The 71,447-nt window shown below is 44.9% G+C and overlaps 1 protein-coding gene across 8 annotated transcripts; it reads left to right on the forward strand.

The window, feature by feature from the left end:
* The first annotated feature begins 19,645 nt into the window (after positions 1–19,645).
* Positions 19,646–38,209, forward strand: BMF (Bcl2 modifying factor). Of its 8 annotated transcripts, none has more exons than XM_085580347.1 (5): positions 20,286–20,378; positions 21,695–21,859; positions 22,792–23,112; positions 24,034–24,197; positions 37,491–38,209. In XM_085580347.1, the coding sequence occupies exons 3-5, from the start codon at positions 22,797–22,799 to the stop codon at positions 37,590–37,592; spliced, it is 582 nt and encodes a 193-aa protein (XP_085436473.1). In that variant the 5' UTR covers positions 20,286–20,378; positions 21,695–21,859; positions 22,792–22,796; the 3' UTR covers positions 37,593–38,209. The 8 variants fall into 8 exon arrangements, with proteins under 8 accessions (XP_085436476.1, XP_085436473.1, XP_077640209.1 ...); XM_077784083.2 differs by having other exon boundaries at positions 22,888–23,112; XM_085580348.1 differs by having other exon boundaries at positions 20,286–20,367.
* The last annotated feature ends 33,238 nt before the right edge of the window (positions 38,210–71,447 follow it).

Raw genomic sequence — 71,447 nt, forward strand, 5'->3', positions numbered from 1 at the left:
AGGACAGCAGCAATATTGTTTGCTGTGAATAAACTGGGATTAGGCAAAATGCTGAAGATCACTATGCAGAAGATCCCAGTATCAGTATGCTTCCTCTGTTTTGCATGTTATTTGTTGGGGCAAGTTTGATTTCTTCTGCTGATGTAGGAGGCAGCTGAGGATGGTGCATTGTGTTCTGGACTTCCTAGGCAGTGAGCTCATTGCCCTCCAACAAGCTGGCACAATTAGATATGCCATACTCAGACAACCAAACAAGTTGTACCTAGTGAAGGCACTAGCTGAAGGTGTGGAGAACATACAAATATTTTAAAATTCTTCATTACTCCCATAACAAAATGAGCTAGTCAAAATGAGTGTTTAGTTTGTTAATGGAAAAATAGGAGAGGAGGATTACTTTGAGGTTTTTTCCAAGTAAACTGTAATACTCATGTAAATCTGAAAACATGACATTTTTTAAATGCCACCATTGTAGTGTGAGTGTATGTTCTAATCTGCTTTGTTTCCTGAAGTGGAGAGGGAGTTGTGTATCACTTGCACCACTGGTGACATCCCACTAAGGGAGATACAGTCCAGTCAGTTTCTGCAGCTTTAGAACAAAGATGGGCGTTATTACTGCATCAAAGAAAAACCTCTTTTAATAATATCACATCTAGGGTCTGACAGTCCACCAGGCCACAGCACAAAGAACCATGATCTATTCCAATAAAGTCAAGAGCATCACTGTGGAATTACACTTACATGAGTGAAGACTAAAACTCTTATTCTTATTCTGGCTGTTTTATCTGTTCCCAGTTACTCTAATTAGCAGTTCCCTGAGGAATGATTAATCCACCTATCTCCAGCTGAAGAGTACAAAGCTGACTATTTGAACAGAAATTTAATGCTTCCCACCAGATATTTTTAGGAACTATTTATTCCATGCCACACTTCCTTATTTTTGCATCTATGTTGGAGTTATATATGTGCGAAAAAGTGTGTGTGTCCTGTGCTTACATCTATTGTGGAAATAAATTAAATCCACAGATGATTTTAGAATTTCAGGTAATGCTCTTGCACTAGATCTGCTGGCCAGTGCTTGTTTGTAACACATTTGCTTAAAATAAGTGTTTTACAGAGTGTTTCAAGAACTAGTTATAAATAACATTTCATGAACAGTCTTGGACTAGTCAATTGTACCACCTGTAGCCATGTGGCTTTTAAGATGACTCCTCTGCCACATTAGGAGGCACTTAGGCATTGGAAGGACTTAGGCATTGTTGATACTGGTATTGGAACAATTTTCCCCAAATCACTGCTGTTATATTCACTCAAGCTTAAAGACTTGAGGGATATTTTCTTCCATTTCATTTTGGGCTCTCAGTCATGCACTGCTTTCCTGAAACTTCTAGCATTGAATCTCAGCAAATGATACCTGGATGTGTTTGCCTTAAAGACAGAAGAAGTTCTCACATACAGTGGGACCTCTTAATACTTCTCTAGGGCACGTCCATCACCTACCATCACTTTGCTCAGAGCCATGGTTTGCTGTAGGCTTTGTTTGATGGAAGATGCCACACTTAAGGTACATAAACATCAAACGTACCAACATAAATATCCCCCTTTCAGCAGAAAACTAACCACAATTGCAGTGTAAAACCTGCACCAATATTCCCACCAGCTTGCTGGTGTAAATGAGGATAGGGACACAACCATTTGCAGCAAAACTGCTGGGCTATGAACAGAAGGGTGCCAGCACCAGCTGCACGGTGCTTACCTGTCCAACACAAATGTGAGGCGCTGCCTTTCCTCCTCCTCCCAGGACCAAACAGTCTCAGGTTACTCCATGCTGGCTGTGGGCAGGAGAATGTCTCTGCGCTGGAAGTTTCACAGGCTTTGATGATTTAATGTGTCTGTACCCTGAGGACAGGACTAGGTATTCCTGGTTTACAGTCACAAACTCTGATCTTTTTAAAACTTGCTTAGCTCTTCTTTGCTCATTTCCTTTCCACCTTGCTGGCTTAATCCAGGCTTTGGTCAGGTGAGATGGCTCTGGGAAGCTTTCCCACTGTGAGATAGCTACTCCATTACCTCTGTTACTGTACATTTGTTTAATTAATCGCTCATTTTGTTCCTGAGCTGTTGTGCTGGCCCAGTGCACTTACTGTATGCATGAGTGCCTAAAAGGTGACGAGGCTCCTAAGGATGACTCTGTCTCTTTCATTTATTTATGGAAGTTGAGCACATGATCCCTTATAAATTGCAGGCACCACTTGCTCAGCCTGACTGTAGATACAGTGCCAAAGGCTCCAGCCCCTCTCAGCTGGCACTGATGGCAAGCAAGGAAGGCAGCAAGGACCATGCTGCAAAGAGCAGGACTGATCAGCCCAGATCAGAAAAGCAATTAAACTTTATGTGGCATTTGAACTGTGGACCTGAAGGTGCACAAAATAGCCTTTGGCCACTCTAAGATCTTTTTTTTAAGTGCTGTGACTACTTAACAGAGGTAATTGTAAGAGCATAAATCAAGGGTTCTGTTATTCCTCAAGAGGCCAACATTTATTACAGCAGACTTTAAAATTATTTTGAAGCATAGAAATTATGAGAATTTACATAGCAAATTACTTATTGTCAACAGGCAATGTAGCAGAAGCTTCAGCAACAGCAGCTGAGACAAGCAGCCTCATCAGTATATGGGCTTATATTTAAGCACTGAACTGTGATGACAGATATTCCTTCTGGTAGGAATGCTGGCTTAAACAGCCCAAACCAATGGTTCTTATCCCTGAGCCGTCGTGGTCAGTCTGGGTCACCATCCAACCCCACAAACAGCTACTATGAAAAAGAAGCAGAGGGTGGCACATGGTGGGAAGGAGAGCGGGTGTGAGGGCTTGTCTTGGGGTGACTTGAGCCAGCAGAGCTGCTAAAAGCCATCCTTGTCAAACTAGGTTCCAGCTGTCTGAAGCCCTGGGATCTTTGCTTCTTTTTTGCCTAGAGACAGCTTTGAAGGTTACTCAGGTGTCAAACTGGGTGTTTCGAGGCCCACTTCATCCACCTTCTCAATCTCTGGCGTGTGAGCAGGGAGTGTGTACAGTGGGATATTGTAGGACATGCTGCCCCTGTGCAAAACACAGTCAATAGATGTTTCACTAATGTATACTTGGAGGATGGGATGAAGGAAGGTGACAAGCAGTTGTACTCCACAGTAGATCTGTGTGAGGGAGTCCACTGAAGCATAAAAATCTTCCTTGCCAGGCTACCTCAACTCCAATGCAGAGAATTTATTGTCCTGGATCCAGGCCCAAGGAGTGCAGCTCTGGCTCTGCTGCTATTTGAGTAGTCTGGGACCAACAATTTACCTGCAGTTCACTTTTCACCATCTGTTAAACATCTTAAGACAATTGTGCTGCATGTCAAACATGTTGGGTTCCATATCAGCTGGGTTATAATTAATGAGTGGCTATGATGTGGCTGTTGGAAGACTTCCACAGAAAGTGGAACTTCTTTTATCCACCACTCTGCCCCCCCTATTCATTCTCTGCACTTTCCCTGTGGGTATGAGTAGCTGAATACTGAGCACCGACCTGGTTTTCCTTGTTCATAAGCACTGCTTTTTTCCAGTACAAAAAGGAGATGCCGAAGAAGGTTATTGACTTCATGTAATTTCTCTGAGGTGCTCAGATACTGAGTTGCTGCACACAGTCTTGATAGATGAGATTAGATAAAGGAATGAGGTCAAATAGCAGCTTTCTGTGTTACTACCTTCCAGACAGGGGAGATGGAGCTAATATGATGGGCATTCTGGGAACAGCTAAGAAAGATAGGTCACTGGGATAGATCATTTTCTCCTCCTAGAACTGCAGATATGCAGACACTGTCCTCCATCTCATTCAACTCTTCGCTATGCCTGAGATGCAGCAGTCAGAGTCCCTAAGTACAATATTTCTGGCTCTTCTTTTTCTTCTTGCAGTGACTGTTGGAAAACTGGATTTTAAAAAGAGGTATGTAACAAAAAAACAAATTTGTAGTTATAAAACTTTAAAAATTCACTAGCAAAAATGCTATCCTTTTTTAAAATTATTCTAATTCTAAGATATTTGACTGCAGAGCTAGAAAACTTGCAAAGTATGCTTCTGCTAATGGATTGAACTTGACAATGTTTTGTGAATTAATCCTGTGCCTTGGAAAGACTTGGATATATATTTTGTTCAAATGAATTGATTCCACAGAACACAACTTGTAGTAGCCTGTTAACAATAATTAAGTTGAGAAGAGTACTGCTCTAAGGGGATTTAAATCTTTATCTCAGCAGTAATACTTACCATCTAATTTTGATCAATAGTTAGAAATAGTTACATACTTCCAGGAAAACCTGCACAAAAGCTGTCACTGGAATTACTTTTTTTCTGACATACTTGGAAGCATTTTTGGGAAAGACATGAGGAAAAGTTGGAAAATCTAGTCTTCCTGCATGAATAAAAAAATATTAGAGAAACATTTCAAACTATTTCATTCAGAGACATCCCAGGTCATCATCCTCCTCTTTCCTGTTCCACTTGAACTCCCCTTGCTCCCCAGTAAACCTTTGACACTGTCTCCTACGGCAGCCTCCTGGATACACTGGCAGCCCATGGCTGCTTGTTGGGTTAAGAGCTGGCTGATGGCCGGGCCCGGAGTGATGGTTAATGGTGCTGCATCCAGCTGGTGTCTGGTAAACAGTGGTGAAACCCAGGGCTCAGTGCTGGGACCAGTCCTGTTTAATATCTTTATCAACCACCTGAAAGAAGAAGACTGAGTGTCCCCTCAGTCATTTTGCAGGTGACACCATGTTGGACAGGAGAGTTGATCTGCTGGAGTATAGGAAGGCTCTGCAGAGGGATCTGGACAGGCCAGATCACTGGGCTGAGACCAATGGTATGAGGTTCAACAAGGCCAAGTACCGGTCCTGCACTTGGGTCACAGCAACCCCAGGCAGTGCTACAGGCTGGGGGAAGAGTGGTTTGAGAGCAGCTCAGCAGAAAAGTAGCTGGGTGTGCTGGTTGATCCTCTTTACAAAGAGGTTGATTACAAAGGCTTCTGCTACCTTCCTGAAGAAGGACACCTTTTGTGCCACAAACTTCTCTTGGAGTTCCTTCTTGACTCTCTGATTTGCAGTTTAGCACACAATAGAGGCCATGCCAGCAGCAGACCAAAGAAAAATTCCCCTGCACTGAGCAAATGCAGCACCAATGTCATTAGTTATTTGAAGAAATTGCCAGTCAGGATAGCTGTATGTCTCTAGACTGTGACACTTCTGAGGCTGTATCACTGTCTGCACCATTCAGCGCTGCAGTGCCAAAGAACAAAAATATCTCTAATATAATGTCATCCAGCTCTTTTCAAGGGTGCTCAGCCTGAACTGAGCAAGAGGAGATTTCTAGAGTCTCTCATCTCTTCCAGTATCACAGCTTCAGAAATCCTAGAATCCTTTCCTCTGGAGGAAGCCTCTGGCTATCCTTAGCATCACTGAATGATCCCTTTGTGAATTTGTGTCTAGGCCCCGGAACAGTGCCTGGTTTTCAAATCCCATATACTTTGTGCTATGAGGGGTGTCTCTTTCAACCCTGGAGTCTCTGTTCCATTTTGGGCTGAGACTACAGAGGTTTTGACCATAAACTTCTCCATTACCTCTCCAGTAAGAGTCAGTTCTTCCGATGAGAGCTGGTCTCCAGAAGTTCCCGATGTGGCGGTGTGCATTCCAGATTCCACTTCAATTATTCACACAGGACTGCTCTGTGCTACTTTCTACTCAGACAGCTTCCCTCTCTCACTTTTCTTTTAAATAAGACATGCTCTCCTCTAACCACAGAGAAAGGTCTCAGGAGCTGACATGTATTTACTCTAGGTGGGGTTCTTGATCCTACCCTTTTCAAAAGGAAGTCTCCTGTATCAGGTGCAACCCCAAAGACAGTTTTAGTGGAGCACTCTAGGAAAGACTTTCACCATTTCAATTGACTCGTCAATTAAACAAGAGCAAATCTAGAGGTCTCTGTCCCTCAAACTTTGGGCTTGCACTTCAGCTTTGAGGCATTTATGTTCTGTATGTTTCCTATACAATGTTTTCTGTTTTAAGAACATGAGGGCCCTGTCTTTTTGTGTGAAAGATTTGCTGTCCTTGACCCTGAGAATCCCAACCAAACTGTTCCAAGTCTGGTCTTGGGAGTGCTGCTGGTTCCTTGTGACCTGTCAGAAGCGCTTTGCTCTTGTGCTCACACACCTCAGACAAGATCAATGATTGGCATCACTGCACAGGAACCCTGTGAGAAGCAGCCAGCTCTGTGCAGCACAGCTGGGGTTATTAAATGTCCAATAGGTTAGACAGAAAGTCTTTCTGGACTACTAAAAATTATGTGATAGACTAATTAGAGATGACATTTAGAAAGGATCTTCCATTGTAGTTCCAGAAAGTCTCAGATTTCACCTATAAAAGGGGTGCTCTGACTGGCAGCTCAAGGGCCACACTTTGCCCAGAGAAAATTCCTTTGCTTTGCTGGAAATGGGGAACATCTGCTAGTACTGCACGTACGGCCCAGCAGCTGAATGACCCCTGTAGTGCCTGTACATAATCAATTATTAAGAGTCAGGGCCTGCCATTCTTGGAACCACATGACCAGCAAGTCAGGCTGTGGGGAGAGGGCTGAAGAGGGATTTAGCCAGGATCACCTGGAAAGGCTCTATTGTCCCACCCATGGCTAGCATGTGTGGGGGAGCACACAGTTTGTTTTACACTAGGCTGCTGGGTCAGACAGGGTCAGCAAGACAGTAGATCATACAGCTTTTAACTGTGTTCAAATCCTATAGAGCTTTGTAGGAGATAGAAGAGCAGACTAGTATCAGCTGTATCAGTGCTGATAGCACTGGCTGGCTTTTTTCTGTGTAGTAAGGGATTGTTTGCACTAAGAGCAGCTACTGTACATAAACTGGGAAAAAAAATGTGCATTTTAACACACCAAGCCCAGACATGGTAAATCCTAGTTTTGCCAAACATCTTCACAGCTGCTTTATAGGCACTTGCTTTTGAGTTCCTGAGCCCCAATTAGATGGCCAACGCCCCAGAGCAGCTGATAGCTGGAATGAGACTTACAGCAGCCAGGGTTCTCAGCAGGGGAATACCAGAGGAAAGCAGGAAGGCTGGGGTGAGTATGGAGCCTTATTGTTCCCTAGAACTTAAGCATTTAAGTGGCCTTGAGTTAGGTACTTGCTGCTTATAATGGGTATTTATGGCCTGAGTTGTTTCCTAAGAGTAGTCATCCCTTTGGACATGAGTAACTGGCTCATCAGGCACGTACTTGACATTGTAACTAACCTAATCATTACAGCAAAGCACAAGATAGAGCAGCTGTAACCACTTTCATTCAAAAGCAAGGCTGGAAGATGAGAGAGCCACGTTCCTCATGTGTCATTGCTGGTGGATAGCTACCACACTGGGAAATGTCAAGAAAAAAAGAAGCATCCTTGAATCCTGGTCCTGCTCATCTTCACAGCTCCTGCTAATTCTGTTACGTTAAGCATGGTGTAGAGCAAGAGCCTGGCAGTGACTCAGTGTGTGAAAGCCATCATGCCTAGTAGGCTGTGTGAAGAACTTATGTCCCTTCCAGGACACCTCTAAGTCAGTCACACTGCATCCAAAGGCACACATAAGAAAAATTAAACTCTTGGAACAACTTTTCCTAAATTTCCATCTCTTCAAAGTCTGTGTGTACAGTCAGTCTTGTTTAGGTTATATATGAATTGCACAGACTCATTTGTAACACTCTGTAGTCTTTGTAACCCTTTGTACTGCACACCTGCCTGACCACACGACCTCCTTGCACCTCCGCTCTGGCCATCTCTGGCTGTTCTAGTTGAATCACAGCACCAGCTTTGCTAACAGTATGTTTTCACTGTGGTTGTGTGAGGGAGTATCAGTACCAGCAATGCTAAATACCTGTCAGCCAAGAACCAAGCCACAAAAAAAGCCAGTTTGCTTTAAAACTACATTTGTAAGAAGTAATAACTGTATAGTGGGATTCATTCTACCTGACTTCTTGCATTTCAGTATTGAGACTTCCTTCCAAGTTTTCTCCTACATCACCATGGTTAGAAATAATATTTTGGTCCATGCTCTGGGTGTGCCAGAAACCACTAGATAGCTAGAGGCTCACAATGGATTGTTTGAATTGACAATGTTGTTCAGCTGTTTATAAGACATGTGACATTTAAACCCAGTGCATGAAAAAATCTGAAGTGGGTAGAAAATGCTGTCAGACTGGAATGGTAGCTGACTTTGCAAAGGTGTGAAGTGCAGTGAAAATGAGTGATGCCAGCTGCCTGCATGGTCCCTTGCCTGCCTTGGACTTCCTGTGTGGCCTTGGGCAAGTCGTGTGGCTTCCTTGGGCTTCAGTTCCTTATCATTGTAAAAGGTAAAGCAGCTGCTTACAGTACAGAGGTGCTGGGGAGATACATGCTACAAGGGAGATGTGACCAGGCAGTTGGGTTTCTAAGATTTATTCTACAGGGTCAAAGTAATAGAGAGCCTCCAAAGTATTGGTTAGCCTCTATTCAGAAATGGATTGTTTATCATGTTAAAGCTGTTCCAGAAAACCAAGATATTAAGTAAAATACTTCCCTTCCCTTCCTCCCCCTCTTGCTCCTGCCTCCCACCAAAAAAAAAAAAAAAAAAGGCTATAACTTGATACTGCTATAACACCTTATAAAATTTCACTTGTCTTTTTCATTAGCCTTCCCTTCAGTCTTTGCACTTCAAGGGAAATAACTCCTTCAGTCTGTTAGCACTGTCTTAATTCAGGTGAGACAAGTTAGTGAAAAGAGAGGCCAGGCTCTGGCAGTGAGACTGTGCCTCACAAAGCCCAGCTCCTGGAGTAGCTCTGTCTGAGCAGAGCCAGGGACCCTGTGCCTCAGAGCAGCACTCCGGGTCGGGCTGCCTCGGAGCTCACCTTACCTCCTGTCAGCATCTTTCACTTCTCCACTTGGGTCTGTAACGAAGCGAGTTACAAACACAATAAAGATGGACCTAAGGGACCATGTTTTGTAATCAACCCTCCAAAACTTTTGTGGGTTAACAACACGGTTCCACTTTTGACTCATCTCTAGAAATAAGCCTCCTTTCTTTCTGCCAAAAAAGGTGACCTGCCAGCCAGTCTGACGCAAGGTAATTTGTCCTGTTTATCTGATGACTTCGATAAGGCATGGAGATTACTGCTCTTCCTTCATCCTGAAGTACCAAGTTGTTTATATGCTGTAATCCCGAGTGACTTTTTTTTTTTTACAATGAGAGCTTGAATGTGACAATAATTTGGAGAAAAATCTTAGTTGTAAAACTAGGAAAGCACTTTAAATATGTTCTTGGTGTATTTTCTTCCAGCTTGAACATTATCCCTAGTCCTGGCCCCTCTCAGCAGTCACGAGATAAGCTTCGAAGAAACAAGGTTGTTGATTGACGGCTCATTAGAAGTTGCAAGAGCAACAAAAGGGAGCCTGCAGCAGCCAGAGCTCACCGCCTGCCTGGCTGTGAGGACGCTGGTCAGCACTGGCCTGAGAGGAACAAAGACCGCGGGAGACACTGGAGGAAAACAACATGAAATTTTCATGGTGTGCGAGAAAGGCCAGGTGTAATGGATCAGGGCCAAAGCCTCCCCTGCCCCCACGGCCCCGCCGCATAGATTGACTTTCTATATTTAGGCACTCACGGCGAGCATAGGTTGTGCCACACGGCACGTACACGTATGCACAAATCCAGGGTACCCTGACTCCTCTATGCCAGACTGAATTTATCTGTCAATCCATTTAGAAACGAAGGGCTCCAAGTACATACAGTTTTAATATCTGTACATATTATATGTCACGGCTCCTGCCTTAGATAAGGTCACACACTGAGCCAAACTCACCCCTGCAGTGTAAGCCAGGCGAGGCTTATGAGGAACGAATTTGGCTTAACGTGCTTGCCTGTGGTTATGTTTGTTTTTACAAATCTTGTTTACCGCTCGTGTAAGCATTTCCTCATAGTTAGGAGACTTCTACCAGGCACACGCCAGTCCACCTTCAACCCACAAACTGGGGTGTCTGTTCTTTAGCTCCCCACAGGGGTCTTTCAAGCCCCCTGATTCAAGTGCTGAAGGGCACTTGCTCATCAGACATGCTGGCTGGTGACAGCCTTCCCTCAATCCTCTAAGAGCTAAACAGTAGAGACACGTTCATAACAAATTGATTCAAAGAAAATTAGCCTTTGCCCTTTGTATAGAGTGTCATCTGACAATAGCTGCAAGTGAGTTTTAGTTAAAATTTTTCAGTGGAATCTTTTTGCTCCAATTCCCTCTTTTCCATGCTGAGGAGAACTCTGAGCTGTAGGTAGGTGTGCTTGATGTCAAAAATTGTGTTTTAATTCTAGTAGGTCACTTTGACTTCTTCACTAAGTGTTCAAAAGATAGCAGTTATCTGTCTTATCCAATAGTTATCTAACTTCTAGTTATGTGCTTTTCATCTTTTCATGAATCATCAAATACAGTGCTTTAAATTTATCTCTTGTAAGCTTTCATACTAGTACAAATTTACTATGCAAGTCGATCAAAATGCCTGGGTCATGCTTTTTTTCTTTTTTTTTTTTTTTGCATTTTAATACATTAAATACATGCAGAAACATTTTTAGGTTACTCCTAAACATGGAACACCCAGCAGAAACACTAGACTTGAAGACAAAATTAGATTGTAGAGGTGGTATTAGATTATTTAACTTTAGAAACTCACATGCTGCTGGAATTTAGGTAACATTTCTGGTTGTATTAAGAATTTACAGGTTGAGGAGAGCCAGTATTTTGTGAAATGGATAAAATAACAAAGACATCATTCTGCCATGGAATTTACTGATAAATCCTAAATCTATTACCTCTGTTCTTCAGTAAGCATAGCTTAATATTAGATTCCCTAAATGTAGTAGTGTTACGTGAGCATAAAATTGGGATAAACACAGATATAATATGGAGCTTGACTTTAAGAAAATACCTTTCCTATAACACACCATTTTCATGTCTTTAATATGCTTTCTCTTCAGTTCTTGAAGAGCTATAAGGGTAATGCTTAAAACTGAGTATTTTAGCAATAGAAAGTTTGAGTCCTGAGCCAGGCAAGGTGAATTGCCTAAGATTGCCTATAGATTAATTTTGAACCATCTTTCATTCCTTTGTTCTGCCTTTGGCTCATGCCAGATCTAATCCTGCTTTCACTTAAGAATTGAATTTACTTGTAGTTAGTTCTTCAGAAAAACTTCCAAAGTGTTATCTGCTGTAAACCACTATAAATTACTAGGGGCTGAAGCTTGCATACAGAAATGTGCTGATTCCAGTAGAAGTTTGGGGATGGGGAAAGGGAGCTCTGAGAGAATCACCTAGCACGCAGCCATAGCGGAAAGCCTGTACAAAATTGCTATCGCAGCACAGCGATACGCAAAAGGCATGAGATGTAACCTTTCTCCTATATTGTAACCCAGCCCTTCCCAAAGTGGCTGCAGTGAATTGAAAGGAAATATTGCAGCAAGCCGTGCATTCTCCAGCCGCGGGGCCGTGTGGGCTTCCTCGGGCCCTGCGCCACACAAAGGCCAGCGCGGCTCTGCGGGGACCCGGCCGTCCCAGGGGGGCCCTGCGCGGGAGCTGCCATATCCCTCCATTGTGATTTCCCTCGAAAATAGTGCACTGCGTTACAAAAAGCCCAAAACACAATAGTGTGACTCAGCAGTTCGGACCTGCAGGCCACCAAGCCGGCTCTGTGAAGGTGTTGCTGCTTGTGAGGGAAGGAGGGAAGATTCCAGCGCTGCCTGCTTTTGGACCTCACTTTGCAGTCAGCCTTAGGTAAAGGCATCTCCTCTCAGTGCTGCACTGAGCTGCCAGGGGGCCACAGACACATCAGCTGTGGGAGATGCTGAAAGAGGAGGCGTTCAAGGAAAACACACATAGAAATCACACAATTGTCAAACCTGCCCCGTGATTTTGGAAAGCTAACTAGCATCTCGGACTGATACCACAAATCATTAGGCAGGCAGATGAGGCAGCTATCTCGGCTTTGCTGTCAATAAAGTAGGTCAGGCACTGCCTTGCAGCCTCTCAGTTACCATAACAATACTATTTGTAACACACTTCGACAACAAAAAGCACCAAAGCTAGAAACTACAGCTAAGTAACACTCTAGGCGGTGCTGGGTGCCAGTGGCTGGTCCCCTTCCCTGGCAGGGAGAGAGCAAGAGAAAGAAATGAAAAATGAGACCAGGTGGTGGTAGAAAGCAAGGAGACTTGGCAGAGCAGCAAAGCAAATGAGAGGAAGAAAAGACAAGAGGGGAGGCATCATTAGCAAATAAGCAGAGGTGAAAAAGGTAGCAGAAAACTTTGAAAAAAGAAAGGAGGAAAAGAATATGAAAGCCGATTTAACGAGAAATAATCCTTCTGGCTAGTCCCCCTAGAAGGGGAGCGATGATTTAGATCAGAAGAGGGGCTGTGCAGCACCATAGGGGAAAGCAGGGTGTGAACAAACCCACTTCCCCACGGAGTGAACAAACCAACCCAGAGGTACAAATACAGAGAAGCAGGGTGCTGTCTGCCCATCTGCTCACAGCTTCCCCCTGCCCCTTGTCTTGCAGCCACTGAAAGGTGGGATCCACATCTCTCAGCCACTGCCTGCCTCTGCTCACGCTGGCTTTTCTCCCACTTCTCCACCCTCTCCTCCTGCCGCCCCCCTGAAGCCAGCAGTGAGCCTGCTCTCTATGTGAAACGCCCAGGAAAGCTTCTATTGCCTCAAGCTTCTGCACGGTTGCCTGATTGCCTTTCAACCTCCCCATTTTTGTTCTCCACTTGTTTTCCCCTTAAGTTTGCTTCTAATCAGAAGTTCTGGGCAAGATTTTAAAGCCTGAGGCAATGCTCAGGTGGAACTCCTGTACTTAAGGTACAGATAGACATTTGAAAAGCCAACCATTTGGGGTTTGGGATTTTTCAATAAAGCAGTCCTTTGAACCACTGTGTTATTTGTTCAGTTGCAGATCGTTTTTTCCGTGGAATTTTTAACCCATTATTTTTAAGTCTCCCTTTAAAGAGCAGACAACTCTTGTGCTTCACTGTTTTTTGGTGGTCTTTTTTTGTTTTTTGGTTTTTTTTTTTTGTTACAGACTGCTCAATTTTCACTGACCACCCCCAAAATTTCTCTTCTCTTTTTTATCTTTTTTTTTTCTCTCCTCTCCTCTCCTCTCCTCTCCTCTCCTCTCCTCTCCTCTCCTCTCCTCTCCTCTCCTCTCCTCTCCTCTCCTCTCCTCTCCTCTCCTCTCCTCTCCTCTCCTCTCCTCTCCTCTCCTCTCCTCTCCTCTCCTCTCCTCTCCTCTCCTCTCCTCTCCTCTCCTCTCCTCTCCTCTCCTCTCCTCTCCTCTCCTCTCCTCTCCTCTCCTCTCCTCTCCTCTCCCAAAAATATATCATTCAAATAATTGGAAGCAAGTAATGAAAACTGGTCCAGAGAGTTTCATGTTCTATTATGAGTTTTCCACATGTGTCAATCTGCTCTGCCTTTGCAAACCCTCAGCACCAGGCAGGGAGGGAGGATGGTAGTTTGAAGGAAGACAACCTCCCTTTAACAGACTGGACAAAAGTACTACTTGCCACCTGCTGGCACCTTTTGAAGGAACTCTGCATGTTTTCCACCACAGAATTGTCCAGCTACTACTGTACACCTGTAGAACCTGAAGCACAAACCACTGCAATATTGTGTATTTTGCAGAGCTGGGATGCAGGCATCACCTCACCATTTCCCTGCCCTCTGCAGCTCTTCCTGCCCTGTCAGTCCCAGCAGAGGATAACTTGCTGGACTCTGATGATGTAGCCACAAAAATGAAAAAAGATTGCAAAAAAGAAAAAGTAAACACCTCCCCAGATTTAAGGAGATACTTTACTGTAGTTTTGTAAGAGGATCTCATCTATCTCTTTAATAAGTAAAGAATTTGGGTGACACAGGACCTTCTTGTCTCCAGTGGAGAACATTTTTTTCCCAGGGAACCTGAAGCTCAGTTATTAAAAATGAAAATCTGTCTCAGCCTTTCAACTCTGTTCTTGGAAACACCAGCAGTTAAAAAGGGGAGAGTTAAAAAGAAGCCAAACAGAGAGACCTTTTCCAGATCGAGCTTTCCTGTCATCTTGGTATCGGGACAGCGGCACTTGGCTGCAGAGAGGAGAAAAGGTGAGCTGTGCTGCTTTTTACATATCACAGAAAATGCTCTGTTTCCTCTTCAGAATTGCTGCCCACCTGGAGTGCTGAGCAGCACAAGCATAATTCAAACCCAAAGAAAACCCTCTTCCCAAAAGTGCCTTATGCAACTCCCCAGACCAGTGTGGGAAATGGGTTTTCATGAGCATTAGAGATACTGTGATGAACTAGTGAATCATTAGTTGAAAACATTCTATCAGGAAAATTGTAAAGCATCCTGTTCTGACAAATTATTTTCAGACTTGTTTTCCGGACTTTGAGATTTGTCAGGAACTTGTTTGTTTTTTTCCCATCCAAACTGTAAAGTCTATCAATTCTAGTTGTACTGGCATTTGGAAATTATTTGCCAGGGAAGTCACTGGAAGAAGAATAAGGTCCTCAGTTTTATGTTAGTCCTCATAAATATGCATTTACAATTAATGTGGTGAAGACAAAAACTCAAGACAGCAAAAGGAAATTTTCTACAGAAAGTAGGACTTTTTTGCCTATGTAGCAAACTTAAACTTTTGTGTTTTATTTAAAAAATGTTTCTAACACAAGGAGAGCATATTAATGTCATTAACTGAAGACAATAAAGGCAAAAATCAAAAATTATTTGAAGAATATTCTCTGGGTGGGGAAACAGGGAACACCATAGATCTATATATGAAAATGGAAGGTCTGAATTTGCAAACAACAGCGTCCCTAGACAGACTCTTCTCAAAGGTATCTTGAGCTGACTGAATATTCAATGTCCTGTAAGCCCTTCATGACAGGAAAACTTGCAATTGGAGAAAAAAAAATTTCTATATTTTTATTTTATATATTATTCTATAGTCTGTATTTTTAATGTTTATCTTTCTTTTCATATATTTAAATCAGTAACAATGTGAAGTACTCAGCAGCTTCTAGCATTAGATCTTCCTTTTGAGCTATTGACAGAATTAGGCAATTTTGGTTTTATATTCACTTTTACCTTCTAACTTCAGTTTTAATTTTATTGCATCTAAGACTGTGCTGAATACCCTGAATGGTCCTGTATTGTGACATAAACAGCACTAGGGGTCAAATTTCTATGCTTTATCTTCACATTCAGAATAGCTGAGTGCTACTTTTTCACCATTTTCTATCCAAATATGAATGATTTTGGAGTCAAACCTCAAGAAATAACACTGAGCATTTACCAAAATAAATGACTTCTCTGCTGTTTCCAGTCAAAGGTCCAAATAGCTCAACATGCAGTCTCTGGCAGCTGTTTGCCAAAACATGTGACACACATAAATGTGATGTTCCTTTTCTGCATGGTGACAACAATACAACAATTCAACAACATCTACAGGATGACAATATCTGTATGGGGATTGTGCACAATGTACTTTGTTAGGACCTGATACTGCAAGGACTTCTCTGTGTGATGACCTGTGAGTAGCAATGAGAATAATGAAAAAGCTGATAATCTGGAATCTCTGTATGTGCCCCAAGATAGGAACAATCACTGTCATTAGTTTTGAAACAGGAAAAATAGATTTGGGAGTTTTTAAAGAATGTAATAAAAATGTGTCCCTTAGATATTTTGAACTTGTGATTCCTAAAGAGCTTTCCACCCAAGCTGATTTGCACTGGCACAGGTTGGTAAGGGAGGTAATGGAGTCTCCATCCCTGGAAATATTCTAAAGGCATCTGGACATGGTGTAGGGGTAGGTGGCCTTGCCTGAGCAGCGCAGTTGGACCAGACTATCTCCAGGGGCCCCCTTCTACCTCAGCAGTTTTGCAGTTCTGTGGTTACTGAGCTTCAAAACCAGTCTCAACCAGGCAGGGAACCCTTGCAGGTAGTGAAGTGTGGTGTCAAACCTCAAGCTTACACATTACCCAGCTGTGACACTTAGCAGCACCAAAACTTTTCATGCAGTGAGATAAGGACCTGATTCTACCGTGCCCTGAGTATATCTGAGGAGTCCTGAGTATAGTCAATGTTCATTACCAATCACACTCAAAAATATTCTTGATCTTACCCCTCTGAAGTCAGTTTGTCTTTGCAAGGAGTGGATCAAGTTTTTACAGAATGAGGCTGCAACTCTGTAAAGATCAGATACAGATTTTCCTCTAACAGAGCCCTTATGAAATCCCAATAATGGAGTCGGATATCTGAGGATGTTTATGCTGCAGGAGTTAGTCCAGAATCCAAGAAAGGAAGATGATGAAGAAGAAGAGAACGAGATGGGAAAAAGCAGGACAGAGTGCACAGGATTACAGAATTAGAAGGGAAAACATGGGAAAAGGAAGAAACCAGAGATGTGAGAAAATTGTTTTTAAGAGGAGGAAAGGAGAAAAAGGGAGAGGAGAGGAGAGGAGAGGAGAGGAGAGGAGAGGAGAGGAGAGGAGAGGAGAGGAGAGGAGAGGAGAGGAGAGGAGAGGAGAGGAGAGGAGAGGAGAGGAGAGGAGAGGAGAGGAGAGGAGAGGAGAGGAGAGGAGAGGAGAGGAGAGGAGAGGAGAGGAGAGGAGAGGAGAGGAGAGGAGAGGAGAGGAGAGGAGAGGAGAGGAGAGGAGAGGAGAGGAGAGGAGAGGAGAGGAGAGGAGAGGAGAGGAGAAGAGAGGGAGAGGGAGAGGGAGAGGGAGAGGGAGAGGGAGAGGGAGAGGGAGAGGGAGAGGGAGAGGGAGAGGGAGAGGGAGAGGGAGAGGGAGAGGAAGAGGGAGAGAAAGAGGGAGAGAAAGAGGGATAGAAAGAGGGAGAGAGAGGGAGAGAGAGGGAGAGAGAGAGGGAGAGAGAGAGGGAGAGAGAGAGGGAGAGAGAGAAAGAGGGAGAGAAAGAAAAGAGAAAAGAGAAAAGAGAAAAGAGAAAAGAGAAAAGAGAAAAGAGAAAAGAGAAAAGAGAAAAGAGAAAAGAGAAAAGAGAAAAAAGAGAAAAGAGAAAAGAGAAAAGAGAAAAGAGAAAAGAGAAAAGAGAAAAGAGAAAAGAGAAAAGGAAATTCAGGCTGACCCCAGAATACAAGAGCATGTTCAGTAGCACACAGAAACGCAGATACCTCAAGCCTGGATGTCAGTGTTTCCCTCAGCCCACTGTCTCTAAGGCATGGCTGAATTTGCAGGGTTGGCTGTAGAAAGGCTGTATGAAAAATGCAAACTCCTGTCTTCAGTTTTTGCAGTAGGAGTCAAGCAGAGCACCCCAAGAGAGGGTGAAGCATTTTCCCAATCCAATGACATTATCTGGGGAGAAAAAGTGTGCATCAGTTTTGGTTTCAGAAAAGCAAGAAGGAGTAACCTTGGCATGCTGCTTCAAAATTTGCTCCCTTCAGAAGAAAACCCCAACAGCAATATCATCTCACTTTCATTTATAGACAGCAAGAGATCCTGTTCTCACACACACTGATTGAAATGTGCAGAACTTTCTCCTACCAGCACTGGGTGCTGAACACAGTGAGCCCTTCCATCAGGATGCAGGCCAGCTTTCTCCAAGAGTCTGGCTTATGAGAAAAATACACAGGGATAGTCCAACATGAAATTCAAGACTTTTTTACTGCTTCACACAACAATAAAGCATAGCAGAACACATTTAGTAAAGCCACTGATATGTGTCAGGGCAGAAGACACTGTTTTCCACTCTTCTACACTCAGATTGAGCCCCCTGAAAAGTCACCCCATTGACCAAATGTTTTTAAGATAACAAAATAAATAGAATCAACCCTGAATGTTTTTCTTGTTCATCCTTTGCTTTATGATCCATGAGACTACCCTTAATTTCCCTATTCCAACCATGAGAGCTACAATAATAGAAAAATAGAAATGAAAACTGAGCTCATCAGACAAGGCTACCCCCACCAAAGTCAAGCTGGCCCTGTGTGGGTTTGGAGCCCACCCAGGCAGAGCAGCTTGCAAGGCCCGTGCCTAAGATCACAATGTACTCTGCAATTACAGCACAATGCTGACAATAGCATTTTGTCAGTAAAATGAGAAATAGTTGTGAAGACATGTGAGGAATATGTAGGGAGGGGGATAACTAAATAAAAGAAGCAATTTTGTCCACTATTCTTTTGAGAAGTAGAGCAGGCTGACAGAAGGGTTATAGGATGGCACAGTATTTCCATCCACAGATGTCACAGGGACACTGCTGCACGTGATTTAAGATTAATCTCTTGAATCAAAATGTCACCATGTACACTAATGAGCAAAAACTCTCTGGCAGAAAACTTGTCCCTTGGGCTCCTGTTCCCAGGTAAGAAGCTTGTCTCCATTCTATTGTAGAAACTCTCTCAGTTGAGTGCAGTGAGGTTGGTGGTATAACTTGCCCCTGGTTCACAATTTTCCATTTCAGACTTGCTGTCTCTGTCTTGGTTTCGGTCTATTTACTCGGAGCCATTTCTTAACAATGTCTAATTTCCTCAAGGAATCCCTCTGAGTCCCCTTTCTTAGAAATGCTGCCATATCTTTTTTTTAATCACTGAAAGGCACAAATATCCTTCCTGAGCCCTCTTACCATCCAGCCTGATTATATACATAGATTTCAGTTTCCATACATTTTCTACACAGTAGGAGTTCCCAAAATGCAGCCTCTGGGGATATAAAGTGTGGCCCCAACTGCAGTACAATGAGATGAAAACAAAGCCGATCAGGTACTGTTCTTACTGTTAATGAGCCTAACCAGCAGGCAGTTATTACTCAGTCTGGAAGACATAAGTGGTTGGAATCATAGCACATTAATTTTTTATTTATAGTGATGCACATTCAAATTAGCAGTAGCCCTCCAGCAGCTGGCATTTGGCCAGGGTTTGACCATCAGTGTGATAAAATTTGACTATCTCAAAGATATAAAATGCCTTTTGTTGCCTTTTGGTTTTTTAAATATCAATTTCTTCTCCTACTCACAACTCCCTTGACTATCAAAAGTGAACAAAAAGGCTTAATTAATTTAGGAACCTTGCCCCTTACTGAAAATTAAAGGAAAGATATTTTTTTCTCTTTTACTTGGTGGTGACGTACAAGTCAAATATGATCTGACCTTCTTGTAAATAAGGAGACTCAAGCCTTCTGGCAAATAAAAGAGTTGAAATGAACACTTGGACAAGAACCACAAAGAAATGGGTTCTTGGAGACAATGAACATTATTAGCTGGTTAATCTATTAATGGCAACTGTAAATACCTCACTCAAAATCATAGTGACTCTGAAACTTTTAACTGGAGAGGCTCTGTGAGCCTGCCCAGGACAATGTGATACGAGGAAAACGTAGTAATTCGCCTCACCTTGCCAGCCATCGGTTTGCAATCTAACCCCTCCCCTGAGTTTAAGTTACAAACCTCAGTAACTGTGTGGCAGACTTGACAGCAATTAACATTACTCAGCTGCCAGCTGGGTTTTAAAACCTCCCTTCCAAGCGATCTTGTTACGTAGGGTTTTAAAAACAGCCTGACAGGGTGCTGCTCTGCGCCAAGGAGCTGGGTCCTGCCTCTCTTAACATGGTGAGATTTTTGCCACTGATTACAGGGGGAGCTGATAAATCATTGGCGGAGTAAAGGTAAATGCACCGAGCTGTTTTTTGCAGCATGAGGCTTGGGTTTTTTATCCTAATCTCATCGAAGGGGCTCCACAGCAAGCACTATAAAGAAATTATCCTTATTAGTTTAATTCTTTAACCCTGTGTAGTCCTGTAGTCGTTCTCATCTACAGGAAAGAGCACAACACACTGCGAAGAACTCCTCGACCATCACACCTCGTCGTTCAGACTTTACAAGTCAGGAAGAACTTTCTAAGTCATTTAAAGCTGAAAAACCAAAGTTTTGTTGGAAACCTACTACCCGGAGAGGCACTCCCACCGGACCTAAGGCCAGCCCAGGGGCTGCGGCCGGTGCCGGGGCTGGCTGCGGGAGCACTCCGAGCCGCGGCCGAGGCGCGCGCGGCGCGTCCCGCTGAGGCGCCGGCGCGAGCCCGCGCTGCTCCCACCTGGGCAGCCCCGCCTCCGCCGCGCGCCGGCCCCGCCCCTCCCCGCCCATTGGCTGCCGGGCGGGGGCGGGGCGGGGCGCGGCGGGGGCGGGGCTGCCGTCAGCTGTTCGCGGCGCGCCCGCCGGCGCTGGCCGCAGTTTGGCGGTGTGGAGGCGGCAGCGGCGGCGGCTCCTCCCGGGACGCCCCGTCCCCGCGGGACGCCCGTCCCGTTCTCGGTGGGTGCCCGGTAAGTGCCTTCGCCACTGGGGCCGGCCGCTCTGTGCCAGGTCGCCGGTGAGGGCGGTGCCGAGGCCAGGCGCGATCGTGACAGGGAAGGGGGTTCGCCTCGGGGCAGCCCCAGCCCGGCCAGTCCTGCCCGGAGTCCCGCGCCCGCTGGGGAGCGGGAAGAAAGAGGGAGGGTGCGGGCGAGGAGTGAGCTCGGTGGCCGCTGAGAAAGCAGCCGATTCGCTGATGTAGGCGATGGCTGATTCCACAGCCAGCGCTGCCCCTCCCGGGCAGCCCGCCGAGCTCGGGAGTCTCATCCCACGGCGCTGCCCGGAGGAGCCGCGTTAAACCTCTTGGCCGGGGGCACATCTGCGGGCTGGAGTCCGGGCGGAGAAGAGTTAAAGGCGGCCAGCGGCGGCGAAGCGAGGCCGGCCAGCTTTGTTTTGAGACGCTGGCACGCACGTGTGCGCTGAGCCCTCCCTCCGCTCCCGGCCCGCCGCCTGTCAGCGCGGGCGTGCGCTGCCCCGGCCCGCGGCTGTCGCCGCTGGCTTGTGCGAGGAAGTGCCGTGGGTAGGACACGGCACTGGAGGCGCGGGTGCTGCCCGGGCAAAGACCCGTAGCCCGAGCTGTGCGGTGTCTGTGGCTCCCAGCGTGAGCTGCGTTTGGAGGTTGTAGGAGGAGTTCCAGTGAGTTGTAGGACGAGCAGTCCTTTGCGCTACCTCGGCATTCTCTGCAAAGCTCTGCAAAAGGGTCGGACCGTGTTGCAGGAGGTCGAGTAAAACTTCTTGCTCTTTAAACCCGCTTTTATTTGGGGTTTGTGCCTTTGTTGCACTTTCTTTGAGGAATGCCCGTGTCCCAGTGAGGCTGACAGATGAGATCTGGCAAACTTTCCTGCAAAGAGAAAATACATTCCTGCCTGCCTCTCAGTCAGGTGACTGATCCAGAAGAAGAGCTGGCAAGGAGATCATCCATGCCTGCCTCTTGGGGCCCATAACTCCTTTCAGTGTGCTACATTAAGCCATGGATGAGAATGTTATGAATGCTCTGCCACTGCTGTCATCCAGCAGAGCTGCATCCAGCTGTGGGGCTGGTACCTGTTCTGCTCTGCAGAAACTTCATTGTGAGTTGTGGCTCAGTTGCGTGAGCTGCTGAGATGCAGCAACTTAAATAGCCATAGTCCCCCCAAGCCAGAGCCCTGCAGAAACAGTTCTTGCACTGCTTGGTCCTGTTGTCTCTAGCATGCTGGTGTCCTGCATGCTGCTCACCTGGGGGGAGATGGGAGCACCAAGGGCAGCACTGAACACATCCTTATAAAATTATTATTAATGTCTCCTTCAGGCCTGAAATTCCTCTTGCTAGTCTTCCGTTCTGTTAAATGCTTCGCAAACCAGAGCAAAGGAAGAGACATGAAGAGTTGAATTTCACTGCCTTGTTTGGAACTGGGTGGAAATCCTGGAGATGGATCTCTTAGGAGTCTGTCTTCCAATTGGGTTAGATGCACAGGTAACAGTAAAGGGACTTGTGGCATTTTTTGGTAATACTGCTTCTAATTGCATTATGTTTACAAAGAGCTCTGAAATAGTGATTTAGGGTTCATGGGGGTTTTTCCCCTCTGTCGTCTTTGTTCAGCTTTGTGCTGTAACAGGGCTCAGGAGTGTTTACTGTGGCAGCTACAGAAATTCTGCTTTAAACACTGGCACCAGCCATGTTTTTCTTTAGTAGTAGGATGAACCATTGCACTAACAGTGCATGTAGGCTTGAGGGTAAGACGGATAAGGAAGTGACTATGCTGCCAAGTTTGGGACATGTCTTAAGTTGAGCTGAGGGGAGAAATGAGAAGTTGAAAGGAAAGTTGGCCCTCATAGGGAGAAGTAATGGAGAGCTTCACAGAAGTGGCTTTGACAACTCTTAAGTTTTGCAACCACTGGTGTTTCTTAAAAATCTGTCCTTGCAGCCTTATGATTACAAGAGCTTTTCTTCATCAGTAAGAAATAGGTGGGAAAAAGTGAACGGGATATACCATAAAGTTCAAATATGGCAGGCCAAAACAAAGCAGACCCCCAAAGAAGCTGACTGGCCATGAGGCTATTAGAAGAATATGGGTTGCTTCTTAAACATCTTTTCTGTTTCTATGTGCTGAGGTTGGGGGTTGGCTCTCTACTTGTGAGCAGGTGTGGAATTGGAGCTGTGGGTGGACTTATACACGTGTGAACTTTGTCTCTCTCTGACCTAGCCCCTGAGGACTTTCTGCAAAGCCTTGACCTTCACCACAGGTCCCTCACCTCTCCTGTCCATGCAGATGGGCAGCACTGGGAAGCGGGGAAGAGGGAAGGTCTGGTAAAATTGGTTGTATTTTATTGTTGGAGCAGAGGGCATTCTCTCCTGGACAACATTCTTGTGTCTTAGCTGTTTCCTCAAATGTCCCTTTATTGCAGGAGCAATGGATCGCCCCAGCTACCTGGAAGAGGACTATTCTAGCCTGGATGGGCTGGACGATGACGTGTTTCACTCTGATGACTTTGGACTTGCAGGTCAGCCTGGTGAGATGACTGCAACTGGCTTTTTCACACAGAACCAGTCCTACAGCTGCCTTCTGGGGAGGTTTCAACTATTCCCCCTCACACACTGCTGTGGTCCCGGTATCAGGCATCCTGAGCAGCAGGACAAGGCAACTCAAACACTCAGCCCATCCTCTTCCAGTCAGGATGTTATGTTGCCTTGTGGAGTCACTGAAGAGCCAAGGAGACTCTTCTATGGTAAGAGCACTCCTGTGTCACTAGCTTTGCAGCAAAGAAACTGTCCCTTTAGCATTTCCCCAATCAAGCAAGGTCTCTTTCATTAGGGCGTTTTATTAAAGGACTGAAACTATTTTGCTTTAGTCCTACTCCCTCAAGAAAGACAACTTGTATTTTCTTACCCTTGCTTGTCCACTGCAAGAACCAGACACTTGCTCATTGCTTCTGCTTGTCTTTAATATTCCCTCTCTCTCTTTTTGGCTTTATTCTATCACATTTGATTTTACTGCTAGATGTCCAGATGTTCACTGTACTTCATATTCTACAATTTGCCTACATTTTTAACTACCAATGGTCTGTCTCATCCACATAGTAAGTGGAAACTCCTAGAATTTTTCGCTGGAGAGAAGAAGACGCAAAAAAGTTATAGCTTGTAGGCTCTTCACTGGAGTTAAAGTTGCTGGATAAGTAGCATGTCCATCCAGTATTTTACTAGTAACTGAGGGGTTTTGGTTACACTCAGCTTTGTGTATCCAATTAAGCTTTAATTAAAATCACTAAATAACAGAAAACTGAGAAAAGACTTGACACAAAAGATACTTGTACCTTTGAGTGGAGACAACTTGAGGCAGAGATTCCGCAAAACTGCAAGACTGTCATTTAAAATACCCCAAGCTACAGTGCTTGGCTGAGCTGTAAACAAGCAAAAGGAATAAATTTTAAGATCCTGTCACTCATTTGACTATGCTCTGTTTAATCAATATAAGTTTGTATGAAAGCTGAGCAAATCTTTTACTGCACTGTGTTACAGTATACAGTCATTGTTTGGCCTCCAGGAACTAGACTTTTAGGACTATGTACAGTTCTTTCCTCCATGAAGTGTACTGAGCAAAAAAGATATTCTTTGCACTGGAAGAATGACTCTTCTGATCTGTTTTGTAGGGAGTGCTGGCTACCGTTTACATGTCCCTCCAGCTGGCTTTGTGTTGGATCCGCACCTCCAGGAGGAACCTCAGGAAGGTCAGCGGGAAGCACGTGCTGAGGTGCAGATTGCACGGAAGTTGCAGTGCATTGCCGACCAGTTCCACCGGCTCCACATACAGAGGGTAGGGTGTCTCTGGAGGGGAAAGTGGGGGTTTACCTGTCCAAGAGTGCTACTCTGAAGACTTGCTCCAGGCATCAGCTAAGTGAACTGTTGTTTAAGACAGCAGACTGCCAACAGCAATAAAATGGCAGGAGTATCCTGATGGATTTTGCTTATGCTAAATAGCTTGCTCTTCCTAAATACTGGCAGGTGGAGGGAAGAGAATATGAGGGAATATGAATATCAGCATTTACTGCCCAGGAAGGGAGCTCTTCTGTGTTAGCTGCTGCTATTCCAGCTCTTCCTGTTCATCAGCAGTGGAGTTTGAGGCTTTTCCAGGGATCTTCCTCTTGCTTTTTATTACAGCTTTTGCTTTTCTCCATTCTCCTCACCACCTTCTCTTCTGTAGAACATGTAGCCATCAGTGGCTTTTGTCAGCTCCTTGTCTTGGTGATAGCAAGCCTAGAGTCTGTTCTGACACTCCTTGTTGTCTAACAGTAATTCTGTGTAATGTTGTAAAGAATATTTAGATTATACTAGACTTGCTAGCAGCTACTACTAGTAAGACAGTCGTAGCTAGTGTCTCAGACTTGTGACTAACTTCCACACCACGAAAAACACCTGTAAGATGCTTTCAGGTCTGAAAAATGCACTCCAGATTCTTGGTTTCTTAAAAAACAAAACAAAAAGAAAAAAACCCCAAAAGACAAACAAACAAAAAACCAAAAAAAACCCACCAAAACCCAAACACTGCTGTTCAAAGAAACAAAATAACCATTACCCCCAGAACCCTTGATTCTTTCTTTCTTCCTTGCTCTCCTTCCTCTTCGAGTAGAGATAAAATGGAAATCTCAGCCCATACAGAGATGGTCAGAGGTGGCAGAAGCTTGGCAGTAGGCAGCAGTTTGCCACTTCTATGCAAACCCAACAAGGAGGGTGTGCATCTGCTTGTATATGAAGAAATTTTGCTGGACTTCAGAAAGGGACAAAAAATTTATCCTACTTCAAGTGAGTTTGTCCTCTGTTAACTGTAGGATCATTTGCAGCCCTTCTCAAAGGTAAGTGATGATCTCTGTCCTGATGAGAGAGTGTGGTTTGTGGCTTAGCAAAGGCTTGGTCCTCTCTGTGTCACCTGAGAGATGAGGAAATTCTGTGACTATTCATCTCCTAATAGGTGAATGATTAAAGAAGGAAAAGGAAGATTAGCCTGTAGAAATGTAGACGGGGCTATGAATATCATTTAGCAAACTGCAGGAATAAAGAGCTACCACGAGGTTTTTAACGTGTTGTTTGTGGTTGAATGGGGTTTTCCCTGGTGGCGCCTTTTCGCCAGCGTTAGCTGCAGGCCCCGCTCTCTCGCCAGGCTGTCTCACAAGAAAGGGAAGGTTTAACCAACTTGGCAGAGGAGCCCTGCACTGAACTGGTGGAACTGGTTGTAACTTGACCCCCTTCACTGGGGGGAGTGTCCCTATCTGATGCCCGTGCCTTGGAAACGCGTCCGGGAGCGCCCACCGGCCCCGGCCCCGCTCGGCCGTCGGGTCGCGCCGCCCGGCGTGCGGAGCCGTAGTAAACAAAGGCGTCCGGCCGGGCTGGGCGGCGCGGCCCGGCCCCCGGGGCCCGCCAGGGGCGGGGCTCCGCGCTCTTTGTTTGAACTGGAACAGCAACAAGTTGTAAAGGGGGCCTTCAGCCATTTAAATTTGAAAACAAAACGAAGGGAAAAAAATACCAAAACCCAAACCAACTCGAAAGCTTAACCCGAGAACAGAGTAGTTCAGCCGGTGGTTATCCACAGCCTGACCCTGGGATAGGCCTTGGCATTTGGATCTGCTAAGGGATTCTTTCTTGTTTGTCAGGGAAACTGAGTATTGAACCACATATTGGTGTCCAAAGCACTGATCCCTGTGGAGTGTTTTGTTGTCATGCCCAATCCCTTCCCTCCCAGTCCTGCATGGAGGATTTCCTTTGGCTTTTGGCATGAATCCCCCGTGGAGAACCCCCTCTGTCCTATGTGCAATGACTCTGCCCAGCCCGTTGCTGAAGGAGCAGGCAGTCTGCCCCTGGAGACATTGTGAGCGGTTCACAATGTGCTGTGGTTTGGAAGGGGCAGTCTCTGAGGCATGGAAAACTGGGCTGTCGTTTATCTTGCTGTGAAACTAACCCCTGATTTTAAAACCCCATTTCAGCTAGTCTCAAACATTTGGTCAAAACCAACTTTCCAGAGTGGTGTCTTGAATCAGATTTAGAATACCACAAAGTTAGTCACACCAGTGTGGTCTTGTGAAGTCCTGAGAGAGAGCAAGCTTGGTTTTCAACAAGCTCTGCCTGTTTTCAAAGCCTACAAAACATTTATCTGTGAACCTGTGAAAAGAAAATGTGTGTGCCCTTTCAGTGGAAGTTAGGAAAAGCTTTTAGCATTGGAATGGTGCATCCAGCTAGCTCAAGAGCTGCCTTCTTATGGCTCTTGACTTCTGTGAGACTCTCCAGCAGTTCAGGTATGGCTCCCATTCTGCTGCTGCAGCAGCAAGGCTGTGTTGACACAAAGGCTGCTGGTTAATGTACATCCCTGGCTGAGAGAGAAACTGAGCAGGCAATTGCTGCTGAAGCTGACATCACTGAATTGTCATTGGACTCTGCTGCGTGCATGGCCTAACCCCATCCTACACTGGAGCCCTGGAGAGTCACTGTTATCTCTTCTCTGGGTTTCTGGAGCTAAATGGTATTTATTCTGTGGTTCTTGGCTATACAAAAGATTTTTGGGTATGCATCTAGTAAGAAAAAGAAAATTGGCCGCACCTATGCTTGCTTTTGGCATGAAAATCACTTTCAGAGTTTCATTTCCTATTAATATGTTAAACAGAAAACAGTAATTTAAAACCTGGCTATTTCATCCCTAGAACAGTGCTAGAGCAATAACACAACATTCCCTAGAACTCCATGTCTTTCATCTCTTTAAGATGCTGAATTTCTTGTAAGAAGACTTGAGCAATGCTCTGTGTTCCTAAGTAGCAGAGACTGGTAGAGGTTGATCTAGATTGCAAGGGCTCTGTGAATGACATGTGAGACCCATCTATGTCTACTTGAGTTCTTTATTGTCTCTTACTTGATTGAGGTTGTGTAGCTTCTAGCAAACTTCCCTGTTTTATGTTTTTCACCCTACCCCTGGAAAACAAAGGTAGAGCCAAGCCAGTACCTGCCATCTCCTCCTCAGTTTGAAGCAAGTGTCTCTTTGCTATGGAGTCAGTGAACTGCTGCTGTAGCCCAGCCTGTGGCTGAGCTTCAAGAGCGTGCTCTGAGGTTATGGAGAACAGAGCTGAGCTTATGGGACCTGCTGGTTGGTTGGCTGGGATGTACTTCCCATACCCCACATGTCCAGGCTATGGCAATAAGTGCCTGTGCTCTGCTTCAGGTCCTGAGTGCACTTGGGTTTCCTTGCCTTGAGGAGGGGCTTTGACCTGTGCTGAATGGAGAGTGTGTTCCATGACATGAGGGGTTGTTAGATGGGATGTGAGTACACAACCAGGAATGGCGGCAGCAGCAAAGCTGCCCCAGAGGAGCACAGGGTTATCCAGGGGTGGGGTGGATGACACTGTATATCAGTATCACACCCCTTCAGTTTGATGGGCTCCAAAGAGGCACTGGAACGCTATAGCTTTTTCCAAATAAAATAACTCTTTTAAAGCAGGCTGCAGTTTTGAGGGGACTGCTTTTATCATATTTCTTCTTCATGGAGATAAGATCACTTCACAGGGGATAAAATTGTCTCTTTCAGAGCCAATGAGTGGTAGCCTTGAACAGTTCTGGGCTCAGGTCCAAGCAGAGCCACTGACTTGCTGTATGACCTCAGACAAGTCTCTTGACCTCCTTGTGCTTCAGTCAACCCATCTGGAAAGCTCAGTTTAAAAAAAGCTGAGCCTCAATGAGAACCAGATGCTGAATCAGAACTGAGCTTTCTTGAGTAAATAAGTGCATTACAAACAACAACAAAGTCCCTTTCCAACACATCAGGAATCCTGCAGTTGGTTTAGATATGCTGACCATGCTCAAAAAGCCTCTGTGGATCTAGCTGTAGAAAACTTTTTCTCTAAATTCCCCAATTGGTTCAGCAAGTAAGTCTTACCATCACTGCAACAGAGTTCTGCAGCCCATGGAACACAAATACCTGCATCTACACTGGCTGCGGGCAGACAGCTAGGCATGTACCTAGCTTTGCTTCAAGCTAATGACACTGAAAATGTCCAGAAGGAAATGTTATTTTCCTTTGAAAGTGAAACGTGTTATGTTTTGCATACTTCTTCCTGTCTGTCTCATAGGAGTTATCAAGGCCTCCTCTGAGACACTTCTACTTATGTAATAGGGAGCCTGCACCGCTTGTCAGAAACTTATTGGTGTGAGAGAATGGTACTACATGAGTATAATTTATCCCAAACTCCATCAGGCTTTTTTCATTATTAAGGACATTCAGGCATTTTTAACAGGTTTTTGGTGGGTTTTTTTTTGTTTGTTTTTTTTTTTTTTTACACTGGAATTGTTTGCAGGAATCTGTTCTTTCTGATGAGCTTATATTTTAGGAAGAATGTTCAAGGAAGCTTCCCAATAATAATGCAGAGATTCAGACTGTCCTGCAGCTAAGCCTGTAGCACCAGCAGCTACATACTTCACTTGTACCTACAGTCTCTTTGAGACCTGAGGTACGTGTTTTTCTGCATTTGTTTCTTGAGCAGGTCAGTGCATTTCAGGATCTTCCCTGCTGGCTGGTCCTTACTGCTCTGTGCCTAGCAGTGGGCCACCTCTTCAGCTCTGCTTTCTGTGTGTTGCCCACTGGTGCAGGACTCAAATCTCCAGCTGAGGATGCACAAACATGGTGAAGGAGAGAACTCCTGAAGTTAGTGAGCCCAGTTTAAAGGGAAGGGGTTAGGGTGGGTGTGAGTTTGGGAAGCCTGAGATGTAAAACAAAGTTCTTTCAGGGCTATGGAATTGGAGTCCTAGGCTTGAAGACAGGAAGGGGCCAGTCTTATGGTCAGTGGAGTCAGAAATTTGATATAAGGAGATGGACACATATTTTTCTTTTATTCTTTTTTTTTTTCCCTTTCTTTACATTTTTGACAAATAAAGGAAGAGGTGGGCTTGGACATGTACCTTCCCCATGCATACAAATGACACAACAATTTGCTGCCCCTTGCCTAGCACCTGTTTTGAAATCCTGCTGCCTGTGGAGCTGATTACTTGACATGTAGGTTAACAGAAACATGCTGGACCATTTCACATCTAGTCTGAAATTGTATTCTTTGGTATGCTAAGAAAAGACATTGAGAATAAGAACATAATTATGCCACTGTATTAATTTGTGTTTCTACCATATCATGAATGTTATATGAAGTTCTGGTTTTCTTCATCCAAAAATGATGCAGCAGAACTGGAAAAGGTTCAGAGAAGGGAAAGACGGATGATAGAACTTCCATATGAAAAAATGGGCTAGGACTGCTAAGCCTAAAAAAAAGATACAAACCAAGAGGGAAGCAATATTAAACAGAAATCAAAAGTGACGTGAAGGAGATGAATAGTCTAATTTCTCCCAGTACAAGAACTAGGCAAAATCAAGTCAAACTAGTGGGAGCCAGCTCAAAGTAAATGAGGTCATTTTTCATGCAACAGGTGAAAGCTGTGGAGCTCCTTGTCAAGGCATATTGTGCATCCCGGTACTTTATCTGGGTTCAAGGGAAACTGAGACAAGTTTATGGCCATTGAAGCAGACATTAAATAAACAGAAACCAGATCTGACTCAGGAAATCCTAAGCTCAAACTAGTTAGATGCTGAAAGAGAGTACTAGTGGAAGCTATTGCATGTACTTGTCCTTAGCTTTTCCTCAGGCAGCCATGTAAGGCTGCTGCTGGAGGCTGGGCTATACAAACTCTTAATGCAAGTAATATATAATCACTGTATATCAGTTTAATAAAACCCACAAAATTTCAACATCATCCTAATCTAGCCTGTTCTATGCTTTCAGCTGACAAAATATTTAAATATATTACATGTATGTTCCTGCTTAAAATAGGGGATAATGTTAAAAAGTAAAACTTCTTGCCTAGCTCTGGTGGAGAAAGTGGGCAGAGGATAAAGGAGCTGGGTGGCAGGAGAGCCGTGCAAGCTCTGTGCAACTGTGTGCCATGAATCCCACTGGACACAGGACTGTCTTGAGGCAGTGGGGCCACATCCTCAAAAGACCAAGATTGTCCAAAATAAAGAGCACAAAACAGTTCTTTGAGACAGTGAAGGTGAATTGTTCTGCAGTGTTTCCAACATCAGTGTTCAGTGCTGCTGTCTCTCCTGCACAACCCCTTCAGTCTCCGCAGGTTCTTCTGGATTTCCTCAGCTCTCACAGCACTGTGACAGTGGTAACATGCTTTCTGCTTGTAGCAGTGTGACAGCTGAGAAATTACTTTTCAATTAAGAAATAATTGTGGTAATGCCTCACTTATTTTTTATTGTGGGAGAGTAGAAAATGCAGGTTATAACTTGACTGAGATCATACAAGGATTGCTGATAGGAACCTAGTTGTTCTGCCTCCAGTCCTCCACCTAGGTTGGTTGATCTTATTAAGATAGTGCCATCTCTGAGGGGGATGATGAGATGTTTGGACTGATTATTTACGGTGGGGAGCGTGCATGTTTGTATTTTACTCAATTAAATTTTATGGTGGAAAGACAGGAAAGCAAGTGCCCAAATGCAGAGTTCTCTTTTGTTTCAAGCCACCGAGGAGGAATGTCCTGCCAGCCTTTATAGTCTCCGCTTGAATGTTGGGGGTTTGTTTGTTTGTTTGTTTGTCCTCAGTAGCTGCCTCACCAGTGGCAAAGGAATCCTTCCGAGGACCAGACCACGGCAGAAAAAAATAGCGATCCAAAAACAAGCAGCGAGGCAACTGCTGTTAAGCCTAGTTAGGTTTCCCGTGACGGGAGGCAGACCCGAGGGCGTGCTGGCAATGGGGCTGGAGCCCCCCGAGGGCCGGGGCGGCCGGCGGGCTCGGAGGAGCGGGCGGTGCGTGCGAGGCCCGGCCGGGCCGTGTTGCGCTCGGCGGCTGTGTTTATATCGCTCGCTAAATTTAGCCCGTGACTCATCGGCGCTGCTGACGGGAGCGCGCTGCCCGCAGGCTCCAGCCCTGCACCTGCCCTCCCGCCGCCTCCCGCGCAGCCGGGCGGCCCGCGCCACCCCGCCCCCCGCGCCAGGATATTTTTCCTGTAAAAACTTTTAAAGTGTTATTCTAAGCAAACCCCGAGGCAGACTTTAATCACTAGGGGGGGTCTCCGCAGCAGTGAGCAGTTTTGGGAGCACCTCCCTTCTGCTGGTGAAGGAATGGATGCCAAACACAGGTCAGCGGGTCCCGCGGCCCGCTCAGGGCAGGCGATGAACACCGGGAGCTGTGGAACAGCTCTGCCCCATCACACGCAGGTTCAATCAACAAACCCCTAAAAGAGTCAAAAACTCTTGCAGCTGCCGGCTGTGACTGGGCGGTGCAGGGTGTCTGCTCCCGGGCACCTCTTCCAGCACACTCACACACCCACACTCACACACACACACCCACACTCACACACACACAGAGCTCGGGGGTGAGCCGTGCCGGACCCCGTGCCGCAGGTACAGAGTGGTATCAAGCGCAGTTCTGTGGAAATGCGGGATCTTTATTTACCGTATTTGTGGAAAATAAGCCGGCGTGCCCCTCGGGATGGGGAAGGAGGGGAAGGCTGAGGGCCTGGGAACGCGGTGGCCGGTGGCTGCCCTTCCCAGGTTGCCGTCAGCTGGCTGTTGCCATGGCGGCTGTCTGCTTCCCCTTCCTGCCCGCGCTGCAGAGGAAGGCGCGAGTGGCCGCCTGTTTGTTTTCAAACGCCGAGAAAGCTGAGGAAGGGCTCACCTGCGCAGCGCACCGCAGCAGGTTCGGGGCAACAGCCCTCGCTGTGTGCTGCTCAGGGCCAGTGCCCCAGTCTGTGCTCGCTCCCATCCTTGGGCCGGGCAGCCCATACATGGGTTTGGGGGTCCCCTGCACCCTGCATCCTTTTGGCTTTGCCCAGTTCTGTCCTCTCTCCGTAAACACACGTGTTGCCCTGTCTTGTTGCAAAGTCTGATGGAGGCTCACGAGAAAGGAAGCAGTATTTGAGATGACTGCTCCTTTTACTACAAGTTCAGTCCCATGTAAGAGTCATTGCATGACAGAAACATGGTGTTTCCTGAGGAAGGTCTCTCATCCTCTTTGATGTGTTACCATGAGAAACCATGTGGCTGAGCTCCTCTTTCATTTTTTTCCTGTGTTACTGCCTCCTTTTTTACTCTGCTGGTTCTACACATGCATTATACTTTGGTCATTAGGAATCACAGCTGGAAAGATTTGTATTTGACTTCCAATGGTCTGCATTTCTCTCTCCAGTAGGGGACACCTTCTGTAACCTCTGTTGCCTTGGGGACTGTGACTTTCTAGTCTTTCTAAGCTAAAGCATATTTTGTGGTAGCACAATATGCCTCCAGCCACCTGGCAGCCAAACAGCCTTCAGCGATGAGTCAGCAACTGCTCCTGGTGTGCAAGTATTTTTGTATTCAGTGAATAAATACAGTCTCAACGACTTGTTGCTAATACTTATATTAGTCATTAAAGGAAGAATAATGTTTTTATGTATACATATGCCATTATTCTTGTTTTGCTCTCACAGCACCATTTACGGCCATATTCATCCTTCTAGTTAAGATGGGATCAGAATATGACCATTAATTGTCTGGAAACTATGAAGCAAAGTCAGAAGCTGCCCATGAGATCAAGAGGGTGGACAGAGTGTACCAGACAGACCCACATACAACATGTGTATATGACAAGCATATCTACTTTTTTAAACGGGGATGTTAATGGCACGTGTATATCAAGTGTAAAAATGAGTCTTATTAATCTGTTAAACATTTATGCTTGTGGATTCAAGGGGCTGTGTAAAAGGGACAGCATTTTCTTTGAAGTGCGTCACCTGTCCTGATCTTCCCTTTGATCACCCTGTGCAAGGGCTTGGTAGGAGTACAAAAAGTTTTGATGTCTGGGGTGCTATTTGGTAGATACGTATCTGTATGCTTACAGTGTGAAACATGTATTAGGAATTAATTATGGGGAAGAACTAAGTGTCAGGTCAGTCATGTTCCTCATTCATTTGCTTCCAGTAAAAGTCTTGCATGGTTTTTTTTTTGTGTTTGTTTACAAGTAGTCTGGCTTTTGGTTCAGCACAGTTCATGGAAGAGGCTTCACTAATGTACTGTTGCTGCAGAGAACACTTTTCCTGTAAAATGGCCTTTTCTTGTGACTCATTGAAGCATTCATGCTAACATTTCAGACAGACAGTCTCTTAAGGATATCCCCTTTAAAAAGCAGCAGCTGCAATAGGAAATGGTTTTATGTGTTTCCAGCTTTGTGTTGACTTACTGTATTCACAAGTCTACTCTTCTTTAGTTACAGTTAGTTTAGAGGGCAAAAGGGGGCTTCTTTCCTTCTTGGGAAGGAAGCCTCAAATGGGTTATTTTGTTGCTCCCACATAGAGGTGCCAAAGTGTTCATCCCTGGTATTTTTGTGCAGTAGTGACTCTGAGGATTGAGTTATTTTGATAAAGGGCAAATCACCCTTGTGAAGCTTAGGGAAATGATACACCAGTGTCACAATAGTTATGAATCGTAGAAAAATGTCTCTAAACATATCACATTAAAAAAAATATATGCCAAGTTTGTGGAATCACTCTTCTGGGTTTTCTGTCCATCCTGACAGCTAAATTATACCATACCAAAAACCCCTCAATCTTGAAATATTGAAGAATTTTGGTCTTGGCTGAAGCACATCTGAGGGAAAAGACATAGAAACTTGTGAAAAGGACATTTTGTAGTTCTTTCCATAAATAGTTTACTGCAAATAATATCTGCCATTCCATTCTGTGGCTCTTGTCCCATACTGAATTATTACCACAGAAAGCAGATCAGCCCAGAAGTGAAGCTATAACTACAAACCCCATTAGCTGGGCTTGCTGCTGAAGCATGTAGTCCCAGTTTGGTCCTCTTCACAGGTCATCATCTTTCTGTAGTCCTAGAACAAGCATCAGACTGAGTACATGATGCATGGATCAGATAGTTTAGTATGACCTGTTAAACAGTTAAGGCAACTTCTTTATCAGATTAGTTCTGGCCTTGATCACTGTGCTGCTCTAGTTCACGTTCCAGCACTGCGGTGGGGAGAGGACATTGTGAGTGAGCTGCTCCAGTACATGGGCCAGTGAAAGTGTGTGTGGGACCACACCACCATGGAAGAACATGCTGGCTGAATGCAGACCTAGGGAAATACAAACAAGCCCTAGGTCTAGGAATAAAACCTTGAAGGCTGCCCTCAATGTAGTTGGGATGTCATGCTTCTTATAAGCAAGGAGGACCAAGGGTAAAATATTTCCTATTCTGCTCTTGCATGGAAATCTCTTTGAGTGTATTTGCCTACAGGCAAATACAGGAAACAGTTTTAATTGGAAAAGGACAAAAATGCTGTACCAAAAAGTGACTTCAAGAGGCAGTGAAATAAACACAATAGAATATAATGTAAAATACATATTAGAGGTTTTCTCAGTATTTGCCTTATCACATTCCACTGATTCTCTTGCAGGCCTGTAAACCATCATAAAGTGCAGTTCTAAAATTCTTATTTACCAGATAAAACCAAAACTCTATACCTTCCTCAAAAAGTTCCCCCCTTAAAAAAAAAATTAAAAAAAGGCATATGAGCTCAGTCTCAGTTCTTCCACTGTTTTTTTCAGAACATGGCCTCCTTTACCTATTGCTGGAAAGAGCAGGTAATCCTTTTCTCCTGAGGTGAGGTATAAAACTTGAGGATCCAGAATAATTAGAAACCTGTTATTGTATGAGAAGCACAAAGCAGCTTCCTACATGAAGGAGGACATTATTATGGGGATTCTTGCATGTGTTTATGTAAGAACTATTTCACACTCCCAACAGTGTGCAATAGTAAAACTGTACATGCCAGATCAGGACTCCTCTTGTGTGCCTCCAGATTAATCCACTTTATAAAAATTCCATGAGAGTTTCCATTAGAGAGGGTCCACCAATGAAGCTGAGATGTATTTCAAAGTTAGGATTTCTGTACCAAGTTGTAAACATCCTTTTTCCTTTCCCTTACTAAGTCTCTATAAGGCAATTTTTTACTCTCTTGGCTGCCAATAGAATAAAATAATCTAACAAAGCAGATTGTCTTCAGAGCATCTGCAATATGTTTGTCCACTATGCTCTCCTAGCATAGTTCCTTGCTCATGGAAACTGCAAAAGACCACTTTGTTCTTGCATGCCACTTCATTGAGGCCCTACCCAAAAATCTCTGTTTAAGGAATCTGCCTAAGCTGTAATAGCTTGATAAAAAAATGATACCTAGATGTTACGGGGACATTGTGGTTCCCTGTGCAGTTTGAGCAGTTTTATGAGTGTGGCTGTGTGGAGGAGGGTGCTAAGAATCTCTGGAGCTTGATGAGGAAGGGCAAACCTGGTCAAACTGAAATGCGAGCCATAAAACAGAAATTTTGCTTTTGCTTTTTGAGACCAAATTAGTGGTTTTAAACCCAGTCCTGCAGGACAGTTTCTAAAAGATTGTTTTCACCTGTAAACCTAGCAATGCCTGTGCAATCAGTAAGGACTGAACCCAGGACTAGTTACTTTGAAATAAATAATAGCAGGCTCTAGAGCCACTGCTTACAGGTTATGCTACAAACACAGTGCTCTTGAAATGTGTACTGGGATATGTGCAGACTTTTCCAAACCGATTTCTTCTTCTTGTTAAGTCCTGAGGGCAAGAATAACGACCCACTTCTAAGATGCAAGATGAATACAGGTTTTCTGGAAGCCTGTTTTGTGTATGCTTGTGATTCAAATGGCACAGATCTACTCACACTGGAATACAAACATTATTTAATGGCTATCTGGAAGGGCTTTGAAGAGCTGTCTATTGACACATCTCCAGTGCACCAATTCCAGTTGCAACTCTCTTATTTGTGATTATGTAAAAAAATGCCTTGCAACTGTGTAGTTCTGCCCTGTTGGGCTAATCTGAGTTGAAACATCTTGTTCATATAATGTGCTTCAGTGCTCTTTTATGAACTCCTGTGTACTGAGGCAAAGTTGTGGGAAGCCAGTCTTCTGTTTCCTCATCTGCTGGGGATTGGGGAGGGGGGTAGGGGGTGGAGATTTGGGCTGGTTTGTTTTGTTTTCCAGAAATGATCATGCCTGCTTAGCAAATATGGAATTCTGGATGAGAAAATGAAGACTGACTTCTAATAGAGTTGGTTATTGAGGTGAAATACTATCCCAGACTGGGCAATGTAAGGAGAAACCCACCTGTTTGTATGAGATGCCATTAAAGTGCAGGAAGGTGGGGGTATAATCAGAGCCACTTTTTCAGGGGTGATTACATATAACAAAAGGAGGAACAGCGTCCCTGTCCCAAAGCTGCATTATGTAGTCTGGTGTCCCCCTGAAATTCAACTCCCATGTTTCTTCCTTGACAATGGGACCTGAAATAACCTCTTGGTTTTGGTTTTTTGTGTGTTTTCAAGTATGTTCTTGCTTAAGGTTTAATTGGCTCCAGTCAGTAGGAAAGGGCTCCAAGGCTGATTATTTATGGCTTACTGTCAAAAGTGGCTATAAAAAGGGCAGTATTATCTTGGAGATGCTGGGAAGGAAAATGTGGTGGGGGGAGGGTGGGGGAGTGTGTGTGTGCACGAATGTGTTTTCTTGTACTAGATGAAATCAGAGTTTTGCTGTCTCAGCAGTGTGGTTTAAATTGAAGATTAACCCTTTGACCTTCACGGTGTCAAATCACTTACAGATGGATCACCAGTTATATTTTTTTCTTTTTTTTACTTTTGGGGTGAAGGGGGGCTTTTTTTTAAAAAAAAAAAAAAAAAAGGTTGTTTGTTCATGCAGCTGGGGCTTTTGAAAGGCTCAGAAGCCAATCTGATTAAAAACAGCACTTGGCTAAACTCTGCGAAATCCTACAAGCAAAAAAAAACTTTAATCCTCTTGTGCACAATGCATAAAGGGTCTGCTCTTTTCTTTTTGTAATGTTAGAGCTACAATTATTTCTGGAGAACTTATCATTTCCCTCTCTCCCCTCATCCCTTGCTGCACCCCCTTGTTATGCTGATGGGATTAAAGTGTCTGCTCTTGAAAAGTGTAACTGAGTTGTTATTGGAAAAGAGAAGTGGTATGTTGCAATTTTAGAAATATAAATAACCTTGCTTTAACTGTTCTTCTCTACAGCATCAGCAGAACAGAAATCAAGTGTGGTGGCAGCTTTTTCTCTTCCTACACAACTTGGCCTTAAACACGGAGGTGAACAGGAACCACACCGGGCAGAGGTGAGCTTCGCCCGCCTGTTTCAGGCCACATCCAGTCTGCAGGGAGCACTGAACAAACACTGGTTCGGGGGCGAGACATTGCACACCGCCGGCCGGATGTGAGGACTCTGACTTTCTGATACTCGTCTTCAAGTTTGGGTGTTTTTATGGACTCTTCTTTGCTGCTGCCTGCCTCATGAGGCAGGGAGCTCTTGTCCAACACTGTTGAAGGAAAGCCAGAATGTGGGTGTGTTTGGTAAAGCTTGCTGCTGGTTCCCCGCACCAGTGACCTCTGTGCAAGGGAGGCAGATATTAGACTGACGGCTTCCTCTGCCCTGTGCAGTAGATGGTAGAGTGCAGGAGTGACATTTTGGCTGCTAGTTAAAAATGATGCCTGGGATTGATGACTAAACATACTTGGGGTGTCTTTTAGAGCAGAGATGCTCAATTCCTCCACATTTTTAGTGATGAAAAGCATTCAAGTAGCTTGGTTCCATCAGGTTACTTGTTTTATTCATTGGTTACTGTTTCTTTCATTGCACCCTGCATGAGAGAAAATCACGAAGAAATCTGACCTCTTCAACCATTCCATTGGGCACCACTTGCAGCTCTCTCACAAGAAGTTGTTCTTTGTCATTCCCATCAATTAAAAAAAAAAAAAAATCAGTAGAACAGTCTGAAAAAGAAACCTTCTTGGAGTTGCTGGTGGCTATTAGCTTCTGCCACTGCCTGCCTTCAGTTCGGTGTTCTCAGTGCCCATGAGCCAGCAGGAAGCCAAAATCCATGGAATATGGCACAAGTGTCATTCTTCTACAATGTTAATGTATATGTTTTTAGTATTTGTATGATGGATGTTTATTTTATTTTGATTTTCTTTTCTCTTACTATATAATGTGGTTGGTTAGGAAGGCTTAGATCCCAGGCATCCGATAATTTTGCTTCAGGATTTGACAGGGAAATTAATTAGCATCTAGTCTGATATGTACACTGTACAAGCAGCCTGTCCATTACTCTAGCATGTAGTGTTTGGAGGCTGCTGTAAGCATATACTGACTAGCAGCAGTAATGTTATTCCAAGGGAGATCTTCTATCAGTTCGTATGCACTCAGAGGTTTGTCCATATGGCTGACACTGTTGGACCAGCACAGGGAAACTACCCTACCAAAAGGAAGTAGCCTTAAATATTGATAGCTGCTTCTCTGTAGCCTTAAATATACTTAGTTCACAGACCCAATGACAGCTAGGGTAAAACATGAACAGAGAAGCAATACAGACCTTACTGTTTTTTCTGAAAATTTCCATATTGCCACTGCACCTTGTTGTAGGTCTCAAATGATACAACCAGCATGAGGAAGAGCTGTCCAGAGAATTGCTCTTCAGTTGTGTTAGAAATGTCCAGCTGCAGGTGTTGAGAAATTCTTCTGCTCTTGATCCACTCTGAAAAATACGTATTACTGTGTGGAAGAGTAGTTTACTTGCACATATGCTTTCCTTCTCCACCCCTCTTTGCATATTTGTCTCTAATTCCTGCTTTCTCTGGTATCTGTATAATCTCATCATTGCTCTGTAGTGTCTGGTAACAGTTTGCTGAACAGAGTTAAATTTGGACCTCTTGCTTTCTCTCAGCCCCATTCTCTTTGATTTTCATCCTGCTCTACTGTGGCAAAACGTACTTTACCTCCCTGAAAGAGGTTCCCAAGCCTTTTTCACCCTCATATATTCACAGTCACTCTCTTTAAACATAAGGAGAGAGTTTATGTGAGAAAAGCTTTTTTTTCTCCTTTTTTGTTATTTTTCTAGCTAGAGCTAGAGTAATATGTTTGTCCATGATGGTTAATAATTCATATAAATGAATCTCAAGTAATATTTTTGGGGATGGGTTTTATGAAGAGGGAGGGTGGGAGGTTTTTTTTAGGAGGGGGAATTGTTTTTGGTTTTGTGTTGTTCCTTTAAGCATGTGCACTACAGAGTTACCCAGAGTGATCTAAGTGTGCTGACTATGCTGCAGCAGGATGGGAGCCACTTTCTGTCCATGCTGCCAGAGACAAGGCTTTCCATACTTTGCTTTGCACAGTCTGCTTGATATAAACGCTGGTCATTGGAGAAAGAGGACTTAAATGCTGGGGAAAGCCTGAGATGTAGTGCAAGCACAGATTGAACTGGGGACCCCTGAGAAGTCAAATGTTAAGGAGAAGACTGTTAAATAAGAAGCTCTTTAAGAGGCAGAAGTGAAAGTGTGGAGGCTCAGGAAGCAACACAGCAATGATACCTCCCTGTGTGGCATGCCTTTGGATGTGATGCTTGCATTTCCATTTCCTGCTTGCTAGGACCCTTTTATCAGGAACAGTCAATGCTACATCATAACAGCCCTGCAAACTACAAAAAATTCAGCAACTGCTTCTGACATTTAAAAATCATTCATGGGCTTTCCCCTTTCCCTCTGCCTTGACTCGATGGCCAAACAGGCCAATAAGGCCTGTCGTCTGGATGCCTGAGCTGGAAAGATAAGTCTGGTACTGCCACTTTCTAGTGTTAAGACCCGATCAATTTATCTAGGACAAGACTCTTCTTAACATGGAGAAACAAGTACCTGAAATGGGTCCTCAGTCAGGCTGCCAGCCTCAGTAAAGTCATTTGGCTCAGGGAAAGATACATATTTGCCAGTCCATATTTCCCACTGCAACAACAGACTTATCAAAATTGGTCATGCCAGGGTCTCAAAACCTCCTTGAACAACAATACTTCATTGGAGACATAGAGCTAATGTTAGACAAAGGCCAGCTTCCTGCAATATGTGTGTTGGCTACTGGTGCCAGAGATTTACAACCACTGATAATATATTTTAATTATATTCCATATCTGCATATCTCAGAGAAAGGAAATACACTCTGTCAACCCAAAGTCTTACTTTGCTTCACGTAGATTTGGAGGGGCAGGCTGGTTATTCGCTTAGGGAAAAGTAACTACTTCATACTTAAAGTCTCACCTACTTGGTCAAATAGTGGGATGCTTTCACACATTTATCAACAAACACAGGGATGCACAGCACTCATGTATGTGTCACCCATTCTGTGTTTGTAAGGCCCCTTGAACGCCTGCTCGAGAGATCTTGCCTGCAGAGTAGCTACTGCAGTGTGGCCAGGGACATATGTTGACTATTTAGAGAAATGGTTCCAAAGAACATGTTTTAAATCCTGTGCTGAAGGATTATGCTCAGGTTTTTAGATATGAGTTTGTTCTAGTGTAAAGAATGGGATGCTTTCTCTCTGTGCTGTTAAACTAGAGTCTAACAATTTAGAAAGAAGAGTTGGATCTTTCTCCTAAAATAAATTCCTGTTTTTAATGAGCAGTTCTTAAGAAAAACTTGAGCTGCTGCTGATGGTGCCAGCAGCCTTTAAATATCTTAGTTGCTGTCCCCAGATCTCCAAAATGGCTTCAGAACTCAACTGTCCTTCCTTGAGGGATGGAGTTCTTCCTATCCCTTCCCAGCTTCCTACTCTTTTGAATATCTTGTAACCTGCCCATCCTAGGATCCAGCAAGCCTGGTGCTAGTAGGGAATAGTTAGCTTTACTTTTGTTACCTGCAATTCTTGAAAGCTGAGCCAGTAATCACAAAGTGACTGCCCAGGGATAGCTGCAAACTGCTGCAAACAGGATACAAAAAAGGCAGGAGAGGATGAAATTGCATAGAAAGTGCTGCTGCTGGATCTGTATAGGGCTGCAGCCTTCTCTCAAGGTGCTGATGATCCCTGGTAGCATTGAATTCCTGCATAACTGATCACATATTTCAGTTTAAATAGCTTGTTACTAAATATTTGTTGGCTAAACTCTTGTTTGAGGAATCCTGAAAGAAACTTCCTTGTCAGCCTTTATTTTGGCGCTGTGCATCAGCAAGGAAATAGAGGCAAGGAACCCAGTCTTCCTTGGCATAGAAAGTGTGATTGCAAAGACATCTTTCTTTCTACTGGCTGTTTATTTTGTCCCCTTAAGCCTGGATTAAAGGTATAGGCAATGTGCGTATGTGAAGTTACTACAGTCCTGGAGTTGCTCCATAGCAGTCACTGGAGCTGTACCCAAGGTGGAACTTCATTCAGTGTGGCACTTGGCACTCCTCTAGGAAACAGCTGATCCTGACCATTAGTAGACTAGGAAGAAAGGTTGGTTTGTTTGGTTTTTTAAGAAAAAGCAAAATTACTTGAGGCAGTTATTACAATGTGACCCTATCAACTGTTCAATGAATTCCACCCTTCTGCTGCTGGTCCTCACCCATATCTCTGCTGAAGCTGTGGGAATGTGAGACTGTGACATGCTGAATGGTGTGATATTGAGGGTATTTTTAAAGGGAAAAATAGGGAAAGCACTCAGTGTATGTGCTAGCATCAAACAAGAATGCAGATTTCTGGAGGTCTTGCCTTGTTTTACCAGCAGTATTTACTGCAGCATCATAAATAAAAGAATTATGGAATGCTGGTTCATATTAATGGGAGGTCTGCCCATGAACCAAGTACTGTTGAGTATTAGCATAATTTGGCAAAAAAGGTTTTAATAATGTCCTTCAAAAGAGTCTGTCTTTCAAACCGGCATTTGTGATCACTTGCAAAAATGCCTACCTGTTGCCTTTGATTGTTTTAGCAAGAAGAAATACCTCAAGGAATTGATAAAAGATCCTAGGACAATCTTTTACAGTTCCTAAAGACTTCAGTGGTCTCTGTTTCTTTGGTTTGCATGTGTTCACACAGGTGTTACACAGCTCAGCTCTTCTCCACCAGGAAAAGCAGAAAAGACCAAACACATCAAATGCACTGGAATGTAATTGTGTGTGTGTGTGTGTGTATGTGTGTGTGTGTGTGTGTGTGTGTGTGAGTGTGTGTATGTTCTTGAACTGAATGCAGTCTGACATCCCCTACCCTTTCTTTCTTCCATGTGCCTCACCTTCCCCCTTAGCCACAGAAAGGAGGGTCTCTTCCTGTGAATCCCATGCTGGAAGTTGGTTTCTGGGAAGCAAAACCTAATGTCTGTGGGCTGTTTTTTAAAGCCATGTTTCAGTTCTGTCTTCAGACTTTTTGCTGCCTTTGAGGAACAGAGGGGTGGGAAGGGTAGATTGTTAAACTGTTTTTAAAATCTATTATGGAAATTTTGCATGTATAAAGTTATTCTTAAATCTAAAGGAGTCTCCCCAGTTTGTGGACATGGCTCCAGGAGAGCATTAACACAGATTCCTCAACTCAGTTTTAGATGATATTATCTATACTCATATAGTCTATACTCTGGAAAGGAGTATTTGATGACAAAAGGAGGAGGGATTGGTGTAATGAAAGGACAACATTGACAGTATGTCCTTAAATACATATCAGAAGTTAGGCTTGTAAAAGGGAAATTTTAAAACAATCCACAGGATATGTATGTCTGTTTCTACTGAGTGCATTTGAAAATCCTGCCACTAAATTTGAGTTTGGATATGTAGATACTGGGGTTTTTTTGGTTAAAATAATTGTGGCTCTCTTCTGTTTGCTTCCATGGTATGTAGTACAGTCTCCCATGTTTCTAGGTGAAATTCACTGATAAGAATACTGTGAAATGTGGATTCACATTTTCTTCTTCTCCTTCCCCTGCTGCTTCCTGCATGACTGTTCTTTGGTGGGATATTTAGAAAAAAAAACAAGAACAACAAAGTTATTCAGAGTCCTTCATCTGGAAAACAAAAAGGGTAAGATGAACTAGAATTTGTAATGTACTTAATAAATTTCCTCTCAGTGGGGGTTTACCCATGATTACTGATTTTCACCAGAATATGATACTGTCCTGCTGCAGAAGTAAACCCGATGCTCTCCTGTGAGATTTCTGTCTGGATTAGTCCTGAAGTGCACACACCTTCTTTGCCATGGACTGAGACCCAGTGAGAATGTAGCATTTTGTTTATCCTGGTTGTGTGCCTCCAGGACTCCTGCCTGTACCAATGGTGATTGGGCAGAGCTCCTTTTTTGTATCTGTGCAGTATATTTGCTTTGTGCTTTCTTCTTTGGTGCTTTTTAATACTTTAATACTTGGATTTTTTTTTTCTAATAACTGGTACAATTTTTAATAAAATTGTTAAATTTGTCTGTTGTCCTTGATTTATTTTTTAAGGGATGAAGGGCATTTACATAGCTGACCTATTCTGGAGTTACCTAAATCAGTGATACAATTAGGCTTGTTCAACTTTAAAAATATCTGGTAGGTCATTTTATGTGCACCCTAATACCAGGCCCTGTGGCAAGGACAAGATCTCCTTTTAAGATTGGACTGCTTTCCATGGGGATAATTTGAATTATAAAATAACCTTTCAAGAAGATATTATTTCCATGCTTGGACAGAGAACTGCTGCTGCTTGGAACTGCACAGTTAACCCACTTAAAATCAGGAAGATCTTGTTAAAATACATGAGGTACATCCTCCAAATTTGCAAAATGTAATCTTTGATTGATGACCACTTACCTACTGCCTACACAGATACATTCAAAGGCACTGAGGCCTTAAAAATAAAGACTCATTGCTAGGTAATCCTGTTAAAGAAATATGGTTCTCACTGGTCTTCTGAGGCTGCAGAGGAAGGTGACAGTCCTTATAGGGTGGTGATGACTCCTTCAAACACAGACTTATGAACGTCTTGGACATCCCAAGCACAGCAATCATCAGGCCCGTCTTCAAGTTCTCCTCTGTTCCTATTGGGAAAAACTACCTCCACTAAGTAAAGGTAGCTAACCTGGGTGGAGCAGCAATTGTGATATGTGTATCGTGAATTATTTGTAATAGAGCTGGTCAAATTCCTTCAATCCCGTTCTTCCTCCAGTGCAATGCTGCTGCAGTGTGCTTGGGAGGCTTAGGGAACCAAGTTAACAATCTTACCCGATGTTAAGTTGCCTTGACTGGTGTCTGTGTGTTACAAAAGGGCCTTTCATTCCAAGAACACATGATGTGTGTGGTATGAAAAGCCACATGTGCATCTAAGACCACAGGGGGAAAAAGACAGTTTTTCTTTTCATTGTATTAGATCTAGTGAGAAGTGTGTCCCCTGGTCAGCCTCATGTGACCGTGAAAGAGCCTGTTGTAACACACTGATACGAGGGGACAGACGTGAGATTGACTTGGATGGGTGGGTTTGCTCAGAGTTTCCTCATTTTCATGTGGTTAAATTCTCACTGTTAATTAAACTCTCACTCTTAGAAGCTTTAATAATTCTTGTACCAAAGAGAAGAATGGCTTTTAAAAATGAATAGTTTGTAATGCGACCCCAGAAGCATTTGCCAAAGCAGCAGCATGCGCTACACCTTGCTCAAAGCAAAGGCAAGCGTGCAGATGTATGATAAGCCTCCCTTCCTCTGAGACCTGCTAAATTACTCTTGACTCTTTGGTTTGGCTCTATCATGACCTGCTGGCCGTTACTTGCCTGTGGTAAAGTAGACTAAGAGTGCATGGAAACATTTTCAGGGTTAGGCATCAAGACCAAATAGTACAGGCTGGAATATTCCTATTGCACATTAATATTTTTTATATTTTTTATATTGTTAGTATGAAAGAAATTTGATATCCTAGAAAATGTGCTTTGGAAAACTTTCTTCTTAAAGTACTAATCCTGTGTACTAACAGGGTAACTTTCAATTTATTTCCAGCCATGGCCTCTTTCATGACAATCACATGTTCCTCACTTTCTGCACTAACATGACTAGCACTTTAAAGGAAAATTAGTTCTCTTCTTAACTTCCTAGCTGCATGCTGTAGGGACAAGGTAAAAAGTTTAAGTAGGATTAGTGCTTGAAAGAAAAAATGTTTATCAAGAAGTGCTCAGTCTGTCTCATTAAAAATAATAAAGCACTTTGAGGACAAGAAAGTTCTTTGGTTGTGCAAGCTACTGCACAAAGCACTCTATTTTCATTACTCTGGCTGCTGAAGTTTAGAAGCCACTATAGTGTATTGATCAGGGAATATTTTTCAAGCACTCATAACAGTGTTTTATGGTGCAGTAAATGTGCTTGTTCTCAGTCTCTGCAATGTATATGCAAGCTTGGAAGCAGCTCTGCTAACCAGCTTTCTCCTTGTGCTCTCGTATTTGAGTAATTCAGACATGATACAGCCCCATTTCCCTATTTTACTTGCACCCCCTGCCTCCTGTTTCTACTTACAAAGAGATGAGGTTTGGGGAGGAAAAAGCATCCTGAAAGCTTTTGACAGCTTTGGGAGGTTGGTGTTAAACTGCAGGAGCTACAGTTGTTTCATTGTTCACTACTGGTTTCTGTCAAGAGGCTTAAACTGAAAGAAACCTGTATCCAACAGGAATCTAAAAAGGAGGTGACAACAATTTCTGATAGTCAATTGTCTTTCACCTGACACGATGCATGGTACCCTAATACAGCTAGAGAGTCTGACAACAAACCACCAGGCGTGACACACTGACACGAGTATTCATATTGCCCTCTGTAAGTCCTTTAAATCTTGATTTCTCTTAAATGAATTATGTTCTCTGTAACATTCATAATGGACTCTTTTCTTTCTCCATTAAAGTCTGTGTCAGCATTCTCTTTCTCTGTGTTTTGCCTCAGGGCTCTTGATGTATACAAAGACTCCTCTGTTTTCTGCTCTTAGTCACACGCTTTCACTCTTAACCTCTGCGCTATAAACTAAACATCCACCCACTATGGCTGGAGATGACCCTGTTTACGTCTGCTGCTCAAATCACGACAGCAGCAGTCATGAAACTTTGTTTTCATGGAGACAGTTAGCTCTTAGTAAGAGGACAATGAGGCTTGACTTCTTTCAACACTGCAAGTTTTTGAAAAAAAATTAACAGAAACAAATAGCCAGGAAAGATTAATGGAATATGTAAAAAAATTGGTTGTTTCAATCATTTCACATCATTGTTCTTTATGAATTACCGTAAATGAGTTGTTGTAGCAGTCCACTATGGTACTGGAACACACCAACTCAGTCTGAGACAGCAAGGGCACAAGCAGGCGAATGGGGCTTATGTTTACATTTCAGGGCTGGTTGTGATGATCAGTCTGAACCATGACTCTCTGCAATCTAGCAGTGAGTGTAGAACAGCAGGGTCACCCACACCACTGAGAAATTCCCATTTTTGGACACCTTTGCTGCCAGACTTACTGCCATGATGACTGAACAGGGAGCTGTTTGGGAGGATGGCTCTTCCTAAGGAGACGAGCAGCCCCTTAGTAAACGGGGTGACAAGTGACGGTTTGAGAATATGAAGGAAAGTGTCAGGACCACTGCTAACTCGCAGTGGAGTATCCCCTCCCCTGACCTGCTGGCCGTGCTCTTCCCAATGCAGCTCAGGATCCCATGGGCCCTCCTGGCACAAGGACACACTGCTGGCTCAGGGACAATTTGGTGTCCACCAGCACCTCCAGGCCTTTCTCCACAGAGCTGCTTCCCAGCAGCTCAGCCCTCAGTCTGGGCTGGGCCATGGGGTTATTCCTGCCCAGGTGCAGGACCCTGCCCCTGCCTTTGCTGAATCTCAGGCAGTTCTTCTCTGCCCATCTCTGCAGCCTGCTGAGATCCTTCTGAAGGGCTGCACAGCCTCTGGGGTATCAGTCACTGCTCCCAGCTTTGTGTCATCAGTGACCTTGCTGTCATCATTTAGCAAGAAGGTGTTGAGATGCTCTCAATATAAAATACATTTAAATTTCTTCCAATGAGTCCTCCCTGTGACCCTGCCTAACATTTCCACTACTGGGGCAGCAGCTTCCCAGAGTTCTCCTCACTACTCCCCTTCACACAGGGAGGCCCAGGACTCTGCAGCTGGCAGCCAGCTTGCCCGGTCTCTTAGGCATTTGCACAAAGCCCTCCTTCGACAGGACAGGGTCACAGAGCTCATTTTGCCTCAGTGCAAGCATGCTCCCCATGGAATCTTTGCTGGCACTTTCATTAGTCTAATTTTAAATATCCCAAGTGAATGGCTCTCTACCATTTCCCTTGAGAGACTGTTGTACCTACTAATAAATCTTACTGACAAAAGGTTTTTCCCAATATCCATCCTAACTTCTTTCTCTCTTAATTATATTCCAATACTGTAGTTGTATGTCCTTGTGTCACTTTGCAAGGAAACCTTACCAAAGTCATTTCTATAACTAATGCAGAGCTCACTGAACTCCTTGGCAAAAGGTCCTGCTGACTTCAATGAACTTGCAGCCAGCTTTTGGACAAAGCTCTGTGTTTCCCCTCAGTGCAAGCCTGTAATCCTAGAGCCAGCATGGTGTGGCATAGCAAGGTTCAGTTAGTGTTGCTATCCAGCCTTTTCACTGCTACCCTCAGTCTTTCTGCCTAGGACCACCAAGACTTCAGTGAGGGTAGGAAAGTGGACAAGACATATAACCCAGGATATTCTTCAGGCTTTCTGAGGTGTCTAGCCCCCCTGCTTGCTGGCACTGGCTCCCCTAGTGGGGCTGGCAGCCTGTAGGATTCAGGGCTGAGGCTCCAGTAGGATAGTTTGGTATGTATACCTTGTGAGCAGCTCACCTGGGAACAGAAACCTGGCTCCACCACCCAAGTACTGCTGGTCTGGCAGCTTGGCTGTGTCCCTGCATGGCAATATCCCTGCCTGGGGTTACACTAGTAACAACAACATGACATTCATTCCTGCAATGTTGGATGTAGTAAAGCATTTCCCCTTCACTTCCTTCCCTGTATGATTGTGAGTCATGGTTCTTGGGAGCCGATAACACAGGAATCCAAACAGTGTTTCGAGTTATGCCGAAACAAGAAAAAATACTTAATCAGTCAGGGATTTATCAGAAAAAGAAATGTTTGTTGATGTAAGCTGTTATTTGGAGCTGATGTGCTCATGCCACATTATGTGGTCTTTATGCCTCCATCTGAACTAGGCATTTTTCTTTCAGGTCAAGTTTCTTTCCTCATCCAGAGGAACAGAACCAATCCCCTCCTCGCTCCCTCTGCAGTAGTTTGCTTGCCCTTTGGAAAAGGAAAACCAAAGCAGAATATCCATCTTTGTACCAGCTGCCTGTGAGGCTGGCCAGGGGGAGTTTCCATTGCTAGAGAAGGGGTTACCATTGGCCATGTCTACAGTTGAACTCTTCTTAGCATGGTAGATGTGGCCTGTAATTGCTAACATCCCATTTGGTTGTGATCTTTAGTTAAAGGTGTGTAGAGTCAGTCAACCAATTTGACACTTTACTGGAGTAGATACAACAGAAGATGATGGAAGTTGGTCAAAGGGATTATTGCTCCTGGTTGTAACATAAAGCACAAAATCAGATCTAGCAAGGTGCATTGGTGCTTACCTATCCCTTTTGAAACTGAAGTCCAACTCCACAATCTCATCCAGCTGCTGCCTAACCCTGGAAGGGGTTTTCACATTCCTCACCATCCTAAAATTCTGCTGGAGACACTGAATGTCTCAGGACCAAGCTGGTGCTTTTCTGGCTCTCTCATTTGAGATCCCTGTTGGGGCAGCCCGTTTCAGAGTGTGCCACCAAAGCAAGGTCCAAAAAAGATGCAGAGGAGGGTGATCCTTTCTCTGCTGTCAACCAATAACTCTCATTTGAACTCTCACCCAGAGCAACTGTCTACTGCCAGACAGGATCTGAGCCTGGTGCTCTCTGTTCCCAGAGGAGGGCCCTACACATATGAGGATGCGTTGCTCTAAGCTCCTTCTGTCACATCCATAACACAGATATCTTGGAGTCCAGGGAGTGGGAAAATAGAGTGAATACAACCATCTTAGGGCTAGCAAAAGCACTGTAAAATTTGTGTTTCTGTTTACAATCAGTTGAATTTGAGGGTTCAATCTTTGAACCAGGTTGAGAGAGACTTCCTTGTGAGGTATTCAAAATCTGGAGAGAAGTGTCTTATTGACACTCTTCTCATGATCTCTGTGCCTCAATGTCCCTCTCAGCTGTCTCCCTGCTGAGGGCACCAGTGGATGTTGGTGCTCTTAGACATCTGCTGCTTCCTACATTTCCTGAGGGGCAGCTCAGGCACCTGGTTCAGGGCAGTGGAGCTGATGGAGAAACTTAAGAGTTGGTGCTGCAGAGTTCAAAGTTAGGATGTTAACTGCCTTTTAGGCTTTTCCTTGCTCATTACTGTGGAAAATAGGGTAGTGCATTTCATTAATCTCAGAATAGACACAGTTCTATAATGGGACATTACTTCTGTGCATTGCACTTCTTTGTCTGAGATAAGATATGGTCTCTAATGTCTCTCTTTTTTTTTTTCTTTCTTCGAGTTGGTACTTGTCCAGAGCACTTCTTCATCTTGCCAACTAGTGATTAATTGGCTGTACTGAAAGGTTCAACACTTTTCTGTACGTTTACCAGAGGAGGTAGAGGAATGTGTGCTCTATCTAAAGTAAAAGCATGCCCTAAGTGGATTAAAAATGGGTCATCACTTGCTCATTTTAGAATCTGTGCCCTTAAAGTGCATAAGCAAAGGTGCCTTACCTTTTTGATACCATAAAAAAAAAAAAAAAAAAAAATCATGGTAAGTGGGAATGTGAGTGGGAAGTTCCAAGACTTCTGTTTATCTTCAGTCAGACACTGTACAAGCAGCTCAAGCACAGACTTCTTTGTGCTATGCTGGTGTTGTCAGCTGTCACATAGAATATGGTTTTGTCCCTTGCTGCTGGAATTTCTATGCTGATTATACAATTTTACCTCCTGACAGTCCAGGGGGGAAAAAGTTGCTAAAAGACATCAGCCTAGGCAGGGCCTTGTCAGCTGTAGTTTCAGTTCTAGTACCTGGTGTCTTTCAGCATTTCCAGCCCTACAGTAAGGCTTTGGAAGGTTAATGGTCCACTTAACAGAGAGACTTGAGAACTCTTTGAGTAAATCTTGGAATGGGACTCAGCTCTCTGTTTCACAGAACTGCATCTCAGCTACTTGCTGCATATTCTCTTAAAAGGAAATCCCAAATTAGGGCCTTCTGCATTTTGTGTTATCACCCTACTGCAAGAGAACTTCATGAAGCAATTTGACCTTGTTCCTACTTCTGTGTTAGCATCTGATTCATTTGCCCTTAAGTTGGAAATTCATGCTCTTGCAACCAGACATCCATGGTTCATGTCTTACAGATGACCCAAACATGGGTGTGTTTCAGCTGGCCATGATGCTTGTAACCACCAGACCACAATCTGCTCCCAGAGCCAAGAATAGCAGCAAGATTTCTGATGTTCAATTTTCAACAAAGCTGTCTTACTTGCAAGACATTTTGGAGTGTTGGCAATGTTGGTAAACAGACAAGGACCCAGGAGTGGGCAGGTTGAATTGGAAATGAAAAGACAGAACAAAACCAAAATAGTATTTTTTTAAACATTCTCTAGTCTTGTTTTTAGTGTTTTGGTTTTGTTTTGATTTTTCTTTTGAGTGACTCACAATTTTTAAATTTGTGGTAGGTTATAGTGTTGCCAAACCTAATATATCTTATCCTTCATCTAAACCTCTCTCCAAAGTTTTCATGCTTATTCAGTCCTTGATCTGTCTTTTGGGATGGCTTCTAAGGACACCAATCAGTAGCAGATGTGATAGTATTTTTTTTATTGTGGACATCTCCTGAAAGTAATGTACCAAAATAACAAAACAGCAACAGCTTTTGGGGCCTACCAAACAGTCTCCAGACAGTCACTTCTTTCGGTCCTTGCCAGCCTAATTTGATTTGAACAGGGAACTGATAAAGAAATGCTGTCAAGCCCAGGCAAGCCATGTTTCTGCTTCTCCATCTGAATCATTTCTTGACTGCTTGTTGAATGCTTGAGAGCAAGTTGGGTGCCTTCCAAAACAAAGCAAAGATAGCCTCCCTGTCCCAGAGAGGTTACTGTGCAAACAGAGACTACCCAGCATGTACCATCAACCTTGTGTGCATATGGGAAGCAGTGGAAGCAGTTGATCATATGGATTGTGTAGGCAGGACTTAAAGATAGATGTGAGGCTGTATTAGTTGCCTATGTGCACTATTGGCCTGCTGGAGTTCCCAGGGCACAGCCCTGGGCAGCCCTTCCTCCCAGAGGCAGGAGGGGCGCAGCCCGGGCAGGTCACTGGGGCCAGACAGTGCTCATGTGTAATGCCTTAAACTGAGCTTACTAAAGGGGTTTGCATGGGTATCCCCCGTGATCCAAGTCACCGGACTAAATTACCAAGCTTTTCAACAGGAAAAGAGGCTTCTAGATCAAAAATTATAATGTTTCACCATACGTAAATTACAGGTTCATTTCTCTACACACTGACAGTTATAAACAACACTTTCTTGGCCCTAGGTCAGAGGTATGGCTTTGACCATAATTGCATTCTTTGTAGATAACTTATTTTTGTTTTGGTTACCAGAGCTTTTGCAATGGATCAGGCCTTTGCATTACTGTTTTTGTCCCATGCTCCCATTTTTCTGCCCTGAGAGCCACCTGCTGTCACCAACACCACCTGGGTGCTGGGCACAAAGGCAGGGCAGCATGGGTCACCATCAAGGGGAGGGGAGCTCAGCAGAAAAAAGCTCTTGAGTTTTGAGCAGGACCCATGATGGCAGAGTAGTGAGAAGCCCTGGTGTGGCAGTGTGTAGTGCAAGGTGCTTTGCCCTGCTGCTGGAGGAGGAGGAGGAGGAGGAAACAGTATTCTTTATCACTTTTGTTTCCTACTGTCTTGCAGTCAGATTTTCCAGATTTTCTGCTTGTTTTTCACTGTGCCCTTCATGTGTTTTTCATCTCTCCAGAAATCACTGGCTTTGTTTAAAATAGACTTGGAGCAGCTGCCAAGACTTTATCCAGAGAAGGAGAAAAAATGTGTGGATGCCAAGTTCCTATAGAGCTATCAAAAGCTTTCACTCCTCAAGAATACACCAGAAGCCTGGTCTTCTCAAGAAGAATTCCGAATAGTCACTACAGGTCATCCTACAAGAGCCACCAAAGCACTTCTGCCCAGACAAGCAATCCTCAGCTCCCAGTGGTGTCTCCTGAAATCTGCTTGCAAGTGCCCTCACAAATCTCTCACATCTTGGGATGCTGGCCTTTCTTTACAGTGTATTGAATCTAAACAAAAATACCACAAAGTTAGAGGAAAATGGCTTAAGGCTGTTTGACTCAAAAACATTTAAAGGTACCCTGCTCATAAAGTAATAGATTTTATCAGAGCACAACTTTGTACTGTAGGCTTGTAGCCAAGGAAGATTCACCTTGGGGGGCTTTGCTGGTTGTATTTGTTTTCTCCTTATGCTTTACCACCTTTTTCTAACCCAACCCTAAAGGGATTTCCTACTCTTTCTCCAAAAGGAGATGCTATTGTTAAGTAATTCCCAGCTCAAATCTCAGCATCTCATTCTCTTTGCAACAGTTCAAGTCAGCCAGATAAGTACATGTAAAATTGAAAACAGGATCAGCTCCTTCATCACCAGGGCAAAAGGTATTGAAATAGAGAAAAAAAAAAATATTCTTTGCTTTTAGGTAGAGCAGTGTGATTTAACTCTGGCTTTTGGACTTGTTTCCTAATATTTCTTGATTAGAAGAGCTTACTGAAAATATTTGTGATGGCTGGTGGGGAGAGACTTTCCTGACAGAAGCAGCTTTCTGACAGAACGTAAACAATCCCAGTGCAGGCTTCATGAACAGCACTCCTCCCACCAGGAGAAAAAACACACCAGCTCAAAGGCAGCAACTCTGATGCTTCAGTCACTACAAGAAGACGTGGTGTGTGTCAAAGATACCAGGAGCAAAGGGCTGTGCATGCACACTTTGGTTTCCAAGGGGCAGCAAGGTCTCATTTTGACTAAGTCATGCAACATCCTCTTGTCACCTGCTCTTTTACCTTGCAAAACAGCATCTGGGATGGAAAGCTGCCTTGGCTGAAAGAAGTGTGTAGTGGATGCCAGACTTCCTGATGTTTTAAAGGAGGGAGAGACTTACAACTTTAGATGAAGTGAAAAATTATGATCTCCTGTTTCTCCTATTAATCATCTCCCTGCTCCCCTTAGAGGCTGTCCTCTGCTCCTTGCTTTGTCACAAGTAGTCTTGGTTTGCTGCAGCTGCTTTTGTTATGTTCCTCCTCTTACTCTTCCTAGGAACTCATCACTTTTTTCCTGCATATTGAAAGAGACTGATACAAGCAAAGTCTTCTACAAATCTTGGCTGTAGATTACTGAAAGCCATGTAGGTCTTCCGTGAAGCCTGAGGGAGCTGGATGCTGAGGTCCTTCCTCGCTTCACCAGCAGCATGGATGCAGTGTTTGAAGGGAAACTGGAGTGTTTCTATGCTGCTACCCCTGTACATGTGTGTATCCCTACTGTGATTAAGTCTGCAATTATGGTAAGCACACAGAGAACTCAATGCACAAAATATGAACTTGTTTTGGAAGTCTGGGCAACAACATCTTGATGACTCACTTTATCTCTGTAAAGAATGACTGAGAAATACTTATTTCTCCATAGTATTGTGACAAATCAGAATACTCTAGAAAGCATCTTGGAGGAAATTGCTGCTCCTAGTACTATTGTAAATTAAATATTTGGTCATTTGCCTCATTCATGGTGCTACTTTCACTGCTTTTTTCCTAATACTGTTTTACTGCCACGTCCTGTGTGAGGAGGGAATGCTTGTACAGCCCAAAGCAATCCTGCATTATAAAACATCTTTCTATCTAACCTGGTGCACTGAATCCTACAAAGCTGAGTATCCACTGCAGGAGTTAGCCTTAGATGTTGTTAAAACACACAGCTACTCCCCAGTCCATAGTGGGGAGGAGGGAAGGAAGGGGGAGATGGAGTAACAGAAAACCCCTGGTGCTGTAAAAAATGGAAGGAGGTGTAAGAGGGAAGAGATGCAGCACCCAAGTAAACAGCAAGAACAAAGCACAAATTCAGCCTTTGCACAGCAAGCAGAAATTTATAAAAGTCATCAGACCAGGATGCTTCTTGCTTAGTTCTTTTCTAACAGCTCTGAAAAGGAAGTGAATTAATAGTTTCCAAACCTAACAGGTAAGTTTGCAGCAATCAGAAAAATGAGAATAAGAAGGGTGGTGAAGCAATACTGAGAAAGAAGATTACATACTGGAAACTGGGCTCTGTGCAAAATCTTTTCTCTGTCTTTTTTTTTTTTTTTTTTTTTTTTTTTTTTTTTTTACTTACTGTAACTATAAGCAAGAAATGTGTGCCAGAGGAAATGAGAATTTAAGAAAATATAGACAGTTTGGCAGGGCCACAAAATGAAAGCTTTAAGGAAAGAACATTTAGAGAACAGAAGGAAATATTAGTGGGAGAAATGATAGCAGCATAAAAACATCACTTTTTGAAAGATATCATTTTGCACCCAACTTTTTAACATCATTTAACATGCATATGGTAAGTTTTATCATATTGATGCTTGGATGGGAAATTATGAGCATGTGGGGTTTTATTAACCTGCTGGGAGAAAAAAAAAAGCATACAGAAAGGCAGAGAAAGAAGAAAGCAATTCCAGCAACTTAATAGTTAAGGTGTTGGAATAGTTACCAGACACTGTTTCTGTAGGAATGATGAAGCTGAGATTTAGAAGACGTTGAAAGAATTGTGATTCTGAATGGCCAAATACACATTAGTGCCCCCACCTTGACACAAATAAACCACAGCTGCCTGGACAGCATAATTCCCTTTTGGCTTGAAACTGTATATGTTATTTAGAAGGCTCTTTGAGAATAGAAGTAGCCCAGTGAGAGATTCATAGAGAAGCCAGGGATCTAAAGCTGACCCAGCAAATAACTGCTTCTTGCTGTCTGTGCTAGAAAGCAAAGTCAGTTGGATCCCTAGCAAAGGTAATTGGAAATACAGAAAAATAAGCCCTGATCTTTTCCTCTAAGAAGATAACAAAGAGATAGCAGGTGCTTGCAAGCTGTGGCAAAAAGCCTAGTTTTGAATCCCTGTGAGCATGGAGCTTGTGCTGCCATGTTTGCCTTTGGTTGGATGTCAGCGAAGAATGGAATTTGGCTCCTCCTCATTCTGCAATGTGTAATTTTTATCTCTCCAATATGTGAAGTCACCAAACCTTCTGACCTGTTTACTCAGTGTTTCCAGAGGCCGTTCATTTCAAAACATTACCATGTTACAGGTACGTGGAGTCCCCAGTTCAACCCTTTATAGTAGTTATTTATTACTCTGGTGTGGCCTGTAAATGCTGAAACCACAGTTTTTTCTGCCCCAGCTGGCCCACTGCAGGGCTTCACCCTCTGCCTTTGCCACCCAAAACCCCCTGGTCCTTGTGCAAGAGCAGCTTCAGCAATCCATTCAGCCAGCTGGTCCTGGCTCCACAGCCCTCAGCCTGCACATCCATCTGCAAACAATGCTCTGGCTAGACAGGAGCATCCATGGAAGGCATCACATCCATCATGCCAGAAGTATAGACATCAAATGTTCCACAAGGCCAAGGATGGAAACGGCAGCCTGCCTGTGATTGCTTTTCATGAAACTTCAGCAAAAGTTCCTGTGGAACATACTTGAGAAAAAAGGGGAAGAGCTTGGTGGCATGGTGGGAATTTTGGATTGCTTTGTACTTGTTTGCATGGTACACCAGCTTCCAATCACTGATTGAGAAGTGAAAGACTGAACAGACCTTCTGTTCCAGGACAGTGGTGGACTTTGTTTAGTCAGGGTCTATCAGAACTTACAGTCTACCCACAGTGTTGTGAGACTCAGCCTTGGATGGAAAACTGGCCCAAGAAAACTAAATATTTGAGCAGCTAATCTGTGCTGCATTATCAGTACCTGAGCTAGGTAATTAAAGCTAGCTCTTGCAGAGCTACAATGGCCATGCCTTTATGTTGCAGTGTTAGCATCCTCTCAGGTGCCTGAGAATCTTTGCTTCCAGCCTCCCTTTGGAATTACTTAATGCTAAATGCACCACGTATGGTGGTGCTTGTTTAGTCATATCCCTGTGGATATCGTGGAGACCATTCCTTGATGCAAATCACTGCCAGTCATGCTTTGGGATATTATGCTCCAAGATGCTGCATTGTGCTGGGACTGCTTTCCAGAAGGAACCAACCACACTCGCCATTTGTCCCTTTTGTTTGTCCTTCAGCCTGCCAAGTGCTTTGGTAGCCTCACAATTGCAGGCATCACATGAGCAATGTGATGCCTTTGGATGTTTGCTCCTGTCAGGGCTGTTGGTTAAATATTTGGGAAAGGTGGCTATACCGTGCAGCTCACTTGAAATGCAGGAAGGATCCCAAAGTGTTTTACAAATGGTGTTTAACTCATTATTCATCCCATCTAATGTAAGGATTTTGTCTGGAATACTTAAATTGAAGCTTTGTCACTTTGGCTTAGTTTCTGTCACCCAGAGCAAGTCTTCTAGTTCCTAGCAACTTTATAACCCACTGATGGGGTGCTGAAAACCCAGCCTGAAACACCAGCACATCTTGTGTGAAGAGGATGAGGACCAGAAAGCACCTATCTGCATCCCACTGGGAATTCCCTTGCTTGCAGTGGTGGGGACCGGGGTGGGGGAAGTGGTGTCTCATGGAATACCCAGGATATGGGCAAGCCCATACTGGTGACATTCATTACTGTCACCAAGGTTTACATACTGTGCTGACACTTGTTTTAAGGTCTGGGGAAGTTCTGCATGCTATGTGCTGTATGCAGTGTACTCTGTGAACATGTAAACCATCCTGTGACACAAGCTGGAGATAGCATGGGTCCCTCAAGAGTTGGACTGGTCCTTGAAGCTTAGGGCAACTGGAGGTCCCAGGCTTTCTGCCTGGAAGAGGAGAAGAGATAGAAAAGTGAAGGCAGAAACAGTGTTGTAGCCATTGAAATCACAGGATTCATAGATGAGTGGATTACAGACCAGTACAGCCACCAGGCCCCCTTCTGGTCTTACTGCAGCAGCAGTGTACACCAAACATGCCTTGCTCAAGAGAAGTGAGGTCACTGTGCTCTTTTATATGGAGCTTGATGGCTGCTTTGGGAATGCCAGTCCTGGTGGGCACACAAGGGATGCCCTGTGCTTTCCAACCCTACTGGTCTAGCAAAATGCCCAGAGTTTGGCATTGTGTCTTCACATCTGCAGTGAGTGTCTGTGTCTCAGGAGGGATGGAGGTGACTTCACTCCCCTTAGTGCCATGGTGGCAGTCCATTTTCACCACTCCACTGCTGGTCCAATGGCAGTCCATTTTCACCACCAGCACTGCCTTCATTTTTCAGATACAGTATGTAATTAATCAGCAGGCTTACTGCCACATCACTGTGTCCAAGAGTGAGTAAATGAAGTTAGATAGTCCTATGCAAGAACATTGACTTTCAACATTAAATTAGAGATGCAATATGAAAAACATAAATCAAACCAGTGCTATTGGTAACAGTGAAGCAGTTTTCTCCAGGACAGATCAGTATAGAAGGTTTCTTGCATCTTCTGGAAAAAGAAATGTTGGCTGCTGCCAGAGAGTTGAGACAGAATAAAAAGACTGTGAATAGGTATGGCAGTTCAGACCCATGAGTGAACAGGCCACAGTGCCAGTGAATGGCTCCCACCTACTGCACTGCCAAACATGCTTCCTCAAGTGAGAACCAAATACCATTGCCTGTGTCACCAAACTCAGAGGTAATAAAGATCAGCAGGTCAAGTGAAAAGCCACTCTTGCTTTTTCCTTCCCCTATCTGCAGCAAACAGCCTGGGCTACTTGCACAGGAGGGCAATGCCCCCTTGTTCCTCCCCACGGCTGCTGGGGTGCCCTTGCCCCTAGGCTGCCTTCTGCCCCCAAGTCCAGGCTGTCTTCACCAGCCCCTTGGGGAGGGGCAAGCTCAGCTGTGTGTAATCTTTGATGTGATACAGCTATAGGCTCAGTTAGCAGGTACAAGCAGTGAAGGTGAATATTAAGAGCTGCTTAGAGGATTGACTTTTCATTAAGATGAATCTCTTGTAATTAAGCCTAACAGAGATGTTTGTGCTAATGCTGCATTATTAATTGCCTGAATTCAATCCTTCTTTTTTTAAAGTTTTTAAGCACATGAAGTTTCTTTACCTTTCTTTTTCTTTCAGTCTTGTATTACTTCTCCTTCTCCCTCTAGAATATATATTGGTGTGCCTTTTCTTCTTTCAATGTCTGTTTTCTCTCAAGACCAGTTTTTTTTTCTGTTGTGTTTAATTGTTTTTCTCCTGATTTATTATTCCAAGCCCATGCTAGGCAGTCTGTTTATTTATAATTTGGATTATTTTAAAATGGATACAGAGCTCTAGGTCAGTGTTTAAAAATTAACTAAAAAAATACACAAATGAGGCCCAATGGTCAACATAAGATTACACATCCTCCAGGATTCACATGCTACTCCAAATAAACCACTGGGGAATACCAGCCCCAGACCCCAAAAGCATGGAAAATTCCCTAATCTGGACTGAAGTGGGCTGGAGTAGAACACATATATGGGAACCCCTCAGTGAAAACACCAGGCCACTCTTCTTCTGAACCAGCAGGTGTTAATATGAACGCCTGGGAGGAGTAACAGTGGTGGTGTGCTATGGCAGAGAAATGCTGGGCTCTGCCCAGCCCAGGTAGCCACTTCCCAAGAGCTGATCCTCTCACTTCTAGGCATTTTGGGAGAATGCAGTTCACAGAAGAATAGCATGGCCCTCACAATACATTTCAGAAGATTATCCTGAGCATCCTGAACTTCTACTACACCTTCCTCCTTCCACTATCGAGGAAAGGAAAACTCAGGGAAGGCAATGGGTGTTGTTCTGCACAGACACACGAACCCACCCATCACCTGTCCCCTGCTTTGGCACTACCCCACATGTGGTACCCTGAGGTTGTACCCCTCTCTCCACACTCCATTGCAAAACTTCTCCAGTAAACAAACAAACGGTATCAGCCACTGTGTGTACTGGGGAGGCAGAACTGCCTGTGGAGGAGGAGGCAGCAGCCCGGGGTGGCAGCATGCAGTGCAAACAGGCCCTGCAGTGCAAACGGGCCCTGCAGTGTAACCAGGCCCTGCAGTGAAAACAGGCCCTGCAGTGCAAAAGGGCCCTGCAGTGCAAACGGGCCCTGCAATGCAACCAGGCCCTGCAGTGCAAACGGGCCCTGCAGTGCAAACAGGCCATGCAGTGCAAACGGGCCCTGCAGTGCAAACGGGCCCTGCAGTGCAACCAGGCCATGCAGTGCAACCAGGCCCTGCAGTGCAAACAGGCCCTGCAGTGCAAACGGGCCCTGCAGGGCAACCAGGCCCTGCAGTGAAAACAGGCCCTGCAGTGCAAACGGGCCATGCAGTGCAAACAGGCCATGCAGTGCAAACAGGCCCTGTAGTGCAAACGGGCCCTGCAGTGCAGGAAGAGCAGCTGTGCCACAGTCCAGCTCAGCTGCCAGTGACAGGGACAGGGCTCAAGCCATCACACCCCCAAAGAGAAGCGGTGCTGTGGTCAGCTGGTCACAGAAAACCCCATCACCCCCCAGCAAAAACAGTTTCTACAGGTGGTGCCATCAGTGCTCTGAGGTCCCTTGTCCCTGCATAAAGTGTGCGGCACACTGAGGGGTGGCCAGAGGCAGCAGGGAGGAAGCAGTGCCCTTGTTCATGCCCCGAGAGCCTTGCTGGCAAGGCCAAAGGGAGAAGCATCTGGGCTTTCCATGCTGACATGACAACTGGGCACATTTAGTGGGTTTGCACAAAGGTATGAAGCAGTGGCATGGGGTAACCAGTGCAGTATGTCCTGCTCATCCCCCTGCAGAGGTGGGGACATGTCCAGCAAAGACAGGAAAACTGGAGATGCAGGAACTAAATCCACCTGCTCTGTCAGTCACAGCCTGGGCTGCTGCTTAAGACAGCAGGTCTTTCACAGTGGTGCAAAGAGGGACTGAACCCTTCCCCGGGGGCGGGTGTGTGGAGATGATGCTGGACACCGAAACCAGCACCTCTCCCTCTGCAGCACAAGGCTGATTTAGCTGTTGCCCCAGTGAAAACAAGATCATGCTTTTTAGTGCGGTGTTAACAGCTATGTTAAAATCCTCACACTTTCCAACAAAAGAAAGGCCCTCAGAGAAACCCAAACAAACACTCACACAAGCAACACTGGAAGTTGGCTTGAATTACAAACACAGGAAATTAAACACAAAACCATGTTACAATAGCATTGAGGATCTGACTTAAAACAAGCCAGACTAGAGCATGCACTGTTCAGATGGCCGTATTTTTCCCTACCCCCACTCCCAGGGGGATTGTCTCTATAAATACACACATGCATGTAAGTAGTTGTATGTTTCTATATACACATACATGCATGCACAATTCCTACCACATTGAATAAACCAGGGAATTAAAGAATACAGTAGCCTTTCCCTGAACTGAGTTGGTCCAGTATACAAGTACATGAAGGTGTTTCAGCCACGACTGCAAATACAGTATATTATCAGGAGAAAGTTTGTTTGGGTTGTTTTTCTTCATTCCCAAATAGACATTCTTGCAGAGATTCAGTCCACAGCACAATTTCACAACAAATGAAGGTGCAACTGAGAACAGTGTATGAAGTGAGAGCAAGAACAAGAAGACAGGAGTTCCTTAAACAGGTTTTATTGCTGATGAAAACATCATATTTAATCATCAGTTTCTATTACATTAGCAGAAGACACGTTTAGTCCAAGAGAAATTCACACCAAGGGTTATGCCAATACAGCAGGATTACCTGGAAAAAATACTCTCCTGACTGACAAAGCTTTAATGGGCTTTACAATTGATCCTCTCGCATGCCCCTTGGTATGACAGCCAGCATGCTGCCATCAGGTGCCATGACATGTCCTCAGCAGGAGGCTCTGCTCACCTCCAGCTGCAGCCTCACGCTGCTGGAGCCCGGTGGAAAGGGGAGGGTGGCCTCAGGTTAACATGTCTTGACTTGTCCCTTTCCGTAGGCAAAACCCTTTCCTTTTGCTGCAAATCCCTATCTCGTGGCCTCAGTCCTAAGGTACGTACTTGTTTTTCTGCTTTTATCTTCAAAACACTCACAAATGTATTTCAAATGAGAACTCTATTATGTTTTCCTTTCCTTTATTACACTTTGCTACAGTTTGTCAATACTGGCTACCGGTGTTATTTGAGGCCACACTTGAAAAAAAAGGTCCTTCCTGAGCTCTGTGCATTTATCTGAAGTTCTGCATAAGGTCACATGTCTCCTCCAGCAGAAGGTCTTGCAAAGTTAAACAAAGTCCCCTCGCTTGCTCTGTCTGAGTAAATACAGACCATATTGGAGTAAATAAACAGCCAGGCAGTGTCCCAGACAATGGGCCTTGGCGATGAATTAATAAACTCTGCCTCTCGCATTAGTAGAGTGTGACTGGAACTGGCAGGAGGCCCTGGCGGGACTCCAGAAACGATTATTACTAGACAGAGCCAAAGGAGACTTGGCACGGCGCGGAGCCCACAGCTGGAGATTAGGTAACAGAGCCCGCCCGCTCGCCGAGCTGCCAGGGCGTTGGTTGCCCTGCCTGAGGAGAGGGTCAGGGCTCTGTTTTTGTAGCTCGGATTCATGTGGGGTGCCTATCTCTGAAACTCACGCTGCACTGATCTGTAATCCATGGGTTTATTCTGCAGGATCAAACTGCCATCCCAAACCCTGGCAGCTGACCAAAATGCCTGTCTGGTGAAGCTACAGAGGATGAGCCTGCACCATCCCTGTCCTGTGTAGCACCCAGAGAGTCTGGTACCCGTGGGGAGACAGGGCTTGGTGGCACTGCACAGACAACGCAGCAGGGTAGCGCTGTTCTGGGTGAGGAAGCAAGAACTGCTTCTTTGTAGAGAAGCTGTACTTGGGCTTGTCTTCTGAGCTGGGGGTTGACTCCTGAGGCAGGAGCTCTGCTGAGGATGTAAAGTCCTCCTGATGGCTTGCTCTGGAGGTTGGCTGAAACCCTTGGGGAGCCACTGCTTTTCTTGAGCTAGACAAAATTGTCACTCAGCCATACTGATGAAGGAGGTGTAAATAGGAAGGGACCACAGTAAGCTATCCCCTCTGTTCCTACCTCCAAAGAAAAGGTGTCTGTGTTGCTTCATGACCTGTGGTGTTGCAGCCCCTGACCTCTCTCCCAAACCCAAAGAACCATTGCCTTGGAGCTTGGAAGCCCAGCAGCCATGTTGGATCTCAGGCAGCAGGTTTATCATCTGGGCTACCTCCAGCATGGATGCCCTGCTGACACAACTCTTCTGCTTCCAAGAGCTGAGCTAGTTTCTGCACCCAGTGTTACCCTGGTTTATTTAGACCTGCTTCTTGGATCTCTGACATGGGGCTGCTCACTGCCATGCACAGACATGCCTGTGTTTGCAACTCACATCCCTGCAATCAGCTCTAAACCTGATAGCAATATATCAGGTAGACCTGGCACTTGTGTGCTGTAGTACAGGTGGAAGGGGAAGTGATGCCCGCTCCTGGTGTGAAGCATTTTGAGAAGTATGAATGCAAAACTCAAGATTTTTCAGTGTTTGCTTATCAAGACAGGCTGTACGCTAAACCAGTCTCTTTTCACTCATACATCCATGGTGAGAAGACGGTGGTCTGAACTCCATCCCTGAGGGCCCCACACTATTCCGATGACTCTAATTTCAGGAACATCTCTTTTTGGTGCCCACATCTTTTACACCTCAATGACCGCAGCCCTTAAAATGAAAAAAATAGATATCAGCCTTTCTGAGAGAAATTAGCATGAACAGAACTACCTGGATTACCTCGGAAATACACTTACCGCCAAATATAAGGCGGTAAGAAAAGTTACCAAAATGAAGATAATGGAGTCTTTTATTTCACATACATGCTATAGTAAATGGCATTTTCTTATCCTCATTTACTGCTGAATCTCCAACCTGTCCTGGACTGAATGCCCCCAGAGAAGAACAATAATAGTTTCCAGCTCTGAATACTGCCTTTTGTCATCAGGTTTGAAAGCCCTTCACAAAGGAGAGGAATCTCATTTTCTGTGTTTTTCCACAGGGAGAAGAGGGGTCAGGCAGGCAGAGCCGGAGCGCCGCTGCACTCAATGCCAGCCCGCTGTTGTGCTCCTTCCCAGGACACGGCCGTGCCCTCGGCTGCCGCCCCGCTCCCGAGGCTGGAATGCTGAAATACCCTGTGCGGGCTTGTCCGGGAAACATTCGCGATCTGTGCGGGAGGCTGCGAATGCCCCTGGTGTGAGTGACTAGCTGGTGGTTCAGTCAAACGGAGCAGTTTCCAATGAATGCGGACCAGGACTAATGTAAAACTGACTCCACAGCGCTTTGCTCACTCTCCAAGCTCCTCCTTCCTCAGCAAGCAAGTGGGTTTTTTCTTTCATAACAAAACTTGAAGCGAAGATTTGCTTTCCATTACCTAAAGTGCAGATCTTGTCCTTCTCCTTAAATCACCTTCAGCTTGATAAGCGTGAGCACTCCTTGCTGGTGCCTCTAAACATCGCCTGGAGAGAAAACCTCTGCGGAAAGTGAAATTCAGAAGAGCTAATAAAACATTTTCTGAAGAGTTTGAATTTCTCATTCCAAAGAAAACAAAAAGGTCGGCTGACCTTTCAACCTGACCCTTTTCTCTTTTTTTCTAAGGCATTAAGAAAAACATTCTGCAAACAATGAGTGCTCGTGGTAATTGTCCCTCCCCTGTGCCCCAGTTCTTGCCAAAAGCAACATTTCAATGGCTATGGGGGGTGGAGGTTGAAAGCAAATGAGTGAGCAAGCAAATGCTGGCTTTCACACATCAGTGGCTGGCTACGCCCTGACCACATCCAAGGAGGTTCAAGGTGAGGGAGTCAAGCTCTCAGGCTGCTCCTCACTGAATTTTACAGTTGCAGTGTCTGAAATATTGCGGTTCAAGTATGGAAATCTGTGTCGGAAGCATTCAGAAAGTCCAGTCAAAGGGTAAGGAAAAGGGTCATACAACCTTAAAGTGAAGTATAATTTAGATCAACGTCTTTTCCATCGGCTGTTGAATTCCACCTTTGTATCTCATGCCACATCTACTCATTCTTCTGCCTGTCACAGTCCTTCTAGTGTTTGGGAGAGGCCTGTGTGAAAACAATTTCATGTTAGAAAAAAAAAGGTGTGTTTTTTATATGAGAAAAGCCTTCTTATACCATTTATCTCCATTGTTTTCCAGCACTAGGACCTGCAGTGGATCCTGCTGTGACATGTTTCCAGCTGCAAAAGGAATCAAAAGATTTAGGGTTGAGTTCCCTCCTGATTCTGGAACATGTTCCACTGTGCAATCTTTTGTAATATCTCTCTGCAATAAAAGCACTAATGCTCTCCAAGAGGCCTCCCCCTTTCACTTTCCTCATAAGAGGTGATGACAAGCTCCCAGCCCAATTGTCTGCACACATCCTTAACCGCATGAGCCAGAGATTTAGCTACCTATCCTGGTTCTGACGCTAACCTGTACACTGGTCCAGGGCAAACCATTTAATCTTTCCCCCACCCAGGCAAAATGTCCATGGAAATCCCTTTTGGTAGTACCAGAGCAGAAGCATTAGCACTGCTGGGAGATGGTTGTAAACAGGGGGGCTTTCAGCTGGCTTTGGGACTCAGCTGCCAGGAAAGGAGACCTGCCTATGCCAGGGCTCATCTTGCTAATTCTGAGGCAGCTGAATCCATTCTGTGAAAGCACACTGGTAGTGTCAAGGTCCTGCCTTTGAACGTGTTTCTCCAGCTGTAAAATGTAGATAGAAACACTGAGCAAGCTCTGTAAAGGTCTGCTGAGATTTAAGTTATGTTGGCATTCTCCTCCTCAGTGTTAGCAGAACTGGCAAACACTAGGGGAGAGCAGGAGGGTTTCTACTTTTCTTTGAATTGTACTGTAAATCTCCACAGCCCTGAGAACAGACCTTGTAATCCCAACAAGCACACAAGTGGGTTTAGGTGCTGGTGTGGGAGGAAAGAAGAGGTCCGGGGGCATTGTGGTAAGGTGGGGTTGGGGGTGTGTGTGTGTCATGACATGATAAGTAAACAGTGCATGCAGAATTTCTTTGTTACCCTCCAGATTTACTTCTCCTCTTCAGTAGAGGTTTGTATAGCAAAGTACAGTTTTGTGGCTCTTCTTCAAGACCATTAACTCAATATAAAAATATCAGCACTGTTTTTATTATCTGAAAAAAAGAGCTCAGAGCTGAGTTTTTGTGAGCAGTGCTTAGTTCATTATTCAATGACTCAGACTAGGTTTTGTGGTGGAGGATTCAGCTTTTCCTTAGTGGTAGGATCAAGATGTTCTGTTTCCATGATAATCTACCTTTCATCTCTCTCATGTTGCGAAATTCATTTTTACCTTGATCCCACACAAATGTCTTAGTTTCTTGCCTTTGTTATTGTAAGTTATTTACTTTAGAAATGCTGAATCATGACACTGAGGTTAGAGAAAATTGCACTTGTATTTAAAATAAGAATTGTTCCCACATCTTCTGAAGATTCTTGGACTATTATTTTTGTGTGTCCTTACATTTTATGGTTCAAAAAAGTTCACGTGGAACTCGGCTTGACCCCCCCCCAGAGAGGTCCAAACCTGAGCCTTTTACGCTGGTGAAGATATTTAATTCTAGCAAATACTGCCTCCCCAATGCTATGTGGGAGAAACTGTGCCTGTGTATCAGCAGAAGAGCTGCATGCCCAGTGACACTACTGATTTCTTTCAGCCTTCCTCAAAGCCTGGGCGGCACATCACCACCCAAGTGAGTTCTGGGGGCAGCTGTATGGGCTCCTGTTTCTGTGAATGGTGTGGCACCTGAACAAAGGCAGCCTGCAATTCAGAGAAGTGCTCCAGAGTTTGTGTGAACACCTGAAGCTTGTGTTAACACCTTGGGCCTGCAAAGATTGGACTACCATTGTCCTGAAGAAAAAGATTGGACTACCATTGTCCTGATTTTTTTTGAACAGAAACACAGGGAAAAGGAGCCAGAGCCCCAGCCCCAAGCATGCACTGCAGCCCATCAAACAGCCTGAAAATACATCACAGTGCAATGCTTTGGCTTGGTTATTACCCAGCTGCAACCTGGCCCACAAGTGGCAGGGCCACCTCTCACCTCTCCATAAGCTGTGTTCCACAGGCTGCATGACAGCCAGTGAGCAGACATGGTGCTGTGAGCAGGCATGCACTGCTTGCCCATCCCCTAGTGGCACACAGCTACCAAGGCTCCCTCCACAGCGGTCACAAATGGCACTGAGAACTCCTCTGTGTGTCTGAGGGCTGCAGTGGGTGTGGATGCTGGGACAGGCTGCCGTGTGGTGTGTGCTGCCTGCTGCATTGCAGTGACCAGCTACCAGCAGCTAACAACCAGTCTGACCCATTTCTTTTCCCATTTTTTATAGGTTTTTATGAATGCAAGGAGGAGATGCAGGAGAGTGGTTAGAAGACAGTGTGCATAATTTTCAATTTTCTTTTCAATTTTTAAAGCCGTAATTCACATGTTCTTGTGTTACATATATTCATAAGGGTCTGTTTTACCACCCTGTGCATTTTCTTTAGGGCTACTACAATACCAGCACTACTTTGAGAGTAAACTCTGATGAGATACAACCAGTGGGGTGGGGCCAGTGGCCAGGGGCTGGCATGCATGGCCCCTGCCCTCTCTTCTCTGAGCCAGTTGGTCGCCCTCTGCCTCTACCAGTGTCTGCCACCTCTGCTCCACTGAGCACTGGCAGGCATGCAGAGAGCCAGACAGGGGCCACCTCGTTAGTCATTTAATGAGTAAACAAACCATTTCTTCAGCGTTCTCCAGGATCATTCAGCCTAAGTCAGAAAGCCAGCCTGGCAGAAAAGGGTCTCTTGTTCTGGCCCCCCTCTGCAGCAGGTGAGGAGGGGCTTCTCCCTCGAAGTGGAGCAGGGCTGCTACACAAGCAAGCCCACTGTGTACATAGCACATGGGACCACCCATGCCAATGACTCCTTCCAGAGGCCAGCTCAATCTGCATCAGTTATATATCCATGTTTTCTGTGCGTTAGACCTCAGGCTCTTTTCTGTTCCCACTGATAATTGAATTCTCCATTTTAATGGCTCTCATCTTCTGTAGATGTCAGCAGTGCTCTTTAACTGTGGATTATTTAAGCCTCAGAACATCTTTAAGGCAAGTTTAATACCCTCCATTTACAGAAGGGCTGGGCGAGGCCAAGCAGCAGTCAGAGGGTACGTGCCAAACTACACCATGGCCAGGGATAAAGCCTCATTTTCCTCTGTTTCTGAAATGGGATGTTGCCTGTTTAATCTAGGCAACTCTGTCAAAGGATTGGGTTTCCCATCAGGATGGTGGGATGGTTTCTGTGCATGTGAGAGCCCAAGCCAAAGTCCAAAGCTGAAGTGCTTTTGACTTTTCCACTGTCAAAGTTACTATTTTACCTGTTAGTTGCCCTGCATTTTACAACCCTTCACATCCTGTGTGACCTCACAACTTCATGGATGGACTCTCAGGAAGTGCTAGCCTGTTTACAGGCACAGCTATAGAGCAGCCACTATTTCAGCTCAGGCTGGAAGGAGAGGTGTTGGAGTGCAGAGCTGTGGGGAGGTGTAGGACAGGAGGAACATAACCTGTCTTCTTTCCTCCCAGGGTTTATCAGGATGCCATGAAGGCACCCGATGCTTGCTCCTGCTTCATCCGTGAGGCTTTGCCACCCTGTGCAGGAGTCACATGGGTGCTGTCCCTGCCAGCTCGGAGGCAGCACTGCAGGCAGGCAGACTTCCTTTGCCCTGCCAGCCCCTCTCTGGAGGGATGGCGAGGGGAGAACCATGTGCTGGAGGATTGGAAACAATGTAGGATGGGGGAAAGAGCATAGGACTCATGAAGCAGGAACATTTGGGTCGCGTGTTAACACTAGAAACCTGCCAGAAATGGGACAAATGCAGGAGTGCAATTAGTGACCCGTATTCCTGGCTGTTTCCAGGGAGCGTTCATTCCCCCTTCCCAGCTGTGCTGGGGTGGAGGTGAATTTGCAGTGCAGCGGGAGCACTAACAAGTTAATGTTTAACATTATTATTACCTCATCTTCCAGAGGCTCCTTCTAAACATAACAATTGACGACAGGCTCCTGATAGTTCGGAGAAGACCGACCTCAGCCCTAAGACTATGATGAATATGATTTCCCTTCCCCCTCTGTTTTGATTTTCTGCTCTGTTACTCCAGAGCATTGGCTGGCCATGACCCCTGGCTGCTTTTTCTGTAATTACCAGCTCCTGCCAGATTTACTGTGGAAGTTAATGTCTGTTCCAGCCAAGTCAGCCCCACTGTTATATTGTACGAGACAGTAACCCCTTCAGTACAGGCAGAGCTCTGATGAAGCAAAACAAAGAGTCAGGAACAGGGCTTCTTGAGGCCCTGGGGAAAGTTTCACGTGCTTGATGGGGGTGCTGCATTAACACGAGCACTTTCATGGTGCAATCTTCCTTAGGGTCTTTCAAATCCTTCGGAGCACAAGGGGTGTGCGGTGTGGAAGCAACAAGAAAGCAACTTCTACAAGATTTTACTCTGACAAACTCTCAGGATTTGCTCTCAGTCCGCTGTGTGCCTCTGGGCCATTTCTTCAGAGCCTGTGCATGGTCTGGTGGGACTTGCTTTAATAAATTAACATTCTGGACATTTACCCTTAAAACTGGAAGGATTTTTTTCAGATGTTGTTTTTGCAAGCAATTTTTTACATGCTCAAACGAAGCATGCTAAAAAGGGCAAGATTCAGGCTCAGATGGCTGTCCAGCAGATGCACAGGTCTCAGCTTCAGTCCAGCCATCACAAACACCCAGTTCTGCACCAAGACGTTCGGCCTGGCTGACCAGAGCAGCTCCTGGGCTGCACTCACTGCAACAGTGTGCAAGTGCAAGGGCATTTTAAATGTCTGTGGAAGGTGAAACATGATTGAAACATAGTCAGGGGCTAAATGTGGTTAAAATACAGTCCAGATTCTGATAGAAATTATATTCAGCTATATCTGGAATAATTCCATCTAAGCCATTGGAGCTGTGGGGTGCAAATCCTGTGCCATGAGGTCATGGGGAAATTAGATGAGTAGCCTTCATACGGTGTGCACCACAGGAACAAGAAGTGACCACCACAGCAGTGAGCAATGTCAGAAACTTTTGCTTCAGACACAGTTGGGAGATAATAATGAGGAATCAAAGATATCACACAAGTACCAGTCTGTTAACATGACCTGGTACTATGGAGAGGCAGACACCAATAATAGACCAAGTAGGCTTGAGTAATGCATTTGCCACAAATTCTGCTCTAGGGCTCCCATATTTCTGTTTAAGATTTTGCAGACAAATGCACAGCATGTGTGTGTCCTGTTATTCTTTGCATTTTAGACTGATATTTAAATGTTTGGGTCAGTACTCATGCATTAGGTCTGTGCATTGGACTTACTGGGGTGACTCCTGGACACCTGTCTGAGACTCTGAGATGTGCTGCAGCACAGCAAGAGTCTTTTGACCTCCTGGGCCAACCAAAACCAAGAAAACCATGAGAAATCTATAAAGCTTAAAGAAAAGAAAAATATTAAAAAATACCCAACTGGAGATATTTATCCATAGAAAAAGAGGACACATCTGAAAATGTGTATGTATGGGCACCCCTAGTCTTCACCACAATTTGAATCTTGGTTCATGGCATATAGCCCATTCTTGAGGGAAAACCAGCACTCTCTTCACCAACACCATCAGAGCCCACTTTCAGGTTTGTGGGACTGTGAGTGGGACTGGGCACCAGAGCTGCTTGGAAGGAGAGGCTCTCTGCTTATTCCCACTGTTGAAGCTGGGACTGGAGCCATGCCAGGACAGTGGGGCTGGAAGGAGCAGTTTGATGTGTGGGGACTCACAGAACCCCAGCTTTCTGGTAAAAGACCACCAGTGACTACAGACCCAGCTGAGGTATAAAGAGCCACTGGCTATCTGCATCCAGACTTGACAAGAACTCACCTGCATCACTGTCCCAATGGGTGGGTCAGTGTGGGTCCTGGGCTCTCCTGGGCTGGCTGCCTTTCTGAACTGATGGAGAAGGGAAGGTCTACACCCTGGTGATGTTGGCAGTTGATTGCAAAACAAAAACAAGCATAAATGCAGAGTATCCCTATCAGAAACATGGGGAGATGAAAATCATCTGCAGCACCCTGGGCACCAATTCTTAACCAGAACCAGGAGGAGGCTCACCCACCAATCCCTCCAAACCCCAGGCTGAGTGAGGACAGTGAAGGGGACCCTGCATGGGCCTCCCAGTGATGAAGCAGACCTTCTCAAATCTTTTCTAGCCTGTGAAACAACCCAGTGGCCTGTCACGCGACGAGGGGACGTGTCTGGCAGGCTGGCCCTGCGAGATGCAGGGTCTGTGGCAGGAGGCCACGGCGTCCTGGCTGCCCGCCAGCCCGCGAGGCTCTCCTCCTCCAGCAACCTGCCAATCTGCCGCCCCTGGACGTGCTGGCGGGAGCGCAGAGCAGCCTGGCCCCACGCTGTGCTCAGGCGTGAGGCATTTATTATCCCAGCAGTGAGAAGGTGGGAGTTGGATCTGTGAGGAAGTCAGGGATTGGTTCTGCCCTTGGCACAGGGGATGCCTGAACTGAGGACAGGAGTGTGCCGCAGGAGCCATGGATAGCACTGCTGATGGAGGTGTCTGCCTTCTCAAGGTACTCCAATGTGCACAGGTGCCTGTTGTAAGTTGGCGAACATAATCCACAACACTTCAGCTTAGCTCCCAGGAGATCACTCCACAGCTCCTGCCCTTGTCCCCCAGGCTGGCAAGATCTGTAGCACTGCCTGCAACATGCTGCGTGCAGCGTGCTGGACATACTCAGGCACATTTGCCTGCCCTCTGAATGCCACCACAGGTTTTTGGGAGCACCTCAGGCTGCCACTGTGGGAGGCCATCAGTGTTCCTGGGTGAATTGTGAAGGGGGTCATACTCCCCCTTGCTGCTCTGCAGATGCAGAAGCCCACTTGTTTTGAGGCACACTTGTGAA

Source organism: Lonchura striata, chromosome 5 (assembly GCF_050655825.1).
Source record: "Lonchura striata isolate lonStrDom1 chromosome 5, ASM5065582v1, whole genome shotgun sequence".
Classification (NCBI taxonomy): Eukaryota; Metazoa; Chordata; class Aves; order Passeriformes; family Estrildidae; genus Lonchura; species Lonchura striata.

Coding starts and splice junctions, on each gene's coding strand:
- BMF (XM_085580347.1), top strand. CDS start 22,797: ATGGATCGCCCCAGCTACCTGGAAGAGGACTATTCTAGCCTGGATGGG. Junction 23,113..24,033: donor GCCAAGGAGACTCTTCTATG/GTAAGAGCACTC, acceptor TCTGTTTTGTAG/GGAGTGCTGGCTACCGTTTA. Junction 24,198..37,490: donor ACCGGCTCCACATACAGAGG/GTAGGGTGTCTC, acceptor TCTTCTCTACAG/CATCAGCAGAACAGAAATCA.